Raw genomic sequence first — 71,622 nt, 5'->3', positions numbered from 1 at the left:
TTAGATTAATTTTGACAATTGATGCACGTAATTTATCAGATATTTTCTATTTCTTATATTTAGGTTAACGATTAAAAGAATTACCTTGTATAATAATCTTCTCCAAGTCAAAAGAATTATTTTCTCTCCGTGACACTTGGCAAGTCTTCGTTTATTTAACATCCAGTTTAGCCAATCATTTGGCTGATTCATATGCTCCACTAAATACATGCTGATTGCTCAGCATTCACCTGCCAACAACATTTAGACAAAAACTCCAAAATTTGTTCTATCGTTGTCACATACTCATAATACTAAGGAAAAGAGAGTGTCTAAGAATTTACTTATTGAGGATCTTCCAATCTTTCATAGCTTGAGAAGCCAACAAAGCCATACACCATCTTCATTCCACAATGGACACCGTCAACATTTATTTTCGCAAAGAGTGAAGATAATAAATTTATTTCAAAAATTACATGAGCTCACTAACTACCTATGTACAAGTACGAATTTTTTTACCGTGTATATGATAATGCGATTTTTAATGATTTCAAAGTTGTTTTAGTTTAAATAAGTAAAGACTAAATTTTCTCATCTACTTTGTAATATAGATAAATTAATTTTTATTTTCTTTTCTTTTAGCTGATAGATGTGATTTTTAAAATCATTGAATTGATTTTTTTAATATTTTTAAATATATTTAAATACAAATCGTGTACTATAGAATATTATTCATGTTTGTAGTCAACGATCTTTACAATTTTTCTTAAACTTGAATTGTAAACTCGTAAAAATTTACTTTATATAAAAATAAATTAAAAAATCTATAATAATAAAATATCTTCTAATAACAAAGCTAGAAAAGATAATTAAAAAGTTAAATCATATATAATAACAATACAATTTTGGTGTCATCCTGATTTTAGATGTGGCATTTCACAATTTATAAAGAGAAAAGAAAAATGATGTTCTAATTTCAAATGATCGTCATTTTTATAAAAAAAAATTATTATATTTATTTGTTTTGTTCAAGTTATAGAATTGAGTATAAACTTACGAGTTTATTTGAGTTTACCTAAATTTACATGCTACTTAACATAATTTTTTTTATCTAGTTTAGGGTTTAGTTGTTGAAGTTTCTTTACAAGTTACTCTTCTTTTCTTTGATTAAAAAACTATAACCTTTGTGCAATGAAAATAAAATTTGATCTAAGGCTTTGGATTTATAAAAAATTATGAGAGTAGAAACTTAAAATATATAAAAAATAGCTTAATTATATTTTTAGTTCTTATAAATATTAGACATTTTTTATAAGTTTTTATAAAAAATTTTGTTAAAATTTAATCATTGTCATCAATTTTTTTTATTAAGTATTGAGTTAATTATTATTTTTATTTAAAATTAATACTTACAAATAAGTTATTAAATACATTTTATATAATTGCAAATAAACTCCTTCTATAATAAACAAATGACCAAACAAACTTTAGGCAACCGACGGTGAATGGATCATACTGCAGAATCCTTGTTGATAGTTATATAAGAAGAAATTTTTCAACATCACCTCTGCTATATCCAAATGTAAACTGAGTAAGGTCACTGGTTCCGAATGTAAAAAGCTCTACTTCCTCTGCAATCTAGGCGAACAAAATATAAAATTAGAAAGTGTAAAAAGCCAAAAGAGGATCCTTTTAACTGTTGCTCTACAAATTTATAATTTATAATTGTTTTTCTTTATCACATTCTTCAATATTTCGTTAGAATTTTAGAGTGAATCTTCAAGATATCAGAGTAGAAATTTTACCTCATCTGCAACTAGAGCAGTCCTTGGAACTTCAATCATAGTTCCAATCTTATAGCTTAAAGAGGAACCTATCACAAAAAACACTTTTTCAACATTCCTTTATGCCTTAATTCTTGATAATAAAAAATTTCAGAGGCTTATTGTAAAATTATTTATAGTGCATCATATAACATGTAACATTTACGGTACATCATACGGATCTTAGAATTTATCATTCTCACAAATTCAATGACAAGAGAGATATACCTTTGTCCATTAAGTCCAATGAGAGTAAATATTTTGTTCCATGTACTCAATCTATTTCTTTGTCAATTTTAGTACTTTCTTTCTCACACGCTCGATGATTAATAATGAGAGACATTCTTGGCAGAACCCCTTTATATATTTTGTTTAACCTCCATCAAGTTGATAATCGTAAGTAACTTCCCATAATAACCAATAAGCCCTTTTATAAGTCCATAATGATATTTCATATGAGTCACATTATTTAATTAATTTATTATATCATGTAATAATTACATCCTAGGGGCAACATCTCAAAGTATAGCATGGTCTAAGATTTTTCTAAAAAATTTCATGCCTATATGATTAGATATATGTGAAGCATTTTGAAGGACAAACAAGAAAGGAAGAAATAAGTAAGGAAAAGGATCATGCCCCAAGTGTATCAATAAGTGGAACCATTATCTTTGGAAGAACTTTGATGTCGTGGTTACTCATTAAAACAACTGCCTGAAAGATTGCATGGGCTTGCATCTTAGTCAGTTATGGATATGATATTTTCAACCTGTTCACCGAATTTCATTATTATTAAATACAAAGAATTAATAATAAAACCTTAAATCAATCGTATATACACGATGACTTAAATTTTTATCAATCTTATTGACAATAATTTGTCACCCATAACACAAGCATCATAAGATGGTGCGGGGGAGAGGGAAGGGTAGCTAGTTTCAGTTTAGGAGAGGAGACAGGGATGGAAGTGTAGGGAGTGGGAGGGGTTGTGTTTAAGGGGAGTGGGTGGTAGGGATGATGTGTGGAGAAGGAGAAGGGATAGAGATGAGAATGGAGGTGTAGGGAGGGGTAATAGGGGAAGAGGAGGGGAAGGGTTTGGAGTATTGTAAAGGAAAATAAGAAGAAGATGAATTTATTTGTAATTATATAAAATATTCAAGAATTTATTTATAAATATTAATTTTAATTAATAAAAAAATTAAATAATAATGCATGTCACGTAATAGTGTTGAGAGTTGACTTTCTATCAATTATTTTAATACTTAACAAAAAGGACTCAACAACATTGATTAAATTTTAACTTCTTAATTTATTAAGGACTAAATTATAATAAAAATTTTATAAAAACTTATTACAAAATACTTAATATTTATAAGGACAAAAAATATAATTAAACTTATAAAAAATTATGGAAGATGATTATCAGAAACCTCTATTTCTTAACAATCTAATAAAATAATGCACACAATAGGTATTCTTTAGTGTTTCATCAACTATCTTTATCAAAATCATCACCCTCAAAACATTAAAAGTAATGTGAAATCTAATAAAATAATATATAAGGAATGAAAGGATTCAAACCATGCAAATGTTGAACTTAATACACAAACTTGAATTGCTAAGAAAATCAACAAGAACCTATGCAATAAATAAATCTAAAGTGCAAGACAAGGTTCTAAAACACATGTAAGACTACAAGTAAGAGACAAATCTAAAGATACAAAAATTACTACACCAATGCATACAAATCAATAACATAGTGCACACAATGATCTAAAAAACGAGAGATCAATATCTTAACCATACATTACAAAAGCAAGAAACTTAAAACTTTCAACAAAATAGGAGTGTTTCACTTTTTATAGAAGCCAACATCCTCACCTCAACATAATAGATAGTTTATTAGTAAAGGGATAAATGTTTGTTCCTTTTTCAAAATATTATGTAATAGTTAAATATAAGAATTTATCCCTCTCAATTCATTAAAAGATCACTTTTGTTTATAAGTATATAATAAATGTGTAATTTGGTTGCATCTAAATAAATGAACATAATATGTAGTTAGGATGTACAAGGGTTTATAAGTAATTTTGTAAGATTATTGACATTAAGTTTGTTGATTCTAGAATAGTAACATAAATAAAAATTCTTGTAACTTTGCATGAAAGATACAATGTATCTATAATTATTTTGGAGAGTGCAAAGGATTTTTACACAAAAGTGTTTAAAAAAATATTAAGAATTACATTAATCTCATGAAAGATATAACAACATAGGACCTAGAGGCAACGATAAACAATAAAGAAATAATGAGCTTTGATAATGTTAAGAATTACATTAATATTTTTGTCTTTGACTTTAAATATTTTTGAGCAATAAAGTTTCTTGTCATTTTTTGTTTGTTTTATTCCACAACATCTTTTTCCTTTTTTCAACCAAGTGTAAAAATGATAAAACCAACATTTGTAACATGTTTGAAGAAAAATGTGATAATCTTTCTTTTGTTAGTCTTGAAGAGACTCTAAACTTTAAAGAAATTGTTGTAAGAAAATATAAGAGTATTCATTGTCTTACATATGAGATCTCTTTCATTAAATCGATCACGATACAATTGATTGTCCACTTATAAAATTGAGACTTGGATCGAGTTATGCAATTAAAAAAACTTAAGACAAATGACTTTTACAACATAAATGTTATTACAGTAATGATTGGAGAAAAGAAGAAGATGTCATGGAAAAAAACAAAGCAAAAGACGAGAAAGAATTTTGTTGTCCAAAAATGTTAAATTTCAGGATGAAAATAAATTATTTTTTAAAAATTTTAAAACGACGTTATTTTGTATTGAGAATAAACTGTTATGTGTCATTAAATATTCATCACTTAATTACTTAATTTTAACATTTCTCAACAGTAAGAATTAATATAATTGACGATTGTTAATTTTAAAAATTAAAATTTTAAATTAAAAAATTAATATAAATAATACTATATATTTTAGAGATTAAAGTGAAAATTTATTCATTAATAATATATATATATATATATTAAAATTATTTTGAATTTTGTAATCATTGTTAATGGATCATTTTTGTTATGTTGAAATAAGTTTCCGGCTAAACAAAGTGGGTTGTCTGAAATGATGACTTGAACAAAAAATCTTGAATTTTTTTTTCTTATATATATATATATCTCAATTGCAAATTGAGACATTTTGGTGGGCTTGCATGGTGCATCCAGCCTAACGAGGGAATTGGTCATTTGTGGCCTATATCAAGATGTTTGTAGGCACCCTGTCCTCTCGTTCATAGTGTCAGCCTTCTTGTCCTTTGTACTAGGCTGAAAATAGATCTAATAGGCCTAAAGTTTACAATGGCTTGACAAGATCATAACATTCATATATAAGAAAGCACAGTATTTTTATTTTTTTTAACCATAGTTTTACTATACATTTTTTTTTTCAAATGCAGTGACAATATCATTTTCTAAGATGTAATTTACGTGAGTTTAGTAAACTTAACTTTACGAGCAAGATAAATACATATTTGGACGCTGTGAAATTTCACGGTACACCTTGAATGCTTATTTTAGTTATTTAAGTTTACCAAGCCATTATATCGTCTAATTTTGTGTATTATTAAAATATAAATACGCCAAATGGCTTGTGGGAGACTTGTAAGCTAATTTATATCAAATTTAGTTTGGTCAAAATTATTTATAACATGAATGAAAACTTTGAAAAGATATTTGAGTTAACTTGTCTAAATATTGAAAAAAAAGTTAAAAAAAAGACGAGAGGTTAAAATGTGAATAAGAATCGAGTTTGAATTAGGATTTTTGGAAACTTCGTATTAGAAAATGGAAAGTGAATTTAAAACACTCATTGAAACAAATTTATGAGTTCATATATACTAAGATTTAACCCGTTAATAGTGACAAATTAATGTGATGTCTTGATGAATCCAACTCACTTATTAAATAAGTGTGGATACTAATACTTTGGCTAGCATTGAGTCCACGAAGGAAAGAATTTGTGTTTAGAAACGTAGATGCTTGCTATTGCACACAAACTAATGGAACTTTTGAATAGTTAGAAGACATGCAACCAAAGAACACATTTTTCCCTTTAAAAAGTTGTTTCTTTTATGCTTTATTTTAAAAAAAAATCATGTTGATACTTTTTTTGATAAAGAAAAGGAAAAACTCTGTTTGTTTTGGATATAAAATAATATAAAAAACAATATAAAAAAGTAAAAGTGTTATTGTTGAATGTTTAGAGCTCTCTTTCTCTATGGTGGGTAATAGTTGGGCAAATCAACTTTATTATGGTCCCTCCTATTTATGCCCACATTTTGTCAATAACAGGAAGGTGGGGGGCACTGGCTCACGTGCATTGGGCGTGACATATTATAGACAAGACTTTGGTATAATTTTATTATTTACAATTAAAAATAAAAAATTAATTAAAAAAAGGGGTCTTCTAAGATAAATTTTAATTTAATTAAAAAAAAAAACTTCTAAGTTTTGTCCTGTCACTGCAGCCCGGGTTGCACACAAGATGCGACCTCTTAGCGATTGTGCTCGTGGTTGCTATTGCTTATCGTCACATCAAAAGTGGTGGTCCAATAGATTAGCATATCTCAATGTCTTAGAAGTCAAATTTTTGATTGAGCAATTTAACATCATGCACATCATAATTGCATTTATTCATTGTTTATTTCTCTATCGGCCCAACCCAAATTCTTCACACACACACACAATAAGTACATAATCTATGTTTAACTTTTAATATTGTTATATTAATGTTTAATGTTGGCTTTTATTATACAACATCATCAATGTTTATCATACTATATCTAAATTTTATACAAAATATTTATTATTATAAAAATCATGAAAAACATTTTTCAATATAATTGTAAAAAATTAAAACAAAAATTACTTTTAAATAATAAGTATTTAAAAGTAAGTAGAATACACCTAATTAAGTTTTGTCCTTAAATTAATTACCGCGTCTAACTGTTAAAAGTGACAGAAAAGAAAAGATACGAGGGAAAGAAAGAGACAACTGACACGGGGAGGAAATTCATGCGTTGTTACCGTTCCGGTGGGACTCATGTTTTACTTCATTTCTTTTTTAATTAAAAAAATTAAGTAACAAAGCACGCTCTTAGTCCTTCTTGAAAGAGTTCTTCTTTTTCTTTTTCAATTCTAATATATTTTTTAATAAAAATTTTATTATTTATTTAAAAGATCAAAATTATATACATCTCGATTTAATTTAATAATTATTATATTTGTATAAAATTTAATTATATTGAAAAAATGTTAAAAGATTGTGTTTTTAACATTTCAATTGGGACTGAGGACTGACCCTAACTTTATTCCCCGCGTAGCACGACACTGCAGCTATGAAATTGATATGCGTCAATTGACAATTATCCTCTAACCAAAGGCTCTGAAACGCCGTCAAACTTCGGTTCGTGTCGTTTTGGCAAGAGAAAAAAAAAAACCCTACTTAGAAATCCCCGACTCGCGCCGATGGCGGATCTTCCGCCGGAAGTAATCAGCGACATCCTGTCCCGGTTGCCGGTGCAATCCCTACTCCGATTCCGGGCAACGTCAAAGTCATGGCGGTGGCTAATCGACAGCCACCACTTCATGTCGCTCCACCTAAGAAGGTCCATCAACTCCACCACCAACACCACTCTCATCCTCCGCCTCGAATCGGACCTCTATGAAATCAATTTCCCAACCCTAGATTCTCCGGTGAACCACCTCAACCACCCTCTCATGTGCTACAGCAACAACATCAACCTCCTCGGTTCTTGCAACGGCCTTCTCTGCATCTGCAACGTCGCCGACGACATCGCCTTCTGGAACCCTTCCCTCCGCCAACACCGCATCCTCCCTTACATCCCCACCGCTCGCCGTCCCGACCCCGACACTGCCCTCTTCGCCGCCCGCGTCTACGGCTTCGGCTTCGATTCCCTCACGGCCGATTACAAACTCGTCCGCATCTCCTACTTCGTGGATTTGCACCACCGTACCTTCGATTCCCAGGTTACGCTCTACACGCTCAGATCCAACGCGTGGAAAACCCTCCCAAGCATGCCCTACGCGCTTTGCTGCGCACGCACCATGGGCGTGTTCGTGGGGCACGCGCTCCACTGGGTGGTCACGCGCAAACTCCAACCCGATCAACCCGATTTAATCGTGGCCTTCGATCTCTCCCTCGAGATCTTCCACGAGGTGCCGTTACCCGACACGGGCAACGAGGGAAGCTTCGAAATCGACGTGGCGCTATTGGGAAACTGCCTCTGCATGATCGTAAATTACCAAAACACTAAAATCGACGTTTGGGTTATGAAGGAATACGGAATAAGAGATAGCTGGTGCAAACTGTTCACGCTGGTGGAGTCGCGTGATATGAGATCTTTGAAATGCGTTAGGCCGTTAGGGTACTCGAGGGATGGGACTAAGGTTCTGTTGGAACATGATCGAAGGAAGTTGTGTTGGTTTAACCTGAAAAATAATCAAGTGAGTAATGTTAGAATTCCGGGAGTGCCCAATTTAAACGAAGGCATGATTTGCTTGGGAAGCCTTGTCCCACCATCTTTACCCCGTGAAAATTGTATGAAGCCGCGCACACTTGGATGCGAAAGTACAAGGAAGACAAGGTACTTATTGACGCCTATATCTTCATTTTACTGCATTTTTAGCTTATCATAAAAATATGTTTCTTTGATGGGCCCATCATATATGGTTCCGTGTTTAACTTTTTTTCTGTAATCAAAATATGTATATATCGGTGTAACAAAATTGTTTGTGTTCTGGTTACGGCCTTACGGGTTGACCTTGACTTGCTCAAGTCTTGACATAAAGATATTAACAAAATTCTAAGACATGATCATTTTTACAGCTACCTTTTTTCTTCCGCTTGAAAAGTTAAGAAACGTTTCAATAATATGCATCTCGCGTTTCTGATTTACACATCGTGAAGTTACTCTAAATTGATGTATAGTTTCTGTTCAAAAATTGTTGTGAACTTGTTCATCTTACTTCTATGGATGGGATTTACTTTTTTCCAGGGATGATTTTCTGTCCCAGGGATTCAAATTGACGTTATGAGAAAGCAAAATATGAAAGAACCAATGTACATGGTACGTGGGTGGGTGAAAGTCCCTTACTGGTTCCTTCCTAAGTTATGTTTGATGACGCAAATTGTGGGCTTGTTTCAGTGGGATAGTTAGATTAATCAGACACGGGAACGGAGCTGCTGTTTTCCTGTTAAGATCTACTATGCCTTTTTCCTTATAATTCCTTGATTTTGCACCTTCTGTTTTGTCAGCAAAGAAGGTGGAGAAAACGCCCATTGATGTGATAGAAAAGGCTTAATGAAGATGAAGAACAGATACGGAATGTACAAAACTTCTTTCCTTTCCTTTTATTTGCTGGGTCATAAGTAATACAATCTCCAGTTACCAGAATTCTGTTACACCTGCTAACAATAGAAAGAAAATGGCGTATGTGGTTTTGCTGTAATCAAGTGTGAAAGCTTTGGAATGCCTCAGTGCTTATGTATGTATGTGTGTGTTGATCTGGTTGTACTAGCGAATGTAATAACTAATAACTGTCATGGTACAAATTCAAGTTTATTGGTTGGTTGAATTTCCAGATTGAATGCTAAAAGGTTGACAGGGTTACATCAGCGAAGGATTTGGCACTGGGCTTTTTGTTCTTCTTTCGGAGGAAATTAAGTTGAAGAAGTGTTTTACAGTACTGGCTTTTATCCATCAGATACTAGTGCTTCTACGATGGTAATTGTATGTTAGCTTGAATAAATTTTGCTAACGCTTAAAGAAATTTTGTTACGAGAGGTTGTGAGCACTTCGGCGATCTCCTTCTGCTAAAAAAAGGTCTAGTTGTTGGATGGAGATATGCTTAGTGCAAACTATTTTGTATATATAATAAATCAACTTTTTGATGTCTAATGTCAATCATCACTTTCGAAGTTGAATGCACTAGTTAAGGCAGTTGTTATTGAAATTCTTCTGTATTTCTGAATCCTCCGGGACCAGGTCCCCTTTGATTCCCATGGATGTGTGAGGATGTTTCCGTGAGAGCCCTCAAAGCTAAATTAGTAACAGCTAATGATTATAATTTTCTTGCAGTAAAAAAGAAAAATTCTTCCGGAGTACTAAGAATTTTCCCTGTTTGAGTTTCGAATGTTTGACAAATTTTATCATTAATGAAATTCTCAGTGTTTTATTTCTAGTAAGTTTGATTATACTTCAACCATCAATTTTCATAAACTTGCTTACTTCTCACATTTCTACGGATTAATGATTATTGATTTCTCAGCAAGGTTATGACATGGTGTATCTATATATATATAACTTAAATGAAAGATAAACAAATAATAACCACTAGAAGCAAGCCCAGTGATTAACGTCTCTATCCTACGACCTAAGTGTGAAAGATCGAAATGAAGAGATTAGAATCTCACAATGTGTATAAACTGGGGAGCATCAATTGGCCATGTTGAACGAATGAACGCTGACTAATAACATACTTTTCAATCGATTCAACGGATTCCATGCCCACCGAATAGAACTTGCATCTAAAATGGTAGGTCAGAGATCACAATCACTAACGTTCTTATTCCTTATCTAAATCACTTTATTTTATTCTTAAAAATTAGGACAATTCACTAACATTTAAATTGATAATAAAACGGGTCCTCACTAGACACAAAGAATAGCCATCTTTATTTATTTCCTCTAGAATCTCATTTAGATTCCTCCGCATATTTGGGGTTAAGGGTTTATCACATAATCGTTCTGTTTGGATCGCGCGAGTCACCAATGATAAAATTCAAACAAATGATTTTGAGTTTTAAAAAATGTTCTTTTTACAATGCCCTTAAATTTTAGAGGGTACTAATGTCATTCTCCCGTATTCCACCTTATTTATAATATACGAGATATATCCATATCATTAATGAATTGACAAAAAAGTTGATAGTTTTTTATATTATTTTTAAAGGTAAATTTTATGATGCTAAAATATTTAATGTTCTCTTACATGTGCAACAATTACGATTGTTAATTTTATATTAATAAATAGTGAGATTAGTAATTTATTTTAAAAATATGTAAATAATTTTTAATTACTAAAATATTAAAAAAATCATAATTCTCTGTTTAAAAAAGGAGTACAATGTCTTTGAAAGTAATTTAACAAAGCACTATTTTTAAAATTACACATGCAAAATAGGGAAAGAAGTTGCAGTTAGGATTACTTAGAAGGAGAGAAATAGAGGCTAAGTGAGGTGCAGATGGCAACATACATAGTTATAAAGGATCATGATAACGCTAGAAGATAACTTTGCTTTAATATCAAGATGGTCACCGAACAAAAAATCTGCTTAACTGAGAACATCTACAAAGCCACAGCACAACAAAGTTAAGAGCATTAAATGAAAGTCATCACTGTTCAAATTGAAACCACTACAAATCTATTAAAACCATCGTACATTGCCAAGTCCTAACCCGCAAAACCTCTTCCAACCGCATGCATTTTCATGCCTTGCCACCCATGACATGTTCTTCACGGAGATTTGAGCCCCCTACTCAAGGCCTTCTCACTTTTCCCCTCTTTCTCGTTTGTAGCACATTTGTCGCTTATCAATTAAGCTTCTAGGTTTCTTTCGTTATTAAGTTGCATAATTCTTTATTTTGCTGATGTACCTAAATGGATTGTGCTTGTGCCTTTAATGTGGATCAGTTGCACTAATCAGTTTTGTCCATTCTCAAAGGAGAAAAAATGATGTTAAATGAGTTGCAGTAAAATTTTTAGAATAATCTTTTGAGGTTCTTTATAATAATTAAAATTTTTACTAAACTAAACTAAACTAAACTTAAATTTGATATAAATTAAGGTGTTTGTTATTATATCTATAAACATAAAAGAATATCTTATACTCTTCTTAAATTAGTAGTTATGATTATTTTAATATTATAAAAATTAAAAAATATTAATGTACTGATCAATAACTTCAACTATTTATTATACATATTTAATATGATATTAATGATTATATAATTTCACGAATAAAAAGGCATATAATACTTTCTTAATCTTTAAGACACTATAGATCACCATAAATTAATTACCTACACATGTCTTGGAAAAAGAAAGAAGGATATAAATATCCTCTCAAATTTGAAAGTGTCCAAAAATTTACCTTCAAATTTTCAGAGTAGGGATTAAAATTCTACTAGTGAGATTCATTATTTTTTATTTTCTATCTTTTAATGTTGTGATTATTGACTTAGGATAGAAGATAGAATATCCATTTTACCTATTCGTACTTCTCTCATTTCTTGTAAATAAATAAATGAACAACTGAAAAAATATTTTCATTTTTTTACCGAACTCAACCAAGAGAAATTTTATCTTTCTTTACTTCATTTTCCCATAATCCAAAGAAATTAGAAATTCTTTTTTTTTTTTTTCTTCTTCTTCTGCCCAATTATAGGGTAAATATAAAATCCTCTCTAGTAACAGGGAGGATCCAATAAAAAAGATAAAAGATACATTCTTTAAAAAAATATTAACTTTTTTGTTTAATTTTTTTATATATTTAAAAAATATATCTGATCTTGACTAATAAAAAATAAATTGAATAGCCAGGGAGTAAAACTCTTACGAAGTTTTTGTTTTATTTATAAAGTTTCAAATCAAAATCTCTTTTATAGATAAATCAAGTTATTTATCGCTTGAACGAAACAAATGTCAATGATGACATTAACTTTCTTATTGGGGTTATTTTTAAAAATAATAAATTATAAACTATATTTACTTCATTATATTCATCTTTGAAAAAAAACAAAATTGAGGAATATGAAATGAAAACTATTTTCATATTTTTGAATTGATTACAATATTTTCAAAATAATATAAAAATAAAGTTATTTTATTCTATTATAGTTTATCTTTATTTCATTTTATTTGACCTGTAATTAGAATATTAAAATATAACGTAAAAGTTTTATATTAACTAAATTCTCATATTATTCCTTTAAAAAATATATTTTAGTTATTAACTTAGTTTTGATGCCATAAATTACATATTAATTAAAATGACATATATATAAGGATATATGTGGAAGATCAAAGTTATCATTGGTTTTAAAAACTGAAACTAAAATAACATTTAATGTATTCAAAAACTTAATATTTTACAGTGATATAAGTCTAACCATTTAATATATATTATTTACTAAAAATTTATTTTTTTCACATGTTTTTTATCTATCAATTTTAGAAAATAACACACATATTAATAGATTAAACTAAATTCTATTTTATATTAAATTTAAGTTTAAATACCTTTTAACTACCTCTAAATAGGGCTAATTTTAAAAAATTACCTTACAATTTTTTATTTTATTTTAATGCTTAACTATTTTATTTTTTATTTTTTATACCTAACATTAACTTCCGTCAGTTAAATGGTGACGTAGCTAACAATTTGTCATATTACTGTTGATCTCTCTCATCCACCTCACTGTTAAACCACCACGTTAGAATTATACCTTATCATTAAAAATACACGCCTAATCTACACGACCATGTACTTTGACCGTGTACATCTTTAATTTTTAATATTCAATATTCACAACTTTTCTGAAAAGTATATGCCCATGTACATGATCATGTACTTTGATTGTGTACATATCTGATTTTGATAGTGTATTTCATCCCCACTCCCAACAGCACCATCACCACCTCTAACATCTGCATCCCCACCCCCAACATCAGCATCTCCACCTCCAACATCCATGAAGCACCAAATTTTTTAAAGAGGCTAATCCTCTATTATTTGATTATATGAATCAAGCCATTACTGTAGATTTGAATGAAAGGCTAACTCCACCATCTTTATCAACTCTACCAAGTCAACCAACCAGATCTGAATGAAGACTGTATTTTTTGGGAACCATTTTGGGAGAGGAAATAGTACTTTATGTTATATTCTATTGGAAGTAATATAACTTTATTTTAAACAATGTACGACAACTTATTTTAAGTTAGTATTCATGTGAATGAGAACCCTTTTATGAACCACTTTCTGTACCTTTTGATTATATTAAACAATGTGCAACATAAATCTTATGTCATTAAACCAAATTCAACAGGTTGAACAAAATAAAAAATACAGTGAACAGAACCATGAGTATAAATCTTATACCATTGAATTCATTCAATCATATTCAAAACAACTTTCACTCCATTAAATTACAATCTGTCAACATTTAATACTTTCATACCAACAACATTCATTGCTACTACAATGCTTATAATGGTAATGAAAATTAAAGCACAATCACTAAATATCCTAAAATCTTCACTCTATTCCTCTTAATAACAATCTTTTTCTTTTTGTGGGATATTTTAAGCTTCATTAATGTAAGTTATTGATGGAGATCATGACATTCTTGCTGAAGTCTCACCATCTCTTCTTTGATTTTTGCCATTTTCTTCTCAGTTGCTTTTTTAACCTCCATTAAATCACTGATCTTTGCCTTCAACTCTTAAATTGTATGGATTTCTTTCAACATAACATACTCATTGTCCTCATCTATAGGCTCTTTAACCCAACAAAAATAATTGCAAGAATTAAGTTCCTGCAAATCAAATACAAACAAATTTATAAACACAATCACAAATTCAGAACAAATACAACCAGTTAAACTTACATTCCAACCAGAGTATCTCCAAAACCTTCTACCAGGATTATCCTTACTATGTGAGGTCAAATTATAGCGAGTTTCTTACATTTGCAAGTTACAGCTCGTGTAGAAGATGAGCATGATGAACCATTCACACTACTCATTTCCTCAAGACAAAGAATCGAAACGAAACCCCAAATGGATAACGACAACACACAATAGAGAACCCTAACCTTCTTTTTCCTTTTCTGCTTCTTCTTTCTTTCAAGTTCGTCTTCAACATCTTTGTTCTGTGCTTATTCTTCAATTAGGGTTTTAGATTTGACCTACTTTCCCTTTTCAACGCTTTGTTTTGTGCTTCTTCAATTAGAGTTTTAGATTTGGCCCACTTTCCTTCTTCAGCGTCTTCATTCTATGCTTCTTCTTCAATTAAACTTTTAGATTTGGTCCTCTTTTTCTCGCATCACCTAAAACACAACTTTTAAGTTAAAATTAAAAAATGTTGATGTAGGATCCGAACGTGGTGGTTTAATGGTGAGGTAGATGAGAGAGATCCACAGTGACATGACAAACTGTTAACCACATTACCATTTAACTGACGAAAGTTAATGTCAGGTATAAAATAAAATAAAAATTAGTTAGATAATAAAATAGAAAAAAAAAAATTCTGAGATAATTTTTTGAAATTAGTCCTATTTGGAGATAGTTAAAAGGTATTTAAATGTTAAATTTATTTACAATTTTATTTTCAAGTTATGATAAATGTATAAAACATTTAAGACATAGTTTAAAAAAATAACAAAATCACTGTACCTCACTTAATTTAAAACTCTTATTATTCTTTTCATTTTTGAAATTATAATTTAAAAATAGTTTCCATTTAATAGTAATAAGGTCATGAAAATTGTTAAAATGAATGCATAAAATAAAAATAAAAATAAAGAACTAAAGTATAAAAATAATAAAAATAAAAATAAGATTGCATTGATTTCCTTCACAAACAAACTATATTATTTTTAATATTATGTATAACTAAAGTATAAAAATAATAAAGCATAAAATAAAAATAAAAATATTTTATAATATACATTTTAAAACAAATAATATCAATATAAATATGATATCATTATATATAAAAAAGAACTCTACAAAATTTTCAAAGTTTTATTATTCATATATAATTAGTTAAAAAAAATAGCATATAAAATATAAAAATACAATAAATGAGATTGAAAGAATTCAAACTCGTACTGAAAATATATCGAATATAATTTTAAAAATTATAGGTTTTGTAAAAAAAACAGACAAGCCTTATATACCCCTACTAACAACAAACTTTTTTTTAATATATTTTCCAACACACATTTTATAATTAGTTATTTTTAAACAATTTAAAGTAATTATTTATTACAATTTCAAAGTAATTTTTATTTTACCAATTTTTTTATAAGAGTTGATTAATTTTTAAAACAAATATTTTATTTTTTTTAAAAATAAATTATAAAAATGAATTAAAAAATGTGTTGAAAGAATAATTCCTCAGCATTTCTCAAATGTTAATCGTCTTTTAATTCTTATCTTTTCAGGTCTCGCTGGGCTGTTAAATTCTTCCCGCACGCAGTGGTTCTTCCTTCCACATTACAGCGTTCAGCATTAGGATTTCTGGGTGCCTTTTGCATGTTTCGAGCAACCAGATTTTGATAGGTAGGGTTCAAAAGTTGTCTCTTTTTTTTTTTTTTAAAGTTAGATTGATCATATTTAAATGTTATTTTTTTAAGTCAGTGTCAACTAAATTAATATGATAAAGATTAGGTTGGATTATCTAGGTAAAGTAAAAAATATTTTTAAATTTTTTATTGTCATAAATTAATTTATTTACATGAAATTTTTAATCTTAATTTTTATAAATTAAAAGAATCACCATACTTTCAACAAATTTACACTAGTTAAAAACCATTTTCTTTAATTTAATTGATCAATAAAAAGTGATAATAGATTGACCCTAACTAAATAATATCTATATATTGACAGTTAAATTAATGACAGGAGAGATGGGTTTGACAGAATTAATAGACAAATTATATAAAATTTAATTGAAAAAAAAGGCTGAAAAGTGTATTAAATTGAAAGTAATGGGATAAAATTAGCTATTAGCCTAATTGACAAATGTAAAATGATAAATAAGAGCATTATAATTAAATGTATATATTTTAAAAAAAATACTAAGTATATATTTTAAAAATATATTATTTTAACTTTAATTTATTAAAAAATATTTATCATCTTTAAATTAGGATAATAATTTTTAATTTCACATCATTTATAAAAATTTTATTATAAATAAATAGGATTTAGTGACTTTCTTAAATCATTTTCAAGACATTAACAGTTTATTGTTTTCTAAAATAATGAATATCGTGATATCTGTTTATTTTTATTATTTGTAACATATTTTCTTCCTTTTCAGTGTAAAAAAAAAAGAAGTAAGGTTTAAGAAATAAAATGAGTAAAGAAGGAATTACTTAAAACTAATGAAAAAAATAACAAAATCGCTTTTAGCAAGTCACCAAAATTAAAAAATGCTAGCATGAGTGGGTTCTGTGAAGTGAAGTGAAGGGCACAGTGGTAAGGATTGATGGAGAAGTTAAGGGTGTAGCTTTTTAAATATCCATGAATTGTTAAATGTATGGGCAAGTTCTTTTTAGAAACTATTCTGTTGACACTTTCAATTCATCAACGCTTAACATGTCCAATCATTAGCATTTTGTCACTAACTCTTTCACATTTGTTAATATTAGGGCCTATGGTTGCTTAATCAGTTTTTAGAATTGATGTGGTTTTCTGTATATTTTGTATCTATAGATTTTATTAGAGCTCTTTTGCACAATCAAATTTAGTTTATTCTTTGTCTACTTGTCTGCAGCATCTAAGGTTCATCCTCTGCACCTTGAGTACTACAGTTTCTCTGGTCGTTTTATTGCCTGCAAGTGCTATTGTTTTTTATCGTGTGTTTTTCATGCAATTGGCTGGAAACTAAATTAAATTAGAAGATAAATCGGATGCTAATCCTTTCTTGTATAGAAGCTGCAAGCAAATATCGGAGATGGATGATGATGCATTAGGTCTGACATTTGTTAGACAGGTAGAGGAATTAGGATCCAGGAAAGTGGTTGAGCTTTGTCCAAGTGGGAAAAACCTTGTAGTGAATAGTAAGAACAGGGAGAAGTTTGTTGATCTTCTTATACAGAAACGTTTTGTAACATCCATATCTGAGCAGATATCACATTTTGCCAATGCTTTGCTGATAATCTTTCCAACACAAAGCTCCAACAGTTCTTTAAAAGTTTAGAGCTTGAAGATCTTGATTCAATGCTCCATGGGAGTGAAATACCATTTCCATTTTATCCAGTGTAGCAAAAAGGGTTTTAATGCCTTATTGCTTCTTGGAAAGCATCATTGTTTTGGATACTTATAAACTTTCTCACTTTCCTTAAAGGAATTGTTTGCTTTGTTAAAACTTAGAATCGTTATTGAAATCTACTACTTTCCTAACTGGTCATCAATCATGCTAGAGATCTTATCTGTGTTTAAATTATTCCTTTCACCTAGCCCAATAGGTTCAACCTTGATGTGACTACATTTTGTACAAATGTCTCCCTTAGGTTCATAGTGATTTGTTTTTGTTATGCAGCATGGAATCACAATTTTGGTACTTTTTTTACAAAAAGAAAATACCATAATGCAGCTATATTTTTACCTTTACTGAAACCGTCTAATAAAATTGTGTTAATGGTAATTGTCCGTTTGAGGACTTATTCAGAGATAGCATGTTAAGAAAATATGAATTCACTGTTTTCTTGCTGAATTGCATAATCATTTTAAAATCTATTATCGTAGTAGTTTCACCTTTTGTGGATATGCAATAAATTCTCTTCATAAGTCATTATGGTGTTTAATGAAGTCTTTGAAATAATTTTTTTTTGAAGGCTTTCCATAACTCATTGCTTAAACATCTGATAGGAGAAGCTACTCAATTGTTAATTTTTAATATTATATTTTATGAAAAAAAAAAAAAGAAAACTTAGGAAGGTGTTGGGAGAATGTCTGCAGAACAGAGGAAGGTTCTTCTTTTCTTTTGGACATCTGTGAAATACATACCAGTTGGTTTCAGTGGTTTGGCTTTCCAACTATGCATTTGCAGCTCTATGAAACGTAATGATCACCTGCAATTCGGGTAGGAGAGAATTTGATTGCACATTGTAATATCGACACTCAACTTTGTACAAATTACAAGGTAGGATAGGATTACATCTGATCACAAAATGATAATGTGAAAAGGCTCTGGTTCTGTTTCTCAAATTATTTGTTGGTAGCATTGTCAATTTGTCACTTGATCTTCTGTCAAATGAATTAATATATGGGGTCAAGTATCAGTCAAGGAAGGAAAAATTGATGATTCTTTGATGTGATCATTTTACTAAATAGCTATTGGTCATGTTCAAAGTGCTACTATTCCTCATAATCTATTTAGAATTAGCATTTTCAAAATTCAAACAATTTATCAATTGTGATGCGTTTACTACGTCACTGTTCACCCCGAAGAAAAAAGCTACTACTATCTGCCCTCTGAATTTTTTGTTTAGGAGGCAGAAACCTTTGTCTGCAACTTCTTGAAGATCATTAAGAATATTAAGGGCGTAAATGTTTTTTCTAATACATGCGATTTTTTAACAATAAAATTTTGGTTAATGTGGTTTTTTTTATTGGTATCAATACTTTTACGAGAAACTCTTAACAGATTGATGCAAGAATGATTTTGAGAACTTTTTATTGTTTTTTCCCTTCACTGGAGTAGGAAATTCTGTTGCAACGTGCAGTAGTCCTTAATCATGAACTTTCATTTAATACAGTGTCTTCCTCCAGGAATTGTTTTCTGGTTACGACGCTAATTCAGGATACAAATGCTACACTTTTTCCCCCGAAAAATAATGGAATGGCTGTGAACTATACTGGCTTCAGTCTTCGAAATTGGAATTTGCGTTGTTAGTTATTCACGTGTGGTTTCGCATTTGTGAAGAGTCAAATTTAAGGAGAGGAAAAATACTCATCTTTTATAACTTGTTCTAATATATAATTTAGACGTTCTAATGACAAAACAACATATCACACATAGTTTGAATCCAAAACTTTATTTAAGAAAAATTATAGGCATGCATCGTGTGAACCACCTCCATTGGCTTACATACCTTTTGAACTTACTATATAATAATGTTTGATAGACATTTTAAGAGGGGTGTAAACCTAGTGACAAAGAGGAATAGAAAAGCGAGAATCATAAATATAATTAGTGATGTAATTTAATAGAAAGAGATAGAAGCAAATTTAAAAACGAAATATTCTTTGATAAAAGTAACAGTATAAAAGTAAATATCATTTATTCAAACCTAGAGAAACACAATAACACACCATCACAAACTCATGTAACCCACCCATAACCATCATCCACAAACTCAAGCGCCAGCAGCTTAGTTCACTTCAATACACAACTCCTAGTATCTCTCATGTCCAGCTCTTGGCATGTATGCTGACGTGGAGCCAAGGGCCATGCTTACATGTAGGTATACCCACCATACAACCATAAGACTTACCATCATATAATAATATTAATAATAAAGACTAATGAAATAAAAATAGAAAAGCTTTTCAACCATGACATGCAAAATGGTAGACCTGATCCCAACAACAAGAAGGACGATTTAAACATTTTTTTTTACTCACTCTATCCGTAGTTCTAAGCTTCAGCCTTCTCAACAGTAACCTCTTCTGTGGCTTCCGCTGCTGACTCAGCTGGTTTGTTCTCTTCCTGTGCTGTTGCTGTTGGTGCTGATTCTGTTTTGGTAGCTTCTTTAGGCTCCTCTGCTGTTGCTTCTTCTTTCACTTCTTCAGTTTTTTCCTCTGATTTCTCTGTTGCTGGCTTCTCTTCCTCTGGCTTTGCTTCCTCTTTGTCCTTTGTTACCTCCTCCACAGTCTCACCTTCAACTAGAACTTGGGTTTCTGTAGCAGCTGGAGCTTCTGTTGTTGCTTCTGTTTCTTTTGGTTCTTCGGTGGTTTCTTCCTTTGGTTGTTGGGTGGTCGATTCTGGAGCAGGAACCTCAGCTACTGATTGTTCTTGGGCAGGAACCTCAGTGGCTGGTTGTTCTGTGGTTGTTTCCTGGGTCTTGGTTACCTCGGTTGTTTCATTCTCTTGCACTGGTGGTGGAGCTTGTTGTACAACCTGTTAGATAAGATCTATTTTTACTTAACAAAGTCTTATAGAGCCAAACTTTACAAAGGTAATAGATTTTATAAAAATGAGAAACCAAATACTTGAAGGGAGGGACACTTGAATGAAACATCACATAATCAAAACTATCATAATGTGTTACAAGACATATGTAAATCGTCTAAATTATCGTGAAATTAATAGAACTTATGAAGTAAAGTTCTAGCCAAATATAGTGATAGAATCATTGTTTTCCTTTTCTTTTAAGCTTGGAGAAGTTCAACGCGGTTATTGGGGGGGGGGGGGGGGGTGGCGCGTTAATTAGCTTCAACAACTAGTTGGGGTATCGTTGGTTTTAGTTTTAAGAAATTATTGAGTCTGCTTAGCGGAAAAGATAAAAAGAACTTACGCCATAAATTGATCAATGATCTTCGCTTCTTATGCAACTGTGATTTTATTAACCAGATCAACAAGAAAAAAGTAAGAAAAGAAAAGAAACGTGGTTCACATAGAACTGTTGATCGCAACCCAATTCAACATACCAATAAATATTTTAAAGATATTGATCCACCGAAAAAATGGTTCGTGTTTCATAGTCAATCATTGATCAAGAAGGCTATGAAACACGTTGATACTCTCAAATCTCGTGCAGATTAAGCAGCAATTTCTGGTTTGTATATATTGATGGTTACCAAATATGCGGCGATTATATTATTGCAAGAGACTTTTACCATCGCAAATGCAATATTTAAATTTGTATATCGCACACGTTCTCAAGACAGAAAAAAAATCAAACTGATTCGTTGATCGGCAATGAATCACAACAAACAAAACAAGAAAGTGAAAATAAAAAATAGCTATATTCCGTAATTAAAGTTATGATTTTCATCGTTTGCATGTAGGAACTAAACTACACACGTGGACTAATGAAGGGAAGTACAAAACCAGAGGCAATAACAAAGAAACTAATCTTTGAATTACCTCAACACTGGCCATTTGGAAAGGAGAGAGGGATTCAAATAAAACTTGAGAAAAGGTTGGAGAAGTGTTTGAATGAGAAAGAAAGAGTGTGTTTTGTGAGTGAGGTGAAGGAGTTGATCAAGCGTGAGAGGTTTATATAGAGGCGTAGAGTATTGAATAGTAGAAGTAAGAGAGAAGAGTGTGTGAGGTGTGATCACTTGGAAGAATCTTTTTCAAATTGATGACGCATGTCACTGACACTAATTAAAAGACATCGCTGTGCCTAGTTGTCAAAGTTTTTCCTTTTGTTTATTTATCCCTGATGCAAAATAAAACAAAAAAATAAGTACATATAGATGAGATCTTACTAATACAATTATTTTGGTACGTGTATATACAGTGTAGAAATTAAGTGAAACCACTCATTTTTAGTTTTCATTAATTCTTTATCGTAAATATGGTAAAATATCCTTTATTATTTTCTTTAAACCAAATTATGATCTCGAATTATTCTAATATAGAAATATATTAAAAGGAGTGAATAGTTTTTTGTTAAAGAATTCACAAAATGAAAAGATTACTATATCTTTTAATTATTACACACGACAATATTCGTGTTAAAAATTCTATATCAAATAGTATTTCCGTTAAATAGTTATTAATAAAGAATCAGGATGATATCATTTGTATCTTTTAAATAATCAAGATCTATATTTACTCAAATTACATAAAGTTTACACGGTGACAACTAATGGGGGAATCCCCATTTTGTACGAGCAGCAAGTCTTTCCTCTTTGGTGTGGAGTGGAAGGGTCTTTCTTTTGAGCAATAATATTTGTGCAATTTTTTATTTAATTTTCTATGAAATAAAAAAATGATATTTGATATAATAAAAAATAAAAGTAATATGATAAAAATATTATATAAATAATATAATTCTTTCCCCCCTCGTATTATTAACACCTTAAAAAATGTGCTCTACCACTCTAGAGTGGACCCATCCTTTTCCCCAGATCGAAAAGTTAGCCAGCTAGGCATCCAAAATGGAGCAATCATAAATAATGGAAAACAAATAAACATAAAACTTAATAATTTCCACAGACAAGAACAACACTGAGGAGTCTGATCTCTCTCATGAAAAGCCCTCACCTCACAAAGACTTTAATTGAAACCGTACCCAATTACTTCACTTGTGCAGATAATTAGCATTGTTATACAGCTACAAAATCTGTCCTTGGTTAATGGGTGTGGTACCCATGGAAGAAATATGTTGCTAATGTAGCACTAATTAAATGTAATTAAATTAGTGGGCACATAGGAACTCTAGCTGGCATGTATAATTATAATGTGATATGTGAAGGAAGCTTGGTGTCCGTAACATGTTAAAGAAAAAGGTATGTTTTTGCCTGTTATGGTCAAGTTAAGCTGTGCACCAAAAATTAAGGATGGGGAGATTAGCTTTTGCAAAGCATGAAGCAAAATGAGAAACGGACGTTTGGGAGTTTGGAGAAATAGCCAATTGAAAGGCAACAAAGGAAATAGGGCGGTGCCTGATGTGGGGCCCGTCATGAATGGGCATCATTACCCTCCAAAATCCCAAATGAATTGTGGGACCCATATGAGAAAAAATAGGAAAGAAAAAACAACACAAGAAAAAAAGAGGTTAATTGCGTGGACAACTTTTCGTTCCCTGAATCGGCCCATTTGCATTGCTCACAGCGTTGGGAACCCCCCTTTTCCAAAAGACCAAAACTTCACATGGCCCCACATGCCTATGCTTTCCACGTCCTACACTCGTGACACACCCCCCCTTTTACCCGTTTCATGTGCCACGTCACTCTATCTATCTTACAAAATTCCTACAATTGTTTTTTTAAACATATTTTAAATTCTCTCTCAATTATTCTTCTATTAAGAATTATTTAAAATAAATTAATTTTACGAGACATAAATTTATAATACAATTAATTACTATTCGACCATGTAATTTTATTTTGTATTTTTACCAGGGATGCATTGCGTGAGGTGATTTGGTCATTTCACGATACTAAATTAGCTTTTGTCCTTTATTTATACTTGTTTCTATCCCTTACACGTCTTGTTGCTCCTTTGGGCTAAGACACTATCATGCTGGCCATGAAATTTAAAAAACATTATCGGGGATCTTCATAATAATGCTCATCTATAGTGTCGAGATAATGTTAATTCCCATTCTGAACGTAAGCTGGATTGTTTCCTTCTCCAATTGCGTGTCACAAATTTATGTATTCTTTAGCCTTCCGTTTTCATTATGCCTTGTTATTTAATTACTAAATTTTATCCATGTAATCTATAGAATTTTATTTAGTAAATTGGTACCTTACTATCCGAAAGCAATAAAATCACGTTGTTATGGAAGAAGATGTTAGAATTACATCTGCATGGTTAAAAATAAAAACCATTTCCAGAAATAATGTCTGTTGGATAATGCAATCAGTCCATTTGGTCGAGAGTAGGCAAGATTTCTTCCTTCGTTTTAAATGACTCAAACATTAATCATCATTCCGACATGTTACTGCTGTTTATATTAGATTCTATTAGAAAGACACTAATTTGAAATCAACTAAATATAAAATTGATATAAGTTGAAGCACTCAGAGATATTTACCACCACAAAGCTATAAGAAGCGTTGTCTGTAAAGCGACAAAGTTTAGGTAAAAAGTTGAAGGGCGGTGGAGAGTCCCCACTCTCAATGGACCGCACATCCTCAGCAAAAAAAAAGACTGCTGAAAATGATCTGTGACCATTAACCTTAACACTCAACCAATGTGGAGAAGGCACGTGGATGCTAAACTAGGACAACACCTTTGAATGGCTTCATGCTGGGTTGGCTTAGCCATTATGGGCGTGATTCCCTCAGATAACATGCAATGGTTGGTTTCTAACAAGGGGACTGAATTATTCCCCCCTCGATGATGTGTACCAATTATCGCCCACCCCATGTGGGACCTTCACACTCATGATCTAGTCTCCAACAGATTCCTTAGGTGCATCATGCTCGTATATTCTATGCTTTTCCTTTCCATTTAGGCCTCACCATCTATCACCTTGCAGTTTGTTTATTTTTATTATTTTGTACTAATGCATAATCATTAATTGACGACTACTTACTTTAATCTTTTGCATTCTCTGTGTTCATCATATTAACATATTTTATAAAGTCTGGACAAATTTACTCTTTAAAGTTACTCACAAAAATGTCTAATTTTTTAAATATTCTATATTAACTAAAAATAAAAATAAAATAATGATGCTTCCAGCGGGTACACACGTAATATTAGAATGGGAATTGCCAAGTCACATCTCCATCGTGGCATTGGCACATCACTTTGCCACTGCAACCAGAAATTGCTGCTGCTGCGGTCAATCGAAATTTGGTTTGAGACAGCGACTTGCCAATTTCCCATTTGAAATGCCTTGCCCCTTTGTAACCACGGAACAAGAAAGTTGTCCAAATACACGTTCATAGAGCATCATTTCATTTTATTTTATTTTTATAGTTATTAGAATCTATAACAATTAATAGATTTATTATTTAATAAAGAGTCACTTTGAATCAAATACCAATATCACCAAGCCTATATATAGCATCATAGGCAAAAAAGGTTCAAGCAATAAAGTATTAAGAAAAATATATGTATATTGCTGAGTATAGTGTTATTGAATGCTAGATCACATTCGATCCACTAATTACATTTAGTATCATTTCTAATTAATTGTTCCTAAATTTAGCTTGTTCCTAATACCAAATTTTCAACAAAAAAAACTCGTCAACTATGAACACAGTATAGAAAGCATCTATATTATCTGCGTATATAATTTAAAGTTTTTGCGGCCATAAAACTCTGTTTGAATTCTAGATATAGACTATAGAGCTTGTTTTGTTTTATGTGTTGCAATTTTCGTTTCTAAAATTTGAAAATTTTCTCCTTCGTGAAATCTTCATTCTTTTATTTTGTAATTCGAAAATAACACTTATGTGTAACTCCGTTTCCAGGAGTAATCAACCTGGCTTATAACAATCCTAATACCATATCTAATGTTTTGCCTAAAAATAGTCACTTCTACATTTTATTGTTCACGTTCATAACAAGCTTGATATATGGGTTCCTAAAAAAACTTATTATATGGGATAATATCCAAAGGATCTCAAAGTTATCAAAAGAAATTCTCAAATCAATACGATGTAGATTTATGAATAAAGAATATGAAATTTTTGTTTGAGAGTTAGTTTTTGAAAAAAAGAAAATGAGAAGACTTATATAAAATGTTTGAGAGTTTTTAAATAAAAAAAAAAGTTTATAAAAACTCCAAAACTCTCCTAATCTAATATTGTTAAGTTTATTTAATTTATAAAATTTTGTATTAATTAATCTTTCCTTCTCTTCTCTTTCTTTACTTTTCAAATTTTTTCTTTCTTTCTTTGACTAAATTCCTAAATAAAACCTAGAAGCATAACATTATTGGATTAAGTTAAGATTAAAAGGAAAAGTTCAAAACATGATAATTGTATTGATCCTAAAATTTGAGAGAAATATAAACTAGCCAGTGAAAAGATCGAGAAGGATGTGAGCAAAACAAAAATTAAAGCCTTTTGACATGTTGTATCAATCCTAAACACACTAATAGGCTCGTTAAAGGTACTAAAGGATGGATAATAGACTTGGAACAAGTGATATGGAATCAAGATAAAAAAAAAAAGGAAAGTCTTCTTTATGGAATAATATATTAAGGGAAAGTGAAATAATTATCATCACAAGCTATTTAATTAACGAAGGATGTGAATTTTTTTATTTTTTTTTTGCATTCCTAATCTAACTAAGGCTAAAATTTTATAACTAAACATTCATTTAAGTCTTTGTGATAGTAAGCATTGGATATTTTCGTTCTTAAAATTTTAAAAATGTCACATTAATTTCTAACTTTTATTTTTATTGTGCATTTTAAGCCTTATACCTAAATACTGTTAATACATAATATGTCACGTTAAGTGATATGTATAATTAATTACATATAAAAGATGACATCTTATACAATTTTAATTCATGTTTTTAAGTCTTATTTTTTAACATTTTATTTCAGAAAATTGTCACTTGTTAGACATTTTAATTCATGCTTTTTAAGATAGTTCATCTATTAATTATTATTCTTCTTGATCATTTTATCATTATCATTGCCAAAAATCACTCTTGTCAGACACTATGTATGTTCTATAATATTGATAATAGTGATTTCAAGGTTCTCTACTTTATAATTTCATGATTATGATGTTTATCTACTTGTTCTTTACTACCTTTGAAATTGAATGCTCTTAGAACAACATTTGTGTTAGTATCTTCATTGCTATTGCTAGTGAGTGAATTCTAGCACACCATCATATTTTGTGATGTTTTAAGGTTCGATGCATAGAAAAATTATACAAAAGTTGCAAAAAGTTTCCACCTTGAGTTTTAGTGAAGCTTTTAATGCCTCCATTATGAGGAAAAACAAGTTTTTTGAACTTCACAAGGAGGATATACATTATTGGATTGAAGGGATGAAGTTGTTAGAAGAAGTTAAGAATGTGAAACTAAAAATATAGCTACGTTGAAGGTTAAGAGCCTTTATGATTTATGTCAACATTAAATGTTGTTATCTAGGTCTGAATTAAAGGTGCAAAAAAGTGATATATGTAATGAAAAACAAGATGGAAAAGATTATGGTGTCACAATTCATTGTAGAGCTTTAGAAGTTGAAGATTGTGGATAAGGAAGAGCCTCAGACGATGACCAACAATGATAATTTATGACAGACGATGACCAATAATGATAGTTTATGACAATGATGGTGTAGAATAATGAAGAAGAAAAATGGTAGGTAGATGACATGTTTTTAAAAAAAACAGATTAAAATGTTTAACAAATGACTATTTTAGAAACTAAAATACCCCAAAATATATCACATCTTATAGAACATCATTTTTATCATATAATAAATCATACATATCACTTAATACAACATGTCAATATTTTATTATTATGTGTGGCTTGATAGGCTAAAATGATTGAAAAAAACAAAAGTTAGAAACTAACTTAACATTTTTTAAATTTAGGAATTAAAATGCACAATGCTTACTATTTTAGAAATTAAAATGAGAGTTTACTTAAAATTTTATCTTTTAGCATATAATTTATGATCTTGAAGTAAAAATCAAATACTAAAACAAATAAATAAATAAAAGTAATTGAACTAATTATATACTTATTAAAGTATAAAAGATGAAACATTACTTATCAGGATCTATATTTTCTTTAGTTTGTATGAGAATTGAACATCTAGTTCTTTTTTTGCTTAAACCTAGCAAGTTTGCTTAAACGAGTGCCTTTTCACTTTTTGTGTCTCCACGGAGGATCTAAACACAACAAAACTAAGGAAGAAGAGGAATCTCCCAATCTCATGATTTCTCAAGTTGTTTCAACACATGTGGTAGAGAAATTGGCTAAGAAGAAGTCTTAAATGTTCACTTACCTTGTTGTTGTGATGTCTAGTTTTGTCGTCACTTCAATGACCGTTTACTTTGTTTATTATAGATTTGCATGGAAAATGAAAGTAGTTGTGTCGCAAGTTAATCCTTTAATTATATGTATCTTGACACTGGTTTATGTGCATCTTTTGCACGTGAATATTAGGTTGTGTTGATTTAGGGTGAAGAATTTCCTTGGTTTGAAATGTTGGGCACATTTTTTCTCTTCGTGGGTGCTGCTATAATGAAACGCAAATTGTTGCAGTCTTGCCATTGACTAAGGGAAGGATTGTTCAAGCTTAATGAATTTTTTGCAATAATTAAATACAGACCCTGCGTTTAGATCTTCCGTGTAATAGAAAAGATGAAAAGGCACTCGTTTAAGCGAATTTGCTAAACTTAAATGAATATTGTTTTTTTGCTTAAGAGAAGATTTGCTTAAGAAAAAAAAACTAGATATTCAATTCCCATACAAACGAAAGAAAATCTAGATCTCGATTGAATATGTGAATCAAAAGAAAGAAAATAATCTATTGTCTTTAAGTTTAATAAATACAGCTGTAAGTAGCATAATTTGAGTATTTTAAATCTATCATATAAAATGATAAAAAAAATAAAGAAATATATAAATCATAAGATTCAAATGGGACAAACATGAACGAAGGATTGTCTTGAATGTTACCTTGAGACCAAAGGTATATCACATAAGCTTGAATAAAAATTTTATTGTCGAAATTAAGTGTTAGGCAATAAAAAATCAAGAGTAAACTCCAAGTAGCAAAGGTAATTGAGAACGCTGCATTGGATGTGTGCACATACTAAGCTATATAAGATTAAAAAAATGGATGTATTAGAATAAATAAATAAATTGGAGTAGTTAGTTAACGCCTATTAAGGTCCATTTTCATTCTTTATAATTTATTAGTAATTGATAGGACTATTTTTATTTTCTAAAATTAATTTTCTAGTAAATTAAATTGAATGAATATATTTTTCCTTCACTCTAATTTCACATTATCTAGGTAATTATTATTTATATTTAATTTTTATATGTTGTAAAATTTATATTATGAACTCATGATTATTATTTTATTTTTTAAATAATTTTTAAAACATCTAAATTATAAACATACATATTAAATAATGTAACAACATATTATTACATGACATTTTAATTTTTATACTAATACATAAAAACTAACAAAATAAACTAGCTATATTTCTTTTTTATTTGCATAGTTGATTGGTTAAAATTACACATTTAATTATGAAAATAATATATACACACACTATTAAATAAAATATTGTTATAAAGAGATTAAGGGAACGTGGAAAAAAATTATCATCGTTATTGTTGATAAAATAAAAGTCAACATACAAGTCAACTTTTAAGAATAACAATGCCATAAGTCTCATAATTATTATAAAAATATGCTCAATGTATTTCTTAACTTATTGAATTCTTGTCTTAATGAACTACTGTTTTAGCTTGAAATCTTTTCATGTTTTAAGTCCAAATAAAAAAAATATATAAAATATTAAAACTTTTTAAAATAAAATTAATTTATTAAATAATATACTTGTGTATATAAAATAAAAAAATTTATTTATCTAAATATTTTTTTATGTGTTACTAACATCACTATTTTAAAGTCTAGCCTTACTCATGTTAGCAAATATATCTTTCTTCTGTTTTGAAAAAAAAAATCTTCTCTTAGTAAGTATACTCTAATTGATTTTTAAAATTTAGAAGAAATTATTAATTTTATATCATAGATTCGTGCATATTTATAAAATATTTATTTTTTATATTTTAAAATTTTAAAATTACAGTTTAATTGTGATACATTATCCGTATAAAATTTTTTATATTATTAACCTATTAAAATGCACAATAAGTATGACTTTAAATTAAATATTGTAAAATTAAATATTGTTTTTCTAATATTACATTTTATGGTTAAAAATTAATGTAAAAATATTCATACTATTTGTTTATTCTAATTAAATTATTAAAAAAATATAATTTATTTATTTGATCACTTGAATTGAATCAACCTTTTCTTCAAAAAGTTGATTTAGTCAAGTTTGTTGAAATTGTTTTCTAAACCCAAATCAAATAAATCCAATTACTTTTGATTGTTTTGAATTTTTTTGCCACTACAGAAGAAGGTATAATGTGCTTTTATCGTATTGGTATGTAACTATGTAAGTATGTTTTAAACCCTTTGCATCCCAATGACTCCTTTTTAAAATCAACTTTATGTTTCTGTTATTAAAGAACAAAGAACGTTTTTACTTGTTGATCATATGTTGCTTTTGTTTAAGTGGATTGCATTACCTCCATAACTTTTAAAGAAAAATTAAAAGTGCAAAACATAAAAGAACGATTCTGTTTGAATGGCCCTATCTTCCCTTGAAATAGATTAAAGGTTAGTCTTGAATCAAAAAACATTATAAGATTGATAATTGCATGAAAACAGAACAGTGTGTTGGTGGTCTTATAGATATTGATTCAACAAAAAATTCTCAGTTGAATACTACAACAGTTCAGTTTGAAAGTCAAGACCGGGACTAATTGTCGAAGTTGCTTTTGGGAGACATGATTTATTTTGAAAAACGACAACTTGCAAACATCGTTTTCACTCTGATCTTTCTTTTTGGAACTTTCTTTTATTATTTTTCGATAATGCATTTGCTTCTTCGTTCTGTGTCCCAAATTAGCAACAAACTAGGTCCCTTTGTGAAAATTGGGACAGGGGTAGTGTGATGTTCTCAAAGCTTTAGCTGTCAAGTGAATCCGTAATGAATTTTATATCTAAATTTCTAATAGATTGGACTTATTGTATCATTCTATGGCTCTAAACACCACAGGCTTCAACTAATTGGTTCTTTAACAATCTAGATAACAGATTCCTACCCAACCACGTACAATTATGTTCATTTCCATTTAGCATCATTATATTGCCAGCTACCACCCCATATTATTGGAATGTTTACAAACAAGAAATAAGGGACAAAAAAGTGGGTAAATATAGTAGTTAGGAGAGGAAGAGAAAAACGTCTGTGGAACAAAGAAAGATGCACCACAATCTAATCTTTAAGCAAATAATTGTCTGTCTGTTCCAGAAACTACTAACTCAAGCTTTGGCGCTAACAAAAAGAATATACCATGAATCTTCTGACAAAAATTTTGAAGAATCCAATAGAAACGGATGGGATAGTTTGAATAGAGTACAGGGTCCATAATTCCAGGGGAAATCATATACTTCTTTTGGACAACATCAACATAATCTGTAATAATAATGTTAATAATGTTTTCTTTTGCCTTATATATGGAACCACGATTAAGCTTCAAAACTAAGTTGATGGTCACTTGTCCCTCAATATGATGAGCAACAGTTTGCATGCATAATAATGTATATCTTGTCATGCAGCATACTGTGCACAATTAAATTGCCCACTCCATGAATTGCTCAACAGACAACTTCCCCCAATCCTGCTTCGATATGCTGCCCAGGATTTGGTAACACTCAAGCTCGCTCAATAATTAATGATAACTTAGAAGGAAGATTTATCGGTGAGATATTCATACTTTTTGTAATATTTTGCTAATCATTGCCCTAACGGCATAGTTTAAGAAAATGAAGGTAGAAAAATTTTATCAGAAATAATGTTAGACTATGATATAAAGAAATGTGCATTAACAATATTTTAACATAAAAAACTTTTTGTTTTTAAGTTCTTAACCAATATCCTTGTTACACTAGTTAGCTTTTGTCTTTCTTGAAAACCCGCAAACTTGGCCTAATTGCGATTTTGGAGTGTAATTTTTTAAAATCCTCAACATAGATAAGGAGAAGCATTAGCTAATAACTATACATACGTGCAAAAAATAAGTACACCCCACCGCTACCTGAAAAACATTACCCTGAAAAATTAGGGAAGGACAAAATCTTAACCAGTGCCATTTTAACGTCTAATAGCAAATTCCTATGGATATGTGATCTTTTTGTTTTTTTTTTGGTATCATGTTGAGTTTTCTTAAAAGCACGTCAACATGGGTTAATCGCATTTTGGAGAGTGCATTTCTTTAAAATCCCAGAGCTCTCAACTCGGTAGTAGATGAAGAGATTGTCTTCACAATTATAAAAATAAATATAAAACCTTCACACAAGCTGCATGGAATTAAGTATTAAGGAAGGAGGGTAAACAAAATTCCTTATGTGAGCCTTTTGCATTTATTTCATTTGTATATCTAACATTTCGGCAACGAGACCTGTTTTTCTTTCATTTTCCATTCAATGCATGGATATGCGTCTTAATGGGAACCAATTTTCCGTTCCAGCTTTGTGCTATGTTAATGGTTGTTACATTTTCTCTACAACTTTGTGCTATTTTAAGAAGTCCGTTTATTTGTGTTATTTTTAATAATTTACTTAAAAGGTATACTTGTACAAAATTTATTGAAGATTTTGAAAAGAAAAAAAAAACTGTTTTAGTTCTTTTCTCAAAATTCTTTAGAAAAAAACTATGTTATGTAACCACTAAAAAAATCAATTTAATTTTGGAAAAGTATCATAATTTATGATTAATCTATAAATTTTGAAGATCACACGTCATATTTTTTTGAAATACTCCTTTGATCACACAAGAGAAGAATATATAATAACTTTTTTTAGCAATCATGTAACTAACCAGAAGCCTAATGACACTGACAAGATGACTAAATTATAATAAGATAAGTATGAATATAATTGTAAATAGATGTGCTATTATTTTTGTGAGAACTCTTGACTGGTTGAAATATAACTTTCAAATTAAGATTTAAATTATTGGATGCTACCGAAGCAAATAGAGTGGCAATGGCATATGAAAAAGGAAAAGACTCATGAAATAGCATATGCAAATAGAACTTTTGCATATTTTCATTAATTCATTAACAAGATCGATATAGACACGTAAGTTTATGAATCCATACATCTCAATTAAAAAAATAATTAGAATTAATCAATATATCTCTCAAAATAAAAAAAATAAAAGATGAAATATAAATCATGAAAGTCCTATTGGAAACTTACTTAAGAATAAAATAAATAAATCTTATGTAAATACTTAGAATAAAGTTTGGTCTTATTTATAGAAATTTATGTTTACTCACTTTAAATTGAGTATCTATTTTCTCTCATTTTCTTCCTATGTTTGAAAATCTTGTATTTTATATATTCATAAGATTGAATTTTTGAGTTTTTTAAATTGTGTAAAGTACTTTGAATCATTGCTATTTAATGTGGAACTATTCTTAAAAATGTTGAAGCATTTTGAATGGTTTGTTGACATAAATAAAGTTAAGAAAAACCTTTAAAATTATTCGATCTTAAACCTATCATTGTTTCAAATCAATTAAAAGTAATTAAATCATACTAAAACGATACTGCAATACTACACAATAAAATATTGCAAATCAAAATATACTTATCAAAAGTTGAACAAGTTACCAAACTAAACATTAAAAACACAAGGAAAAAAATCACAACTCTGAACCATACTAAATCACAACTCTAAAGCACTTTGAATCATACTAAACCCTAATCGAGCTAATCTTCTTCGAATCCCTCCAGAAATTGATTATTTTTTTCTTCCAAGGTTCAACAAAAGAAAGACCCACAAAAAAAATGAATAATTGACACACGATCCAGAAAATTAATTGGATTAGTGTCTTCGAACTCGTTGGGGTTTTGATAATTAAAAAAAAAATTGAAATGGGCTTTAACTCCCTCCGAAGAAGCTAAGGAGAGACATAGAATCTTTGAGTTGCAAAAAATAAAAATAAAAATTACAAAGAACCTCGGCATTACGGGGAAACTAATGCTTAATTATCAAAACTGTCCTAAGTTAATCTCTCTTTTCTTTCCCTCTTTAGCCCAAAAAGAAAAAGAGACTGTCCTAAGTTCGATGTAAACCATGCCATCTTTCCGCCTACCTTAAAAAATTATTCAAACACCATAAAGAACTCAAGTTGATGTCTCAAGGTGGGCAAGTGCATCCCTATACATCGAAAGTATCACAAAATCATTAGAAAAAACCAATGGTATCCTAGTATAAAGGATATTGTAAAATCTGTGTACATTAATTTAGAATGACAAAAACAAATAACTAAGAGGACTTACGGGTTAAATATGTCCCACAATATCAATCATTCTCTTTGGGACCTCTAAATTACTTTAACCAGTTGGGTATCCTTCCCAAAATAGAACTTGGAACCTCTAATTACTTTGGAACTCTTTGGCCCAAAACCAGTTTCACCAAATGCAAGAACTAATAAACTTGCAGTAGCTCAAGTGTTAAGAGCTAGCAGGTTATATGCAACATGATTAGGGTCAAAATCTTGAATTTTGAAAATTTTCACGTCCCATTCCCCCTCCTCCAATAATCAAAAAAAGAAAGAAAGAAAAAGCCTGCATCATCAGAGAGGGTGTTCCCTCCTAGGGTGGTTCTTAATTCCTAGGATATGAAGATTATTAACTTTCTTTTAGATAGCTACTTGGAACAAACTCCTCAAACCACGTACCTTAACCTAAAAAACACAGCACGTCTTGCAATTATCCTGACGTGCTTATATAAGAAATTATTAATCCATTTTTCCTTTGTTACTTCCGAACTAGCAAAGTCACCAACTCCCCTAATATTCCAATTCTTAGCATTCTATGCTTCCCAATGTCAACTAGTAGAATACTAAAACAATAGTTAGAAATCTAACTATATTAATAAGATGACAAATATTAAAAAAAGAATGCATATCAAATAAATGGTTAAAATCATGGATCACGGCACAGGACTTTGGGAGGAGATACCTAGCTTTGAGGTTGAATCATGGATCAATTACTTTAACCCTTTTTCATATCATTAAATGTTCTTAAACCTTGCCTTTGGTTTAAAGCATGTTTCTCCATCTTCTGCATACATACTATATTTTTTATCTATCTCTTTTGGTTAGAAGATGCTGAATTAAACTGCTTTTTTCTTTCATACTGAAATTGCTCCCGTCGTTGATGGCATCCTTTTATATCCCTGGTCCCATTACATGCAATACAATTACCTCGTTGTCCCCTCTGTCCTTTTCTGTTGCCTACAATTCTTGTACTCTTTTCCTTCCTAGAAAGCAAATTAGAAAACTTCATGCACATGGTAATTCTCTTTTTCCATATTCATACAGATCCTCGTTTCATAGAAACATGTATTCTAAGACGCAGAGAGGCCTATCTCTGATCGCCTTTGATGCTAAGAACTCAGAATCAGATGGGGAAGATAATCAGAACAAAAACGCACACGAATTATCTGGAGATGAATCCCCAAATATGCGCAATTTCCCCTCATTCTTCCAAGGAAAAACGGTATATTTTCCTACCTCTTTAGGTGGGCTTAATTTTCATTCTAGAGTTAAAATTATTGAGGGAATATATTCATTGTGTTTGGATAAGCGTATTCAAACAATTTATGGAAATTAAATAAGTTGTCTTTTACTGATTTTCATGTTTTAGATCACACTAATCAAAATAAAGCATAATCAGTACATTAGAAACATGTTTAAAAGAGTTTATCAACAACTTACAAAAATAACTTATAACTATATTTTTTCAAATTATATCAAATAATTTTTTGATATAGTTTATTAATATAAACTACTTTCAACTTATCTTAATAAATTTATTATTAAATTTATTACATAACTATATTTTCTTGTGGTGCATTCCTTTTGCACTGCAGGAAATGTTGGAATTGTTCTCTAATCTGATGAGCATGTTTGGAAACAACATTCAATTTGTGGTGAAACCGACTCTGCATGACGGCATGAATGTTGGTATTCAATGGAAATTCGGTAACATTCATGATCTCTGCTCTCATAATCAGAACAACGGAAACATAGGTTTTCATATATGAATTACTGGTGCAAGATGCAGAATGGAATAAGACATGTATTCCCCTGGGGAAGGGTTCCAGTTTACACATACACCATACTTATTACGGAAAGGCGTTAATAAGGTTCGTTTAATTGTGGATTTTGAGGGAAAATAATAATATTAAGATTTTTCATAGCTCATAACATCATCTTTTATGTCTAATTCAGGAATATTGAGATGTTTATGGAACCACTGCTCCAATTGCAACCCTTCAGACTGGTAAGCAAAATCAGGAATATAAAAATAAGATAAATAAAATTCTTTTCATAAATTAAAAATTAATTTGTTAAAATATTTCAATTAATTTCTCTAAAATATGAAAATGTATAAGTTGATTTTAACTTATAAAACATAAGCTAATTTCTCTACAAATACTTGTTCAGAAGACACAAATTGGGTCCATATGCGTACGTCTCAATTTCATATTTTTTTTTTCCCTCTCTTTTTTGTGTCTTCTTTTGCAGAAAATGAAGGTAAGCCTGAGTGAGTTAATGCAGAAGATAGGTTCATTTACAGTGTCGGAATCTGGGAATAAGGCAAAAAGAGTTTTATACGTTGTGCTTGCTGTGTTATCCTTAGCTTCCTTCTTATTCTTCATCAAACTTGTTTCGTAGAAAACCGAGTCATAAATCATGCCATTGTCAATTTCTTATTTTTAGTGATAAAGTAACAAAATGGCTTTAACAAGGTAACCTTCCAGACAAGATTTGGATATCTTGTATTCCTTCTTTTATGTTATGGGAATAAAAAGATACAAACAAATTATTTTCCTAAGTTTCATTAAACTTGCTTTGGTGTCTTTTTATTTCGTAAAAAAATAAAATGAAAGAACTCAAATCCTTCTAGACTTTCAGTCTATAGCGGCAATGTTCATGTACTTCTTGACGTTGGTCCAATTGGATAATCTCCATGACCATGAGAATTTTCCAAATCTGGCTAGCTAAACAGCAAGGTGCATTCCAATGTATTTGGCATTCAAACTCTAAGAGTTGTTTAGTCTCAGATTTTTTTTAATTACGAAATATTACCTTTTTTTATTATTTTTACTACATATTGTATAAATGTTTTATAGCGGAAAATAGAAAAAAGGCGATAATTTTATTAACTAAAAATATTAATATATTTTTTGAAATCAAATAAATTGCAAACGTAACGAGGGAAACATCATAAATGAGATAGAAGGAAAGACGTCACAGCAAGAAGTAAAATGATTTTTTACATAATTTAAAAATATATAACAAAAGTTTCTATATAATAAATTATTACTAAAAATTAGAAGGTTTAATATATTGACAGTATTAAATATTATAAAATTTTAATAAAAAATATAGACCTTAAATGCATTTTAAAAAAATCTAGTAACAGGCATAACTGGACAATTAATTCTATGTTTGGTTTCTAGGATTTCTATTTAGAAAATTAACACTCACACTTAATAATAACAAATACACAATTTAATAAAGATTATAATTAAGATTATTTTAACATATATTCCATTAATATTTAATTATTTCAATTAATTCTATTTAATTTTGAAGCAAGTGAATCCCAAGCTGAATGCCCTGCATAAGAGGAAAAGAAAGCAATTATTGGTAGAATTCCATGTATAGGGCCATAAAAGAATTGTTGACATACATGAACATTCACAATGAATGAAAACAAAAAAAATACGTTATATTGTTGTTAAAGCAAGTTTAACGTAGCTAACAAGTTTTCAATGTGTTTCGTTGTATGATATTTTGGTCTTCATTCATAAAATTTATTGTCGTGTTATTCGTTATATAAAAAATATTTTAAATTGATACCTTTTCATACCAAAACATAATATAACAAAAAAATTATATATATATATATATATATATTTATTTATTTATTTATTTATTTATCATAAACTTCAATTTATCAAATGAAGAAACAGAATTAAAGATAAAATTTTCACGACTCTCTTAAATAAATCAATAAAAGAATAATTAGTTACTCTTTAAAAACTCTCTTAAAAAGTTTAAAAAATGATTTTTTTTTCTCAAAATACACTTAGCCAAAATTATTATATGTGCATCTAGTTAATGTTAAGGACATTTCAATTGTATCTAAAAATGTGTACACTTTTTAAAAATTATATATATATATATGCCCCCTAGTTTCGACATAAAAATAAAACATTTTTTATACAATTTTTCCTTTTTTTTATTTATGCTTTACCTAAAGCCTTGGTAAATTAGACAATGTTAACCGTTTGTGTAAAACATCACTATTAAATATATTTCACTAATAATACATTAGAATTAATTAATATTTTTAAAATTTTGACATCACAGCCATAAAATAGTTGTATTATATATCATATAAAATTTTAAAATTTATTATCGTACGTAATATTATTATTATTATTATTATTTCTTTATATGTATATATAATTTAAATATTAAAAATGAATTTTATTATTTTTTATAAACTTGTTAATAATTTTATTATTTGATGATGTATGTATTAAATTATATATATATATATATATATATATTAAAATAAAAAGTATTTAATGTTTATTTCATTTAATAATAAAAATATTTCAAATATAAGATATAAAAAATTTAAAAAAGAAAAGCATCTTAATGATAGTTAATGAATTTTCCAAACATTTATTACCCGATACTATCTCCAAATTATCTATTACTAAAATTATGTACACATTAAGAACGAAAGAGGTTTCCTGGTTCCTGGATGCAAGAGAGTGACATTCATCATCATTCTCTCACTCTCACCACATTTCTCGTTGAAATTTTCTCTCTTTCGGATCACCACATGACCCTTTCCTTCTTTGCTTTTTTCCCATAAAAATAAAACAAAAACAAAAAACACCCTCTCTCTTTCCTTTGCTTTCTTTGTGTCTTTTCTTGCTGCGAGAGTTATCTCTCAATTTTCTATTCTATGCAGTTTTTACCTTTGTGGGATTCTTTGACCCACTTCTTTCTTTCTTCCAAGACTTTTTTTTTCTGAACCCAAGGTACCCTTTTTCTTTTCCCATTCTCGTTCTGTGGAAGATTCTACCAAGTGGGTTTTTACCTTCCCTTCTATTCTCTTTCTGCGTGTCACGGTCTTTGTCTTTTTATCTGTATTGATGGGTTGTTGATGTCTCTTGCCATTGGAGTGGTTTTGAATTCTGAAGCATGGGTTTGGATGACAAAGTCAAAGACAATGAGAGTGCAGAGGATGATACCTCAAGCGTGCACGTGGGAAAAACTGCCACTGATGAAGAAAGTGGTGATGAAGGGAGAGGGAACCTTAGCAGACACAGGAGTGAGAGTTCCATGGCTGCCACCGAAGATGAAGATGATGAGGAGGAGAGGAAGATTGAATTGGGTCCTCAGTGCACGTTAAAGGAGCAACTCGAGAAGGATAAGGTCCCTTGCTTTTGGTTTCTCTCCTTTCCTTTGCTGTTCGAAAAAATTTATGTTTTTTCAACCACTCTCTCACTCATGTTTGTGTGTGGGTTTCTGTTTGAGAGGTTAGGATGATGAGAGCTTGAGGAGGTGGAAGGAGCAACTTCTTGGAAGTGTTGACATAAATTCTGTTGGAGGTAAGTGGATTGTTTCCATTTATTCAATTTCTGTTTGTTCATGTTATCCTTTTTTTTTCCCTTCAATTTTGTACAATTAATGTGAGTTTATGCATAAGGGGCTCCAAACTCTGCTCAAATTCAATTTTTACAGTGAATGACTCAATTCACAGTCATAAAATAGTGTCCAAAACAGAAGAAATATCATTTTGCCTAAATTGAATTAACTGTATCGGTCATGAATTTGATTAAAGAAAAGAAATCAAAGAATCTTCATCATTTTTTGGAGACTTGAATATCTCATTTCATTTCAATTATTAACATTAACACTGTTACTATTTTAACACATGTTCATTATATAATTATTTTGCAAATGCATTAATACCATAATTTGCTGTTTTTTGTATGGTTTAAACTGATAAGTGATAAAATTTGAACCAAGAATATCCTCAACATTATTTCATTTTGTGAAATCCAACTAACGAATTTAATCAGTAAATGGTTCCATCTTTCCCTGTCTTGTAACTTGCCCTTATGAAAATCCTTTAACTTTTTGTACTTTTCATGAGTTTTGTCCTAACTTCTCATTTGTATTCTGAATAATCTAGAAACTCTGGAGCCAGATGTGAAGATCCTTAGCCTTGCAATAAAGGCTGCTGATAGACCTGACATTGTCCTTCCAATACCAGAGGGAGGAAATCCCAAGGGTTTGTGGTTTACCTTGAAAGAAGGTAGCCGTTACAGGCTGATGTTCGCTTTCCAAGTGGAAAATAACATCGTTTCAGGTCTCAAATACTCCAACACTGTGTGGAAAACTGGTATCAAAGGTAAGTTCATTATTCTCTCTCAATCACATAATGTGAAATAGATAATTTGTCCATAAACATGTCTCATTGAACCTTATTACAGTTGATAGCACTAAAGAAATGATTGGAACCTTCAGCCCCCAAGCAGAGCCTTACACACATGAGATGCCTGAAGAGACAACACCATCTGGGATGTTTGCTAGAGGGACATATTCCGCAAAAAGTAAGGTAATATTAACATATTATTATGTGCTTCCTTTAACACTGGAGATTGTTTCTTGCTGCATACCGTTTTACAATGAGCTAAGACAAAGGTATAAAATTGTTAGCTTTGGTGCATTTTACTATCACCATGCTTCCATATTCAAAGCTAGACTTATCTGCTTCCATATTAATATTTTGGCATTGCTTTGGAAATCAAGTGAAGTTTAATTAATGTCTATTTTGTTTGCATCTATCAACCTACCAATAAATGTTCTAATAAATTTGGCACCAGACTGCATGACCTTCATTTACTCATTTAAAATTCAAATTTGAATCACTTTTTTTCTCACTAGCTAGTCATGAATTCTTGTAGAAACTTATCTTGTAATGAAGTCCTTGCATATGGATTAATGTAAATTGATTGAATTTGTATTTTGTTTGTCTTTATTCAGTTTGTTGATGATGACAACAAGTGCTACTTAGAGATCAACTACACTTTTGATATCCGAAAGGACTGGCAGTAGGAGTCAACAAATTTCTCCTTCAGTGATATGTTCAATCCCAAATCGTTGTTATTTGTGCTGAAATCTCTTTCAGTGTTTACTTGCTTCTTTTTTATTGTTTATTTATTTCTAATCCTGTCTGAGACTGGTAATTTTAACAATGATGAGAGGATTTAGAGGATGAAATTGGTATTCATTTGATAGATAGTTTTGTCAATAAAATTGAGTTTTGCCTGTTTGGGTGCACATTTATGTTTCTTGTTTCTTCTCCGGATAGCAATGTAGGTAAACATGGTATTGAATTCTAATTTGACATCAATTCTGTGAACTTGTGTGGAATTTGATAATTTTGGGTGAACATAGATAAGTGTTTAGAAGATAAAGTGACGATGTAGTCTTAACTAATTACTCTTTCGATCTTATGAGAGAATACTGTGAACTTTTTTTTTCTTTAATATTTAGACATTTTTAATTAAAAAATATTTTTTTTTCCTTTTTTAGAAAAGAAAATTTTCTAGATTCTATTTGAAAAAAGAAAAGCCCAAGGCAACCAATGTTTTTGCTCCTTTTTTGTAGTCCAAAAGCTTTTGTCCCTTGCCTCCAATAGCGCTAACCTGTTTCCCTTCTTTTGGGCTCATTGTCTTGACGGTTCAAGATTTTAACATTCAATCCCAAGGGCCTAGAATGTAAAGATGAAGGCTGAAAGTTTGTTATGTGCAAAAATTACATCTTTAAATTTATCATTAGAAAAAAAAATTAATAAATAATACAAATAAATTTAGCATAAAAAAGTGACAATTTTACTTGTTTAAAATTTATTATTTAATTAATAAATTAAAAATAATATAAAAAGAGAGTGTTTGACAAAAATTATGAAATATAGTTGTACAGTTTTTGCTAAATATTTTGCATTTCTCAAAAAGAAATCTAAAGACTTGAATGAAAAGGAGAAAAGGTCAAAAAATCTAGAAATGAATCATCTCATGTCCCATGATCACTGCACCAAATTTTAGCCAGACAAATAAATATTATCATAATATTAAATGATATATTTTAATAAAAGTTAAGATTAAACAATGCATTGCTCTTGTATGAAACTTCACGTGAGAGAATTTTGTTCTTAAAAAATTTGCACTATTTCGCCCACTAACTGCACTTTATTTTTTATGGTCAAACATATTAATACGTTGAACATCCAAATGTGTTATGATTCAAGTATGGTAAATGATAAATTTATGATACTGATGGTAAAGTTTATTAAAAGAAATATATTTATTATATTTTTATGAATTGAATACAATAAAATTATTATTATTTAATAACAAATTATTGCTTTTAGATATTTAAAATCAGTTATAAAAATTAAGATTAGAAAAATTATAATTTTATATAAATTTTGTTGCATCCAAACTTTAAAGCTGAAATTAAACATTTAAAATTAAAAAAGGTTTTATTAAGAAAGTTTCAATTTATTATATGAATTTATAAAAATATAATAAATATTTTTTTAATTAAAATTCATTATTATTAATTGTTGAAGCTAAACTTTAAAAATTAAAGTTAATATTTTCTTTTTATATACAGTCTTGTAATCTTGAGTGTAAAATAATAAACATTACAAGAAAATACTATTTTTATTTTAAAAATATAATGTTAATCATGATACTAATGCTAACGTTTTAAAAGCATCAGTTTCATACACTTAAAACTAAAAATAATAATAAAATTATGGTGGCCAAATCAAAGCAAAACCGACCAAGCTTAACAATGGTTAGTGTCAGTTAGATTAACAGTAAGTTGGTGTTTCTTTTTTAACTTATAATAAAGTTTCAGTTTAAATATTTTTTTTAAAAGTTCTTGAAAAAAATATAAAAATAAATAAAATTTATGTTAAAAATAATTTATTATTTAAAATTCTAAAAAATTAAATAATAAAATTTTCTAAAACAAAAAATATAAGTTATTTTTTATGATAAAAATTTTATTTTTATAAAAATTCAAAAAATTTACCCAAATAAACTTAATTGATTAGTTTGAATAACACTTAGCGTTACTAAGACTTGAACACGAGACGGCTTATTAAAACTAAACAACACTTATTAATTCATCCACTTTAAATTTTTAATATGTAATATCAAACACACAATAAATAAAATGCCGTTTCTTATTTTACTTCAGAACATAGGAAATAACGATGGATACCTAATCACGTAAAGCTCGTTTTACCTTTACAACAAACTTACCATTGGGAAATTACCACTCTGACCTTCCTCACTTCACATTGTTCATCACTTCACTCGTCACCTCAAGTTATTCATCGAATCATTCAAAGGAACAGGTTATTCTTCTAATTTTTTATTGGAAATTAATAAGAAAGCTCTAACATGAGTGGGGCCAATCCCTGAAAAAATATATATGCTTGGACAATGCACTAGTGTTACCACTCACCACTCCAGCCACAAACAGTAGGATTGCTTTGGAGAGAAACAAAAATGGAGGGAGAAATCAACAATTTCATAATGGTATGGAGCATTGCTGTAGCAATAATGTGCTATTGCCATGCAATTGGGAAATCAATCTCCCAAGGTGCCTACAGACTCATAGCCCTCTTACCAGCCATAGTGCTACTCCTTCTCCTCCCCCTGAGGCTCCTCTCCATTCACCTTGGAGGGCCTTCTAGTTTCTTCTTAGGTTGGCTTGCCACCTTCAAACTTTTACTGTTTGCCTTTGGCAAAGGTCCTCTTTCTTCAGACAACAACAATGCCCCTCTCTCTTTACCTCATTTTGTTTCCCTTGCATGTCTACCCATCAAATTCCAACACCAACCCACTAACACTAACCCTCCAAAATCACAACTTTCCAAATTTACCCACAAATCCCTCCTCAATTTTGCTTTTGCCTCCGTGGCTATCATACTTGCCACCCTGATTCCTCTTTATGGAAAGCAAGAATATCTTCATCCAAAATTCGTACTTTTCTTGTACAGCATCCACATGTATATTGGACTGGAGTTTTGTTTTGGGTTAACCTCCCTATTCACTCGAAAGCTTCTTGGAGTTCAGCTAGACCCACAGTTCAACAAGCCTTACCTGGCTTCCTCTCTACAAGACTTCTGGGGTAGAAGATGGAACATGATGGTAAACCGTATCTTGCACCCTACCGTATACGATCCGACGGTGGATTTTGCACAACGCTTCATTGGAAGAAAGTGGGCCCCACTACCTGCTGTTCTCTCTACTTTCGCCGTATCGGGGTTGATGCATGAGGTGGTTTTTTATTACTTAAAGAGGGAGAAACGCACGTGGGAAGCATGGGAACCCTCGTGGGATGCCACCTGCTTCTTCCTCATTCATGGAGTGTGTGTGGCCATTGAGATTGCCCTGAAGAAGGCACTTAAGGGGAAACAGCAGTTGCCGAAAGCACTTTCAAGGCCACTCACTGTGACTTTTATATTTTACACCGGGTTGTGGTTGTTTTTACCAGCTTTGGTTCGATGTCGTGTTTATGATAAGGCAGTTAGGGAATTGAGGGCTTTTACTGAGTTTGTTCAAGGATATCTGCCATGGATATTCTAATGTCACTGGCACATGAATATTGCTTTTCAGAAAAGCCCCAATAAGATTGTTGATTTATTGGTCAACTCTTGAGTTATGGAAATCTTAAAAATATCAATATTAATTTAATCTTCTTTCTTTCGATGCTGCTTCTCCTCTTCCTTCTGTAGTTTTCGGGTGCTTCATTGACAAGATTTAACATTCACATCGTCATTCTATTAAGTATTGTGGTAACTGATAAAAGGATAATTCAATACCTTCACGTTACTAACACAACATTTAATTTATTAAATATTGTAGGTTTAATTATATTTTTGTTTTTTCTAAATATAACATGTTTTGTGAATAGTTTTTATAAAAAAAAATTATTTTTTTAAAATATTAAAAAGATAATTTAGTCTATATTAAAAATTCCTCTTTTAGTAAATACTAACCTAATTCTTTATGAACCAGCTCATTAATATTGTTATGTATTGCTGTGTCATTTATTATTTTATTATTTAAAATTAATATTTATAAATAAATTTATCAATATATTTTAAATATTTATAAAAAAATTTAAAATTTTAATTTCTTTCATTTCAACCTTTTTTTTTCTTTTCTCTTTATTCTTGTTAGTTTCAGGTGTTTAATCGATAAAATTTATACATTTATATTATAATTTTTAATAAGATTTAAGTCCTTTAAACTGGTATTAAAATAGTTGATAAACTTTCTAAATAATAGAAGAAGAATAAGACAAAAAAAAATATGTGAACTTTTTATAAATATTTAAAATATATTTAGAATTTGTTTATAAATATTAATTTTAAATAATAAAATGTTAAAAAATTAAATAACATAATAATACGTAAGAATAAGATAATTGACAATATTATTTAATTTTAATCCTAACTTCTTAATATTAAAAGGACTAAATCTTAATAAAAAATTTGATAAAAATTTATCATAAAATATAATATATTTATAAAAACGAAAAAAAAATTAAGCCTAAATTGTTTTAAAAAATTAAATAGCAGTAAGATAAAAGTGCTAAGCTATCGCTTTCTAAGACTAAGTTATTAGAACAAAAGTGGACGGGATAAACTAAATTTTAACATTTAATGTTTTATGATTAGATATTAAAAAAATTATCAAAAAATATATTAAAATTGTATTTAAACTTAAAAATTCTTCAAAATAATTTTCCCTTATCAATTTGAAGATTGGAATATTCTTGCTCTCACTGTTTCGTTTCCCATCCCAGATTGACAGTATAAAATGACAAAAGATCTGTCTGGGCTGTTCTAGATTCACGCATGGTTAAGTGGGCCAGCGTGCATCTCTGCAATGGAGAATAAATGGAATTACCTTTTTATTTTTCAAATTTTTATGTAATTACATGATCAAACTCAAGTTTAAAATTATTATTATTATTATATTAAAAGTTAATCTATTAGTTAAATAAAATCATTGATATTTAATTAGAAATATTTTAATTTGACAATTACAGTAAATTAGTCTAAAAACTATTTGTTAAAATAATATTATCTAAAAAAGGTTATTAAAATAGATGAATATGACATTATTTAAAAAATATGAAATAAACAGACGTAATCTATCAAAATGTAACGTAAGTCATGATATTTTATACAAGAGTAAGGTTAAAATATATTTTTATACATTTTTAATATATATTTTTATTATTTATTAAAATTTATTAAAAATATAAAATATAAGAGATAAATATTAAATTAAAAATAAAAAAATAGTGTAATTCATACATTTTTAATAATTTGTAATTAATAATTAAAAATTAACTAAAAATGTATTAAAAATATATGTATTTATCTTTTAAATACTTTCAAAAACGTAATATACTTGCGTCGGACACATGTTATAATTTAACATTTGTCTTTTTTTTCTCGCCATATTAATTTTTTAATTATTTTCACGTCTAGTGAATCATAATATTAATGTTTGAATTTAAAATTATTTTTTTATTTTTCTCTTGAGGTTTCTAAAATTAATAATTTTGAGTTCAAGCTTAATTCTCGGTGGAATAAAAATTTAAATTTTGATTTTGAATTTTTATTAAAATAGAAGAAAATTTAATATTCAATTAAAGAAGGAGACAAATTAAAAATTCAGTTTCAAATTGAGAGAAAAATTATATTTAAAAAAAAAAAAGCAACGTATCAAAAGCTAACCCGCATTACACTCAAATGTGTAGTGCCTACTTTTTGGCTCAATACTATTTTAATATGGTTAAATTTACTGATTTTAATAGTTTTTTTAAAACAATAATATTCAGATATATAATTTTAAAATTACGTCACTGTAATAAAAAAAATCATATGAACCCTCTCTCCCACCCAATTCAATGTTTTGCAATTCAATACTTGTTTAGATTAGTTTTGTAAGAAATCATTTTTTAAAATTTTTTCACAAATTTGTTTAAATAAAAAACTTAATTAAGCATCCATTACTAATTTGATACATTGAATTTTTTTAAATAATTGCAAAACACACATACGAGAGTAAGATTGTTACTTCAGGTGTTAAATTTTGAATAATCACATATTTAATATGTTTCTAAAAAATATTAATATAATTATTGAGTTATATAATACTATATTAGTAATAACCTATATTAAGTTTTATAATATTAATATGTCAAAAACTAATAGATATTTTTTATATTTTAAATAATATATTATAAATAAAAATTAAAACACATAATAAATATTAAATTGTTTATTCTTTAGGAGTGAAAAGTTAAAAAATATATATAATAAATTGTTTGTCAAGTCACTAAAAAAAATTAATACTTTTATTTATAAATATATTTAAAAAACTTTATCAGAGATTGAAACGTGGCTTTTTTATATATTTTTTAAATAATGTACACTGAAATATTGTCTGAAACTAGCAAGCACTTAGGAGAAAAATTAAAAAAAAAAATTCAAAATCGCTAATGTTATTTTTGAAAAAATAGTCATCAATTTTTAAATAAAATTAATTAATTAATCAAAAATTTAAAATTCCTAATAGTAATTTTTAAAATTGACTTATTTTCTAAAAATTGTTGACGATCAATTTTTAGTCTCATATTTTTGCAATTTCTGTTCAAAATCTCATATTTCTGGATAAAATATCGTCAAATCCCATATATAAATTATTATTTTTTAATTACTGCCATTTTTTTTAATAAAACATTTTTTAAAAAGGTTCCAACAGGCATTAGGTAAAGTATTTAATAAGTATTTATAAAATTTACTCGCAACAAATGAGTAAGGTATTTATTTAGGGTTTAGGGTTTATTTACTAAATAAGTACAAAAATGTGTATGAAAAAATATTGGTAAATCTTAATAAGGATGAGTGCGGATATAAGTATAAAGTACTCACCTCCACTCACTCAGGGATGACAATGAATATCGTTGAGTATTTGAGCTTATCTACTCTAACCTTACTCTCATTCTTATCATCTTTAACACTCAAATCTATTGCAACAATAATAAATTATTAGAGCTAGTTGTTAGAACTGTTAAAGATATCACCCATTATGCAAATCTATGGAAAAAGTGAAAAGTTTAGTTGAAAAGTCCAATGAGATAGAAATGGATTTGAATATGTTTAATGTTAACAATTTTCTAAGTGATTATAATTTATCAACAAATGATATGCAATTAAAGTCTGAGTTGAATCTCTACTGGAAAGACAAGATCTTGCCTAGAGATGTTATTTTTTATATCCTTATGTGATGGAAATCAAATGGAATCAAATATCCATTATTGCTAAAATTTACCAAAGATATTTTGTCCATCTCAATTTCAACAATTTCTTCAAAATTTACTTTTAGCACTAAAGATAAATTGTTAAGTACTTATCATTCTCAATTTCAATAGAATATACGTGTACAAAGTTTGTTGAAACATGAAAAGAAAGTATTGAATATATTAATATATTTATTCAATTAAATGTGTTTGATAGTTTTAAATAGATAGCTTAATTATTGATTTTCTTGTTATGTACTTGTGCGTTATAGTTTCTATTAGTAGATCAAACCAATATATAAACTTAAAAGATAAGTGCTTAAAATAATTTGAAGACTCTAATTCTAATAAAAAGATAAAATAATTTAACTATTTCTATTATTTTGATTTTATAATAAATAATTAACTAACATTTTTTTTACATGTATTAAAGAGTACTAGTACAAAACTCTCAAGTTTATAAGTTTGTTGTTTTAGAAGATATTAAAGATTATGTGTGTTTGATTTTACTTATAATTTTTAAGTACTTTAGTTTAGAAAGTTAATGTATTTAGATACATTTATTTTCTTAGACAAACACAAGTAATTGATGCAAGTATAACTATGCAAATACTTAGCAAGTACATATATAAAATTTAAAGTAACATAATACTTTACCTATTATCATTCTTATTGGTGTGACTCAATCTTTGCTTTAAATTTACGTTGGAAAGTCACCATGTTTGCATATTTATTTATACATCACCATTAAATCAATTTTCTTTTAAAAATTTCATTTATGGTTTCAAACTGTCAAAAGAGAAGTGTGTAACCCATACTGTTATATTTCTCTACACGTGTATAGTTAAATATCTTTTTCAATTCAATGATCAGATTATTTTTTAAAATAATATTAACAAATAAATCGTCAACAACAGTGTGTTTATCAAAAAATAAAACAAAATAACCATCAATAATGCAAAATTTATGTGTAATTTATTTGACAATTAAGGATACAAAATTCAATTTAGAGATTCATATGCACTTTTTTTTATAAAAAATTCAGTTATTCAGGATGTTTCCGGGAGAAACATTTTCCTACTTTTATAGTTTATAGTTAGTGACACAAATAAGATATTGATTATTTTAGTTTGAATTTTTCATCATCCGAAAAATCCATTCAAGTCGACTTATTTTGAGTCAAGCTACCTCATGAAAAAAATTTACTTTCTAAGGTAAAAAACAGTAGGTATTAGAATAATTTCTGATTATATAAATTATATTTAATAGAAATAATAGAAATAAATAATATATATATATATATATATATATTCATACTAAGTGTCAAAATTGAATATTTATACATATTAATAATTTCTTATATTTTATATTATTTTTATAATTATATATAACACATTTTACATAATTTAAATATTTATAAGTATATTATTTAAATTTTAATATTTACCTATATTTTAAAAACATAATATTCATTAAAATAAAGTAATGTAGTAAAATACTAATCAATTTTATTTTTGTATAAAATAAAATTGATATATTTAATAAAAATCTTCAAGTTAACAGTTGTATTAGTAAATCTTGCATTTTATAAAGATTTATTAGTAATATAAATATTCAAATTTAACATTCAGCATAGATCCTAAATGTGTACACTTAAATGAATATGCAAAATTATAAAATATATGGCTTAATGAATTTTATTTACTGTAAGTAAAAAACTATTACTTTTATTATTTGTTAAGTTTAAAAATAATAAAATTTTTAAATAAAATAAAAACAAAAAAAATTGAATTTAGTTTTAAAATGAAATTTTCACATTTTTTTTAATCAAACAAACATTCTTATTCATATTTTTGTTTCTCTTCATTTTTCTATTTCCAACTTTTATATTTCCCTAATGCTTTGCGCTGAACCAATATAAAAGTGTTTTTATCAATTAATCTTTTAAAAGATAATGAACCCACTTGCATAATTTTCATATTAATAAATAACATAAGAATATTCAAATTTGAAAATAACAGGTATCTAATAGGAATTATATTCTAGAAATTTTATATATTATTTGTATTTACTCATCTATTTATAAATATATGCAAATATTGTTAAATTCACAAATTAAATACTTTCCAAAAAAAATAGATTATGAAAGTTCTGTATAATAAAATTAGATAAATACGAATCAATATTCTCATTTAACAAAAAAATAATAAGATTTTGTTAGTCTCAATCCTAAGATAAACAGATAATAATAATAAAATATTACTATAAAAAATTATTTATTGTATTTTTAAAATTTTGATATAATAATTATATATTTTATTCATAAATATTTTTTTATTTTTAGATACTTAACTTCAAACATAAAAGTTAAAGTTAACAAAATCTAAAATAATAATACCTTTAAAGCACTAACTAAATAATAAAAAATAATAAAATTATATTAAAACAGATTATTAATACACTTACTTCCTGCATAATTTTAATATCAAAATCTTGATTAATATCCTTCGCTTATAAATTTATCATAAGAATAAGGATTTTATAAAACTAAGACAGGATATTCAGCTAACAATTATAAAATTTTATTAAAAAAAATATTTATTATATTTTTATAACTTCAATACAATAAATATGTATTTTTTTTTTATTTGCATATGCTTAAATTGGATCGAAGGATTGAGGTTACCAAAAACCTGAGAATAATTCTTTGTTGATTGACCTTGTTTGCTTAAAGGATAGCGATGGCATATTGTGCAAACCAAGAAAGCCAGTAAATGTGGTGTTTAATTGCAAGGTCAACCAAGAAATTAAATGCTTCCTCACTATCGATGCCTAGTGTGAATCTGAGTTCTTTCATTCCCACCAACGTTTGCCAAATTTTATTATATGTGGAAGTGAAGAACACCGCAGAAACATTCTAGTTCCAATGGAGAGGAAGAAGCACATAGCAATAGTCCAAGCACAAGCTATTTTGCTGATTATGTTGATGGTGGCTTCACCTATCATGAGTAGTTGTCCACCCACAGATGGACGTGGCTGCAAAGACTGCATCATAAACCAGATGAAAAAGGCTTGTCCATCATGCACGCCAATCCTCCACTGCATGGCTCGGTGCTTGTGGGATGGTAACTCAAGGTCCCATTGCAGCAAGAAATGTGACAGCAACAATGGCTACCCAACTCTCTCTGACTGCAAGAAATGCATGTCCAAGTGCAAGTGCAGCTGCGTCAACCAGCACCTATCTCCTCCACCAAATTAGTACTTTAACTTATATATAAGCAAATCCAGTAGTTGATGTATCTTATAATCTTGCTCTTGTTCTGCATTTTTCTTCTTCATGTCGTAGTAATAATTTGAAATGCAACTGCTTTAAATATCTTTGTTAAGAAGTATTGAATCGGTTTAGAACAGAGAGAGAATACTCCTTATAATAATAATAATCTAAATTCCTTACACAATATTCATTTCAATGCCTTGTATTTACTATAGCTACCTAAACTGATGCACAAAGATTTTAAGGTAGGTAACTTAAGATATCCTATTATACAACAGGTTACAGTAGTGTACATGTATATGTAAAAGGGGTGAATTAGGGTTCACGAAGAAACCTTTGAAGGCAGCGAAAGCCGAGATTTTGAGCACAAAATTTTTCCATTTCATCGCCACCTCTTTCTCTACAGACACTTTCTTCCATGTCTGCTATGAATTCGTCCCAATTCTTGATGGAGCACCAATTGCATTCATCCACCTTGGATTCCGAAACAGAGTCAAGTATCTCCTGCAGGCCAACGATCCGACGGGTCACCTTCCTCCGAGCCTCCCTCACCGTTGGATCGATTCCAGGGACGGAATCGAGCTTGAGCAAGAGAGCCATGAGGGCTTCGTTCATTCGAAGTTTCTCGAGGTGGTTGGTGCGGACGGCATCGACGGTGTCCTGGCGCTGGATGAGGCGCTGTAGCTGGTCGGCTTCGGAATCGACGGCGGAGATTTTGCGGTAGAGGGTGCGGATCCGGTGGGCCCGGTAAGCGGATTGGATGGTGAGAGCAGCGTGGGATTGGGATTGGGGAGGGAGCTGAGTGGAATTGGTGGATGGAGGAGGGGTAGTTTGGTCATTGTGGTAGGTGTAGGTGACGGTTGAATATGAGGAGAAGAAGCCTAATTTGGAAGAGGGTTTCATGGGAAAAGAGGATTTGAGAGTCAGCGATTGCAGACAGTGAGTGAAGTGAGGGAGATGGGAAATAGGTAATGAGAAATTGAGAATGGGCTTTGTTTCTTAGTTAATGTTGAATGATGTTGGCGCGTAACATGGTTTTAGGTGTTGTTTTATGATGAGGGACCCCATGCTCGTTTTAAGACAAAAGGACTTGCCTTTCTACCTCTTTATTCATATTCAGGTTTAAATTCAAATACTGTGTTGGGCGCTTTGTTTGACTTTAAGTAGGATGATTTTGTACAATGCAATCATCTTATTTCCGGTATATGTCATCTTCTATAAATTATTTTTAAAAAAATAATATTTCAATGCAATCTTTCCTTATTTTTTATTTTAAAAAATTAAATACTAACAACAAAGTCTTTTTTTACCCTTGATGAAATCGGTTAGATACTCCATAAAATATTATTAAACTTAATTAAAAATTCAGTTTTTAAATATATTATTTATCATAAAACCACTTTTAATAATCTTTTAAAATTCTTTTCAGTCTTCCTCTATATTTTTTTACAGAACTAAAAATTATATAATACTCTTCCTTAGCATCTCTAATATAGTCTAAATTGCAAATATCCACACTACTTTAATTGCTAAAATTATTATCTCTTTAAAATATATATTTTCAAACTTTAATAAAAATACCATCAGAGGTTACCATTCTAACTCGAATTTTGCAATAGCATTTTGATATTTTACTTGAATTTTTAAACCGTTTATATTACCAAATCCTTGTCCATAGTTGAAAAATACATTTATAAGAAAACATCATCGTAGCGGTGACGCCTAACTAGTCAATCTGTTTTGTTGTCGTTGAACCAGGTCACCAGGGAAAAGGAATCCTATAAAATGTACTACTATGACCTAAGTGAACGTCATAGTCAAATAGTATATTTCAATGTTTGATGATCCACACTCTAGCCCTGAAAAGAAAATTATGGCCCTCATAAAAGCCAATTTTATTAAATCCACCGCTGGGTTTACACACACACACACACAAAAGAAAACACTTATTAATCCATATGCGGAAATGAGCCCAGCTCAGGTTTCCGATTGTACAACTTCAACATCTCTCCCATCCCACCACAACTAAGAGCATGGAATAATGCTGCTGTCCTCAGGGAGCTGCGGGAACAATCTTGCCCGAGCAATTACCGAACCCAACAGTGTAACCATTTCCCTGCAAAGCAAGAATTTTACATCTTATTAAAATTCTATAAGTTCTACAACTAATAAATGTCCCATCGTACTATAAATTTGTAGTGTGCAGAACTTTCAATGTGATCATCAAGAAAAGTGACAAACATGCCTCAGCTATAAACAAAATATGTACGGCACATCATTTTAAAACAGTTTCAGCATTCCAATTTACGGGGGTGCTGGGGTCAGAAGACTCAACCACAATCCAAGTATCTTATGATGTGGATCTATATTTGTGATTTGTGACCCTATTTGAGGCTGCGTTTGCAGCACCAATCCACCTGTTTGGAAGGCACAGACAGGATTTGAAGCAGTTTTCAACTTGTTTGGAAATGTTTGGTGAATGTTTCAAATGGAAAAATGTGGCCAAACTTGATTATAGCACAAGCAACTATTATGAAACTTTTGTGTTGGGTTGAAAATTTTCTACTGTTTCACTGCCAAATTGCTAAGACAGTATTTTCAGAACATAAATGATTTCATTCCAAATTCAATCTAAGCTAAAATCAAAATCAATTTTGATGACACTCACAAACACACTGACTCTTCAGTTATAAAAATGTTAGAAAGTACAGCTGTTCATGAAGTTCGTGTCAAAATAACATTCTTAAAGACTAAACTAATTAATAATGGAGTAATGAATTGCTTAAAATTGGCAGAAGTGAAAACAATAGATAACAGTATTGCAAATTGAGAAATTGTTGACAATGATATTCTTTAGGAAATTTGTCAACAAGTAACTAAATTCACAGAACTGTTGCAGCATTTCAGATCTGGCGGCACAAGTAATTAGGTGATTAGAGAAACTAAATTAGCAGTGATTTTTTGTGTGTGTGTTCCTTTCTAGTTTCTATCGGTCCCATATGCCAGTCAAGGGTTTGAAATTCGTTTAATTTGAACAAGTTAAAAACTTGAAGGGGGGGAGGGGGGATTGAAAACAGAGAAATTTCTAATGAATAATTGAAAAGACAACAGCAATTTTGAAAAACAGAGGCATTGAATATCTTAATTGATTGTAACCTTGCTACATCCAGTTAAGATGACTTCATCTCCATCTTCAAGAAATTTCCGATTTAATCCATTCAAGGACAGTGTGTTTTGTCCATTCCACGTTAACTCTAGCAAGCATCCACGGGACTCTTGCTCCTGCAGTGAAAGGCACACATTTTAACTGAAGCTAGTTGAACAGTTGATAGGAAACAATTCCTTGAGAGTGAAACAAAAAACAGGGATCAAAAAGTTAGAAAGCATAAAGTATTAAATCTTACAGGACCACTAATTGTTCCAGTTCCAAGGAGATCGCCTGGCCTCAGGTTGCAACCATTGATCGTATGGTGAGCAAGTTGTTGGGTCAATGTCCAATATCTACAAAGTAAGAGAACTAGAATAAGTGCATCTTTATGCATAAAAGTTTCCAAGTATAAACTTTCTATTAGGGAGGGACAGGCAATTATCAAATGGAACCGAAAGATTAAGAAAACCTACTTGTGTTTAGTGTACCAAGGAGAATATAGCACCAAACACAAATAAAACTATACACAAAATAATACATACAAGTTGCAGGACAGTCACTTTTTTAAATCAACAATGTCATCACAATTGCTTTCAAGGTACATGACTGATTTTATATATGTAGCAAGGAAATAATAAATAAACAGAATTATTAATATTAGTTGAAGAGAAATTCCTTACAAGTGCTTTAGATTACTCCGTGTCACTACACTCGAAACTTCATGCCCAGCAGGTTTAAGATAAACCTAGCAGCAAAAACCACTATTTGATTAACTTGATAGTTCAAAAAAATAATTGTATATCATCTACGAAAAAGGAGCATTAAGATAAAAAGAGCCTATTTCAAATACAGTATATAAGGACCATGAAGAAATAGCATAAATCTGAGATACAACTTACAAGAGGAAGAAATATTTTGTAAGAAATACTAAGTACACATGCATATAAAGGTGGCCTGAAATACCTCTAGGGAAATATCATAGTTTTTGGATACTTTTTCAGTCAAGTATGGAAGTGGAGGAGGATCCTGCATTTTATAGATAGATTAAATAGCATGCTATGGTTATTATGAACTTCAGACATGAACAACCAAATTATAAAGTTCCTACAAGGTCAATCTCCAAAGAAAGAAACCAGTTACCTGTTTTGGGGCTTCACAAGCAAAAGGTTCTAATGCTTCCAAGGTCACAATCCAAGGTGATATTGTTGTGCCTATATAATTTTAGTTACACACCATGAAGGAAGGTTAACTCCAAAATAGAAGTATAAGATGATAGTTTCTATCTCGAAAAAAATGGTACATGTAATTATCCACGTCAGATACTGCACAAGCCCAAATGCTCAGCTTTTCTCAATAGAGCTTTAAAAATATGAAGCAATTAATTGAAACATCTTACCAAAATTCTTTCCAAGAAAAGGGCCGAGAGGAATATATTCCCATGCCTGAATATCTCGAGCTGCCAAAGACAATTCAGCAAAGCATCAGTTATTGGGCAGAATAGCATAAAAGAAAGATAATTGAATTGGAAAAATACCACTCCAATCATTCATAAGAACAAGTCCAAAGATATGATCTTCAGCATTGTTAATATCCACAGGTTTTCCCAATTCATTTCCAGGTCCAACAATAGTTGCCTGCAAGTAAGATATCTAACCTTGAGACTTCTATTTCAAAAATAAAACTTTACATATGGATTTTAGCGAGTAAAATGGCCAAAGAAGATCTATGTAAACAGAAAGCTAACCATTTCCAACTCAAAGTCAAGCTTTAATGAAGGGCCAAAGTAGGGTGTTGAGCCACCAGTTGGCTGAGCTTGACCTCTGAATAAGCACATAGTATAACATTGTGAGATAGAATGCCGAGGCAGCAGAGCAATTAAATACATACTGTCTACAAAAAGGAACTAGCGGCTGTGCTCCTTGAGTGCTTCTATTTTAATGGGTATATGACACTGGAAGATTGACATGCAGAGCCATATCGTTCCCATAGTTCACTACGAGGGTATCAAGAAGAGCTTGTTTGAACTTATGAAAGTGACTTGACTTTCTTATAAACTCATGTTAGCTTATTGCAGTCAGCTTTTCTGCCAAGCTGAAAAATAAGCTTTAATTTTGTAAGGGTTTGTTAAATGAGTGCATAATTAAGAAGTTAACGTAAATGTGCCCTATATATGCTAGAGCTATAGACATTCAATACAGAGCTTTCCTTGTTAATAAAAAAATTATTGATGGGAAATATCTTTATAAGTTCATAAACATAAGACCTACACAGAAGCTGCATAAGCACATGAAATCAGGGCTACATAGCAGTACAATTAGGTCTCCAACCTTGGTCGAACAATATCAGTTCCAGAAATAACAACAGAAGATGCTCTTCCATGGTAGGCAACAGGCAGGCGATACCTTCGAAACAAGTTTAACATTTTTTAGTACTAGAACAAATTACTATTTACACTCAGTTGATTTGTAAAGCATTTTAAATCAACGCACCAGTTATCTAGAACAGGAGTCTGCGGTCCACGAAATATGACCCCGCAATTTTTGGTGTGATGCAGAGAGCAAAAGAAGTCAGTGTAGTCCCCAACAACAACAGGGAGAAGCAATTCCACACTACTCTGAAAATGCAAAGACCAAAATCATTAAAGAAGTGACAAACACGACACAAGCACTTTAAAAAAACAAATCAGGAATACCAATGTGCACTACCAAAGGCACAAGGGACTTCTCCCTCAAAGTCGCATTGTCCCTCAAGGTTGGCTCAGTTGCTGCATTAAAAAACAACCCAATTGACATAAGAACCAAGCATTGCAGCTCATACAAACTTTAACATGCATGTACATCCTAATAAGTAGTACAGCGTAAAAACATAAAAAGAAGAAAAAGGTAAACAATTAAACAGAAACAACGCAATGTTGTATTGTATCTACCTGATAACAGCTTTTGAAGAGTGGCACGAGCTTCCTTCCACGCTGGCCTTCCAAGGGATACAAACTTATTTAGATTGGGCTGTCACAGAGATATATTATAGGAAGCAGTTAGAGCAGAGGTTTCCATTTCCTAAACCCACGAGGTAACAACGTAAGACCTTGTCTTAAAAAAATGATAATTTTTTTTAGAGAACCACACTCTTTTCAACACCCACTCAATTATTGGTAAAAGTTTTTAAAAATTATAAAAGTACAAGAAAGAAAACTTAAACTATGACCGATAATTTAATTAAGTGTGATTTTAAATAAATTTTAGTTAATAATTAAGAATGGCCAGATATGAGAGTGTGATTATTGCATTTCTCAAAAATAAATACAATGTTGCATGATGCAAAAGGAGGGGAGTAAAAATGTTCATCCTAATATTAAGGTACCTTCTTCCCTTTCCTCCGGTTACTCAGGGACATGCAAAGACTGTGATAAGTCCAGAAATTACAAAATCTTAGGCCAACCAAAAAAAGGTGAAATCCTTTTTTTTGAAAAAAAAAAACTTTGAAGTAACCCAATTGATTACTTGGTTGAATTAGTGAAACTCAGTTTGAAGCTGAGATTTTGGAGTAGAAAAAAATGCAGAGAGGAACGTGGGGGAGTAAGGAAGTTACCTGGTTGAAGCAATCGGAGTTGTTGAGGAGAGGGCCATCGAAAAGACCAGCAGAAGCGATCTCGGAAAGGTCGAGGACGTAGTCGCCGATGGCGACGCCGGGACGAGGAGATGAAGTGGGTTGGGGCTTGAAGACTCCATAGGGGAGGTTCTGTATAGGGAAGTGAGAATCTGGGTGAACCTCAATGAAAGACTTTAGCAGAGCCATGTACGATGATTTTGCTGAAGCTGATGTCAACGATAGAGAGACACTCAGAATGAGAGTGAACCAGGACGTTGAGTGTCTTATTTTATAGATAGGTAAGAAATAACAAAATATTCAACACTTTTGGCTTTTTCGCTTAGGATTTGTTTCGTTTTTTTTTTTTTTTCATTTTTTGGTATTGAGTTTAAATATAATAACTTTTTACTATAATGTTTTTTAATATATAATTTTTAAAAAATAATTTTTTATTATTGTATACTTAAATTTAATTTGAAATGTTGAAATTAATATTTTTTTTATGTGTTTCTTTGATCATAGTTGAGTTGCCGTGCGGTTGTTGAGAATGGGATCAGGGGGTAGCTACCCAATAGCTCCAACTACCACCCGTGACTCAAAACATCCGCCCCTTGAATTATACTATTATAGTTATAGTTATTTGTTTTGCATAATTATTAAAGTGTATTTTAGTATTTAAAATATTTAAAATATTACTTTAATTTCTGGCTTGTATATTTATTAAATATTTTAGTCCCTGAATTAAAACATTATTAACATCAATAATAGAGTGATTCATGGGAAAAGAATGAGTTATCATTTTATATATTTATTTATTTTCTTTTACGGGTAGTCTTAATTTCTCTCGTGAAAAGGCACTCAACTCTAAAGAATCTCGTTGATTTTATTCCTTCAAATATGACGATATTGGATAATTAGAAAATACTTTATTCAAACACTAAAACTAACTTCAGACATGTTGCAATCAGAAGTATTGTTATTATGACCCCTTGGAACATGTATGATCACGATTGATACTATTTTTTTGTTCTATGATTATAAATGCAATGATGAGAACACTATTTTCTTTGTGACATTAAACAAGGTTATTAGATTTCTTCATCGGATAGATTTGGCATGCAAGCATTTGGAAAAATGCTTGTAATTGGAGTAAAATCAACATGTAAAGTGAATGGGTTGTGACCTATTTGTGGGTATAAAATTCCAAAACTTGTGATCCACGAATGTTATGACATGAAACTGAATGGACCAAAGTTGATATTTTGGACTAAGCTCAAAAGGAGTGTGTCAATCAAATGATTAAAGATTGTGAACCCTTTGAAGGTAAGGCCCTTAGATGCTTCATGCTTACTTGGGATTTAGAAAAGAAGTAGGGTTATTTGAGAAATAAAAGAAAAACTATGCAAAACGATGTTGTATATGCAAATTTAGCATTCACACATATCACTTGATATAATATATCAGTATTTTGTGACCCTTTTAATACTATAAGGGATAAAATGTCCAAAATAGATGAATTTATCTTATTTTGTTAAAAATTTACTATAAACTATTAAAAATCTATTATAAAATAGGTCAGTTTGTTTCATGTTTTTTAGAAAAAAAAAATACTACTGCACTTATAAATTTGAAAGAACATTATATTTCTTATTTTAATTAATAATTGTAATTCATCTAATATTTTAGAAATTAAATAATATTTATATATATTTTAAAAAAAATTACTAACTCAACTATTTATTACTATAAAATTAATAGTGTTAATTGTTCCACATATAAAATGATATAAAATATTTTCTTAATTTACAAGGCAAAGTAGAAATTACTTTCAAAAAATGAATTTAATTTGTTAGCCTTACTAGTTTAATGATGGATTGACGAGCAATATATAATCCACAAAAAACTAAAAATAAAAAATTAGTGGGCTAATAAATTAATAGACTAACCAATCTAAAATTAACATAAAATAAAAAATACAAAAATGAATAAAAAACATTTTTATATTAATAAAATTAATAAATTATTTAAAAATTAAAAAAATGGACTTGACAAGCTAACTTGCCCCAATCCGCTTTTAATTTGCATTTTGACAAATTAAAATGAGACAAACAGGCAAACTAACAAATACAAAATATTTGTTTGACCCTTTATTTATAACGAGTTAGACTAGTCAAACTTGTCACAAATGACTTACTTTGACATTTTTTATTAACGAAAATAAAAATAAAAACATTGTGATAGGTAGGTATCTAAGCAAGAAAATTTTTGTGACAAAGTACAATAAAATAATTATTTAATTTTATTAGATTTTATATTTTTGTACATATTATTTATAATTATAAGATTAAGTTAAAATATTTTTTAAAAATTATCATTTGAAATATTTTTATTATATAAATCATTTTTAAAATATTTATTTTAATTATTAGATTATATAAATATTTATTCTAAAATAAAATATAAGTACGTAGAACTAAACTAATAATAATAGAAAAAAAAACGCTAACACATCTAAAACAATTTGACCTTAACTTATTTTAAAATTTAAACATAATTGAACTAGACAAGCTGAAAAGGAAAAATGTATATTTTTTTAAAATCATGCTGTAAAAAAAAAAGAAAAGAAAAAAGAGTGTGATATACTTCTTAAAACTTTTCTCTGTATTGTTATTAGTCAGGAGAATTTACCAGTATTAATATACAGAAAGTTTTTATTAAAAAATAAATCGAATAAGTAACTTAAATCAGTAAATATTTGTATCGTGTTATTTTGATAAATCTATTTGATAAAAAAAGCAAACATTGGTTTCATGGCTGCTTCGTAATTCTGCCAGCAGAAGCTAATAAAAAATTCTGAACTGAACTCTGAAACGGGAACCCTAGAACTTGTGTTTTTGTCGGAATCGGTAAACATTGTCTCTGGTTTTTGGTTTTGAGACGCCGAGGAATGTCGACGGACCTGCAATTGAAGTCGAGTTGTAGCGGATGCGGATCAACCACCGACCTCTATGGAAGCAATTGCAAGCACATGACTCTGTGCCTGAGCTGCGGCAAAACTATGGCAGAGAACCGCGCCAAATGCTTCGATTGTGGCGCCGTCCTCACTCGATTGATTCGAGTTCGATTTTTAATCCCTCACTTTTGCCCTTGTTGAATTTCGCATATTCCAATTTCGTTCTATTTGGCCTTAGCAAGCTAATTGATCACGATGTATTCGGTGTTTGGTGTGGCTGTTCATGACAGGAGTATAACGTTCGTGCAAGTTCTGCCAATGACAAAAACTACTTTATTGGAAGATTCGTGTCTGGTTTGCCTGATTTTTCGAAGAAGAAAAGTGCTGAGAATAAGTGGTGTCTGCAGAAGGATGGACTTCACGGACGCCAAATTACTGATGCTTTGCGGGTATTGAAATCTATCATTGCATCGTATTTAGCTAGAAGGGGTTTGCTTTAGAACAACATATTTATCTAAAGAAATGCTTACTGGAAAATTGGAAACTTGTAATACCTGACATATTGTTTTATCATGCTAATTCTATTTAGTATGTCATGGTAATGTCAAGTAGATGATTGTTGGGGATGTGAAAAGATGGTTTTGCATTAGCCATTACGGAAGTGAACAATTGCCAGTGAATTGTAATATGCGCGCGCGCACACACACACACACACTCTTATGCTCAAGCATAATTTCTTTTCATATTGCATAGGAGAAATACAAGAACAAGCCTTGGCTCTTGGAGGACGAAACAGGTCAGTCCCAGTTCCAGGGTCATCTAGAAGGTTCACAATCGGCTACATATTACCTGCTGATGAAGGAAAAGAAGGAGTTTGTTGCCATTCCTTCTGGTTCTTGGTATGCTTGTTATGCTAAGGACTGTGTTTGAGTGCAAGCAAATGCTCCTATGAAATTTGCTTGTTTTTCTTTTCCTTGGTTAATTTCCTATGTTTATTGTTGGTCAAAAGACAGCAGGCAAATGCATAGTATGATATGTTTATCTTTTTAGGTATAACTTTAACAAGGTAGCCCAATATAAGCAATTGACTTTGGAGGAAGCAGAAGAGAAGATGAGGAATAGAAAGAAAACTGCAGATGGATATCAAAGATGGATGATGAAAGCAGCAAATAATGGGCCTGCTGCATTTGGTGAACATGGGAAGCTTGATGAGAAGGAAAGCAACCCAGGTGGTGGGAGAAGCAGCCGAAAAAAAACTGGTGAGGATGAAGAAGGTCATGTATCTGATAAAGGAGAGGAGGATGAAGAGGAGGAAGCAGACAGGAAGAATAGACTTGGACTAAATAAAAGAAGTGGTGATGATGATGAAGAAGGGCCAAGGGGAGGGGACCATGATTTAGATGATGATGATGTTGAGAAGGGTGAGTATCTTGCCTTCTTGTTCATTATGTTTTTCAATAAAAAGGGTGGCAAAAGTTATCATTTTATTTCTGATTAGTTCTGTGCAGTGATGACCCATCTGCTATGCTACTGCATGCCATAGTTAATAAGAATAGACATATGGAACTGCTTAGGTGGGATATGTGAGGAAATAATTATTTCACTGTATAAATTATGTCTGTTAAATCTGATCCAATTCTAATGGAGTTTTTACTATGTCAATCTTTTCCAGTATCTAACTTGATTTCTTCATTGTTGTGACTTTTGTATCTGTTTACCCACTGGAGGATATTGCTTGGGAAGTAAAAAAAAAACAAAATGCTTCCACAAATCAAATGTAGGCTGCATATAGTTCAGGTTTTTAAGTGTTTGTTTTGGCTTTGGATAGAGCTAGCATTATAGAACTCGTATAGCTTGTCAATACTAGTGCCCACAAGTTTGCTGGGTGTGTGATTTATTGAGAGTTTTGAATTGTAAAAAATAATATAGTGCAGAAAAAATCTAATGAAAAACGTTTACAGATTACAAAAACTAACTCATGAGAGCAGCTTGTTGATAATTGACTGATTTAACAGTCTGTTAACCAGCAAGTAATGAAGTGATAGACACATGAGACTTGACTGTCTTCTGTCAAGAAAGCTTCAGTATCTCATTTGCAGCAGCTGTTGGTCTTATCCCATGTATATCATGTAATCGTAACACAGATTGGAAGATCCAACCTAAAATAGAAAATCATATTTAAATACATATATATGCATAAAAATAAGAGAAATAAGTCAAAATAACCTTAAATTACTAAGAGCCAAAACTTTAGGTCATAATTCCAAATTCAAAACCTCCCATCAGCAGCAGCATCACAGGTACTTCCAACTCTAGCAGCACCTGAACACCCATTGCCTTGACCTCCCTAGCAGCTCCTGTGCCACTTAGAGCATAATAAACAGCAGAACAGATTATAGAAGGAGTGGAAGACTGCAGAGAGCAGAAATTTGAATTCACGGTCCCAATGTAGAAACCAAACCAAAACAAGGAGGGGTTGAATCCACAAGAAAACAAATCAAGTTTTGGTCCCAAAAACAGAAGAACACCAAGCTGAAGTGCAGAGTGCCAAACCCAGAAGCAGAAGACTAAGGAGGGGTTTGTAACTTCTGTGTGCACAGGAGAAGGAAAAAAGATGAATAAGAGTGCCAAAATGAATGGGTTTTTGGCTTTAAACTAACATGTTGACTGAAAATGGGTTGTGTTGGATTTTTATTAAAAGAAATGGTTTTGAGTAGGATTAGAAAAATCGTTCGATCTTTCGAGTAAGATATTATGATCCTAGTGATCACAGCAAAACAAGTCAGAGAGTGTGATCGGGATTGCTAAGGCATGGCAAAATTATAAAATGGTACAATCTTTATGAGTAAAATCGTGATTTTAATTACCATGCTTTGAACGTCAGTCAATCGTGCACTGGACATGAAGCCCTGGATTATATAATGTCAGTGTATGAATTATTCCCAAATTTGAACTTAACATATTCTTGAACTAATGGGCAGAACTTCTGGGGGTAACTGATGAATTATGTTATCTAGGGTCTACGTAACAGTGTGTTGATTTCATAACATGATTAATTAGTTTGACTACATATTTATATAGTTGCAATGTGTTCCAATATTTAATCTTAAATTTGCCTGAATTAAGACTTGAAAGCATTAGCAGATGGTTTTTTTAAAGCATGCAAGCACAAGTTAAACCAATTTGTCTTATGAAAAACTTACAGGGATACTTAAACTAGTTTATGGTTATTCTTCTTCTGACTCAGTCATACATCTGTTACAGGTGATGATTGGGAGCATGAAGAGATTTTCACCGATGATGATGAAGCTGTTGGCAATGATCCTGAGGAAAGGGAGGATTTGGCTCCTGAAGTTCCTGCTCCTCCTGAAATCAAGCAGGTTAGTTTGCATTCCACAGATATTTGCGAATTGTGACCTAGAAGTTGGGTGTTTAATGGTGTTGTGTTTATTCATTATATTGCCATTTCTGTGTCTTAGCTCTTGCAATTGATGTTATATATTTGGTATGTATTCATTTATGGATGTCAAAATAATTGTGATACAATAGCTACAGCATTTTGTGCTTCCCTTTTATCTTGTCATTCTCAATGTTTAACTCATCTTTTGTTATGAGAAGAAAATTAGCACATAATCAGGAAGTGATTTTCTTGGCTGGTTTAATGATCCTGTATTAGAACTTCATTACTTGACTAGGCTTCATTTATTTAAGGGATTTACTTTGCTCATTGCTTATATGCATGAATGCCTTGTTTTCCCTTTTACATGGAAGTATACCTCTTTCCTTTCAGCCATTTTCTGATGTTTTCATTTTGGTTACTGACATCCTTGATGTATTATTTTATGTTAATCATATGATATAAGTTGGAATCATAAGGACATTTTCATATTTGGTTTCTATGTTATTGTGGATTTTGGCATTCCTTTGTGACATATTCCTTGATTTGCATTTGCAGGATGAGGAGGAGGAGGAGGATGAAGATAATGAAGAGGGGGGAGGTCTGAGTAAATCTGGGAAAGAGCTGAAGAAGCTGCTTGGGAGAGCTAGTGGTATGAATGAATCTGAAGTAGAGGACGATGATGACGATGATGATGAAGTATGGGTTTTGTTCTTATTTTTTCTTTATAATTCACCATTTTCTTTTATTTTTATATAGATGTACTATAATTGTTAATTGTTCTTTGTGCCACTGATAAAATGAAAGATAAGCATAGCTTGGTGCGAACTGCGATCCCCTTGTTGTGAGCTACAGATAACTTTTGCATTTTGTGACTTCTCTAAAAGGGAAGTGGTTGACTAGTTTTGATCTCCTAGGAATTCTGCAAAACCTTGCATATGGTTTGAACAAAACTTGAGCATTTTTCATCAATTAGTATGTCATTTTTGTTTTCCTAGATGGATGATGAGGCTGGTGTTCCTCCTGTGAATGCTACGAAGCAGAAGGATGCCCCTAAGGAAGAACCTGTTGACAACAGCCCATCAAAACCAACAACAGGACCTGCTCGTGGAACACCTTCTTCTTCAAAGACTTCAAAGGGGAAGAGAAAATTAAATGAAGAAGCAAAACAATCTAATGGTGCACCACCAAAGAAGGTGAAGGCAGAAAATGCAAGTCACTTCCTTCCATTATTACAATTATTGCTTTACTTTACCTTCCGAGAATGTTAGCTGTTTGGATAACTTTGATAATTTATCGCTAAACAATTATGTTGGTTTTTAGCTTATTTTACAAAGTTATTTTTTATTTTGAAAACCTATATTGCTTAATTGGCAAACCTTTTTTGAGAAGATTTGAACAAAATGCTCTTAATTTAACTTGGGATTGCTTTCCATTTTATGCATCCAAAGAAACTTAAAAAAAGAAGAAGAAGAAGCAATACTGCTTAATTTGAATATTTTTTTGGTGAAGATTTGGATGAAAATGATTCTAATTTAACCTGGAAGCACTTTCCAACTGATGCATCTGAACACTATATGGCTTTTGCTTATATAGTATGAGAGGTTTTCAAAAGGCGCTCTCATCAATAACTTTTTCTATTACAAAAAAATTTTAGAAGCTAAACCAACAGGTTTTCCTGTAACTCTGAAAATTTTCGTTCTCTTATTAAATCAGGAACCAAAATTGGCTGCCAAAGATGTAAATGGTTCTGCATCTAAAAGTAGTGCACCTCCAAAAGGTACACCTCCATCATCATCTAAGGCTGGGTCTTCCACCACAGCTTCTGGACCTGTGAGTGAGGATGAAATTAGGGCTGTTTTAATTCAGAAGACTCCTGTAACCACACAGGATCTTGTTGCTAAATTTAAGGCAAGACTACGATCTTCAGAGGTATGCTCTACTTTTGCTTTATCCTCAATTGAATTTGACATGTTTTGCTTAATAATTCTTGAAACCAATTTGTGTCTCCCACTATCCCAATATGTTCCAATATTTTATAATCCAACCCTGCCTTTTGCTGCTCCCTAATCCCCCACGCTCGGGTTGATTCTTAATCAACATTTGGTCTACTAGAATTGCTGAAGAGCATGAATTGTCTCATGTTTTTGGAAATTATGTGATACATCTAATTTGTATGGAGCTATACTCTTCAGAATGAATTTGAACTGATATATATCAATGTCAGATTAAAATGATGTGATCCAACTAATAATCTTATGGTGAATTATTGCCTTGTTCTTTTGGAAGGACGATTGGATGCATGAACTATGTATGATTTAAGGATAAAATGCTTATCTGATGCCTTTTACCTAGAGGCAGATAAGTATACAGATAAACAGCATTTGAAGGTAATTTAATGCCATGCTCTACCAAGGTTGAAACCAGTTTTAGCTACCAGACACGTTGAATTTTCAGTCCAGATTGTAAAATAACCATGTTGAACCAGAATGAATCAGTCAAAACCAATGAACTGGTCTGATTTTGAAAAACAGGACCATTCTAAAGTTTAAAATATTCGGCCAAAATTTCAGGCTGAGAACCTTAAAATTGAATCGGTGAATTTACAATTTTATGGAACTAGCTGTTAGCTCCTGTACAAAGTAAAAACGGCAGCCTTAATTTACTCTAAAGCAAAAACGAAAAGTGGCAGCATTAAGATAAAGGAGGAAAAAGCACCTCCTCTCTCTCGTGCCAGCGTGGCACTTGTACCGGAAAATTTTAGGGTTGCCCTGGTGAAGGTGTTTTTCTCTAATTGGTACATTTTTGTATATTCTATTTATTTACAATTTTCCTGTGATTTGCTTGGATAATTGGATTGATGGCAAAAATGTTCATCCGTAACCTGATAAGCATCATCAGTTCAATTTTTAAAACTTTGCTCAAAACTGCTTTTTTGATTCTTTGCTGTATGCAGGATAAGCAAGCATTTGCTGAGATTCTTAAGAGAATATCTAAGATACAGAAGACTACAAATGGATCCAGTTATGTTATCCTGCGAGATAAGTGACAATGTATGCCGCTATGATTGGTTCTGACGGAGGATGCCAGCATTAAATTTAAATGAAGTTAATATATAAATATATATTTTCACATTTTGGGTACCATCTTCGAGATGCTACGACTATTGATTTAGTAAGCTAGTGTCCTTTATGACTTGTATAACAAATCTTAATCATGGTCACAAGAGTGAAATGAAAATTATAAAGGTTTTATCAAGTAGAAATACACATTTTGTTCTTATAATAAATACTTATTACGAATTATTTTTTGTATAAAAAATTATTTTTTACTTTTATAAGTATGTCATTATGATTTGGTTTCTATCATTTTATACTATTAGAAAAAATTATTGTTTATTGGAAAAATTTGTTCATTAAGTTAATGTTACTAAGTCACGTCAATATATATATTATAGTGTTAAAACAACATAGGTCATAATGAATATCAATTATATGGACAATAAAAAGTGTGATTAGTGCATTCTTATTATGATCTTTCTTGCACCTAGGATTTTTTTATAAATATTGAATCTTAATCAGGATCTTAAGGATCACTTTTGTTTTCAAAACTTGTTAAAAATCATATTTCATCAGGTAACAAATGAAAGTGGATAGGTTGTTTGGAGAGATGATGTATTACACCAGTTTATGGAATAAACAGCATATGCTAGTTAAAGACATGGTAGATGCAAATTATGAGATCAATTGTGCTTATCCAAACTTAGTTTTTGTTTTATGTGCAAAGTATTAACACTTGCTTGACCAATAATTTCATGACATTTCAGAATGCTGTGCTGTGGGAAATAAACCGGCCACTGACAGCGCAAATGTACTGGCTGTAATTTCAGAAATTAAATCTTACACTTAGAAACAGTTGTAAGCTAGGCAATTTCGAAATTGTCCTAGATTCTACATAAATTCATAGAACAGTATTAAAAACAACCAATATCTTTCTCAAACTAGACATACGTCTCACATTTAAAAAATAAATTGTGACATAACAATTTCCCAAATCCCAAAATATTGTCTAAATACACGTAGAGAATCAATTATTCTCCTCAGTCCTCAGAAATAGGCTTGTGTAAGACGTCAATAAGCAAGGCCTATAATGACGCAAAATATTACCGTGAGCATTAACATGGTGTTGCGTCCATAACGGGCCGAACCAGAAGGAGCAGCTGGCCCAGCAGCCTCATCTGTTAGGGTAGAAGAATTTATGATTCGTGTGGCCTTGGGCTGAACCTCAACGGGTAGCTTGAGTCCATTTTTACAGTTCTCGGGTTCACTGCTCACAAAGTACCTGATTCCTACCCTTTCAAGTGGAATAGTATGCAAACCCTCTGTGTACATCTTGATGGGGTTGCTCACATCACACGCCTCATATTCCTCTCTGCTCTTCAGCTCTGCCACTAATCCCTGGGCCACAGAGTAGGTGAGCCCTGCCCATTTTGGCACGTGCCACAGGCCCACAAAGTACTCGGGTTATTATTTTTGTGATTCAAATAGAGAGAAACATATCGACCGAAACAGAAAATAGGGAGAAACAAGATGACAAAAAGAAAGAGAGACATGTGAAAAGACAGGAATTAAAAAGTCCCGTAGTACCTAAAAAACATTTTTATAATACATTATTATCTATGAAGTCGCAGTTTGATCATAATTTCATCTTCGCATGTTATAACACAAAAATAAATTTACAAAGCAAGTATTTTGTCAAATTAAAATATATGTTACCTACTAATAATATTCTATCTTTTTTATCTCTATGTATAAAAATTGTTTTATTTTATTTTTTTGTTGGGAAAATTATTTTAATTTGACTTTTATATTTCACATTAATTTCATACTAATCCCACAATATTATAACACAACAATATAATGCAAAAAACTATGATATCAATTATTTGTTTAACAACTAAATTAAAATTTTTGCACATACAAGTATTAAAAAAAAATGTTGCATTTAAAAATTAAAAATATAATTAGCAAAAAAAAATTTAGAAATACATTCAAGTTTTTTTAGAAATATTCTAAATACAGAATAAACTAATGTCAATGTTCTAAATTTTTTTCTTTTGTTTTTCTACCCTAACAAAAATTCTTATCTAATGCTAATAAAAAGAGGTAGAAATAGATTTATTATTAATATTTTTTTATTTATTTAAAATAAAATAAAGCTTAATAAAAGATATTTCTCTAAAAAAACTTTTTACTTTTGTTTTTTCAAGTTTGAGATATACTCCATTAAATCATGTTATTTTTCTAATTTGCTATCATTTTGTTATGGAATATTTAAATAATATCATACCCTTTGAACTCATTTTATTTAGTTAAGGGAATCAATTTATCTAAAAAAATGGTTTTATTTGTTGACAACAACAAAAATTTCGAAAAAAATGGTCCCCCAAAAACAAAACAAAACAAAACGATACCAACAAGGAACCAAGTCCATGGCTTTTGGGATTCACAAATTAATGAGGATACATATTAAAACAAATCTTTTAAGATAAGTAAATTAACAATCTCAATCTCTTTGTACCAAAAAACAATAGAACAAACTCAGCCTGTGGGCTGCGCTGATGAAATGGAACCATAGAGCACACAGGGACAAACAATCAATGAAAGCTAACGTAAATATTTTATACTCTTTTTTCATTCATTATTTTTCAAAAGAAGTAAACATAGAGAACAAACTCAACGCCATGTCCCCAAATCAATATCAATAATAATAATAATAATAATAACAAAATATATTTGCTTATTCTTATTTTCCATGACAATCAAGAAAGGACTGAAACTGAACCACAAAAGAGTGGTTCATAAAACAACACACCGGACATTTGGTAAAATGTATGTTTGAAAAACTAATAAAATTATGTTAAACCACGTCAAGCTATAATTTTAGCAATGAAATTCCGTTTGAGTGGATTTGAAGCAAAACCACACTAAAAATAAAGAGAGGAAGAAATGCTTACAAATTTGGTCTCCGACCCTGAACACCCTGCCCGAAGACCAAGAAACGAGGTCTGAGGTTGGATCCCACCCACGGTCGCCACCCACCACATGATGCATCTCTGCTTCCACCCATTTTCCACATAGGCACATGACCACCACCACAACACCAAAAATCACACCTTTACCCATTTTCATCTTTCTATATTCCTCAAACTCAAACAAAAGGTTTCTGGGTGTCTGTTATGTTATGTATGGACTGGATTGGTGATGAAGAAAACCGAAAGCGCTTTTTGGTTATAAATATCTTTTGCTGCGGAAGGAATCACTTTCCGGGTAGCTTCCTACCTCTCACAAACTCACACGAAGCAAAACAAGGACTGGTAGTTGTGCCTCTGCTCCCACACTCACTACAACCAATTGTCAATAGCTTCTTCTGTAAATTGATGCCACCAACCTATTTTCTATTTCCTTCCATTTCTATGCCTTTCTTTTTATCCCTTAACAACAATAAAGTGAATCCCTTCCATGATTTTCACTTTTGTTTTATCATTTTACCCCCCTTAAAGCTGTCACATTCCTTCCCCTTTTTCCCTCATTCACTGTGTATTCAAATTTCATC

The 71,622-nt window shown here is 30.3% G+C and overlaps 8 protein-coding genes and 1 pseudogene across 15 annotated transcripts; 5 read left to right on the top strand and 4 right to left on the bottom strand.

The window, feature by feature from the left end:
- Window positions 1-7,109: 7,109 nt before the first annotated feature.
- On the top strand, window positions 7,110-10,077 carry LOC113869487 (F-box protein CPR1). 5 transcript variants are annotated; one of them, XR_003505481.1, is made up of 3 exons: window positions 7,110-8,482; window positions 8,894-9,383; window positions 9,481-9,564. XR_003505481.1 is itself a non-coding variant. In XM_027505842.1 (3 exons), exons 1-2 carry the CDS (start codon window positions 7,344-7,346, stop codon window positions 8,931-8,933), a joined length of 1,179 nt encoding a protein of 392 aa, XP_027361643.1. In that variant the 5' UTR covers window positions 7,110-7,343; the 3' UTR covers window positions 8,934-8,965; window positions 9,159-9,823. The 5 variants fall into 5 exon arrangements, 4 of the variants coding, with proteins under 4 accessions (XP_027361643.1, XP_027361634.1, XP_027361622.1 ...); XM_027505842.1 differs by having other exon boundaries at window positions 8,894-8,965; window positions 9,159-9,823; XM_027505833.1 differs by lacking the exon at window positions 9,481-9,564 and having other exon boundaries at window positions 8,894-8,965; window positions 9,154-9,454.
- Window positions 10,078-19,928: 9,851 nt separating this feature from the next.
- Window positions 19,929-21,892, bottom strand: LOC113852748 (serine-aspartate repeat-containing protein I-like). The gene is made up of 2 exons (XM_027483109.1): window positions 21,786-21,892; window positions 19,929-20,816 (listed from the first exon to the last, which is right to left on the bottom strand). Exons 1-2 carry the CDS (start codon window positions 21,798-21,800, stop codon window positions 20,334-20,336), a joined length of 498 nt encoding a protein of 165 aa, XP_027338910.1. The 5' UTR covers window positions 21,801-21,892; the 3' UTR covers window positions 19,929-20,333.
- Window positions 21,893-39,142: 17,250 nt separating this feature from the next.
- On the top strand, window positions 39,143-41,567 carry LOC113852702 (rho GDP-dissociation inhibitor 1-like). Of its 3 annotated transcripts, XM_027483047.1 has the most exons (6): window positions 39,195-39,432; window positions 39,468-39,668; window positions 39,778-39,844; window positions 40,432-40,650; window positions 40,733-40,857; window positions 41,286-41,395. In XM_027483047.1, exons 1-6 carry the CDS (start codon window positions 39,397-39,399, stop codon window positions 41,355-41,357), a joined length of 720 nt encoding a protein of 239 aa, XP_027338848.1. In that variant the 5' UTR covers window positions 39,195-39,396; the 3' UTR covers window positions 41,358-41,395. The 3 variants fall into 3 exon arrangements, with proteins under 3 accessions (XP_027338847.1, XP_027338848.1, XP_027338849.1); XM_027483046.1 differs by having other exon boundaries at window positions 39,143-39,668; window positions 41,286-41,567; XM_027483048.1 differs by having other exon boundaries at window positions 39,195-39,668; window positions 40,733-40,852; window positions 41,286-41,320.
- A 2,261-nt stretch (window positions 41,568-43,828) lies between these two features.
- LOC113852186 (acyl-CoA--sterol O-acyltransferase 1-like) lies at window positions 43,829-44,911 on the top strand. Its single transcript, XM_027482426.1, has one exon. It carries the CDS (start codon window positions 43,829-43,831, stop codon window positions 44,909-44,911), a length of 1,083 nt encoding a protein of 360 aa, XP_027338227.1.
- Window positions 44,912-51,277: 6,366 nt separating this feature from the next.
- On the bottom strand, window positions 51,278-52,855 carry LOC113852862 (BAG family molecular chaperone regulator 5, mitochondrial). The gene has a single exon (XM_027483249.1). The coding sequence runs from the start codon at window positions 52,822-52,824 to the stop codon at window positions 52,237-52,239; it is 588 nt and encodes a 195-aa protein (XP_027339050.1). The 5' UTR covers window positions 52,825-52,855; the 3' UTR covers window positions 51,278-52,236.
- A 929-nt stretch (window positions 52,856-53,784) lies between these two features.
- On the bottom strand, window positions 53,785-58,942 carry LOC113847998 (fumarylacetoacetase). The gene is made up of 14 exons (XM_027477347.1): window positions 58,658-58,942; window positions 57,996-58,074; window positions 57,775-57,833; window positions 57,559-57,683; window positions 57,397-57,471; window positions 56,814-56,889; window positions 56,604-56,703; window positions 56,466-56,525; window positions 56,210-56,280; window positions 56,033-56,095; window positions 55,750-55,814; window positions 55,326-55,422; window positions 55,078-55,203; window positions 53,785-54,037 (listed from the first exon to the last, which is right to left on the bottom strand). The coding sequence occupies exons 1-14, from the start codon at window positions 58,862-58,864 to the stop codon at window positions 53,975-53,977; spliced, it is 1,266 nt and encodes a 421-aa protein (XP_027333148.1). The 5' UTR covers window positions 58,865-58,942; the 3' UTR covers window positions 53,785-53,974.
- Window positions 58,863-60,030, top strand: LOC113852185 (annotated as a pseudogene).
- Window positions 60,031-61,467: 1,437 nt separating this feature from the next.
- LOC113872965 (transcription initiation factor IIF subunit alpha) lies at window positions 61,468-68,266 on the top strand. 2 transcript variants are annotated; one of them, XM_027510880.1, is made up of 9 exons: window positions 61,468-61,775; window positions 61,901-62,059; window positions 62,364-62,509; window positions 62,661-63,031; window positions 64,875-64,990; window positions 65,566-65,706; window positions 66,006-66,218; window positions 66,724-66,939; window positions 67,964-68,262. In XM_027510880.1, the coding sequence occupies exons 1-9, from the start codon at window positions 61,605-61,607 to the stop codon at window positions 68,054-68,056; spliced, it is 1,626 nt and encodes a 541-aa protein (XP_027366681.1). In that variant the 5' UTR covers window positions 61,468-61,604; the 3' UTR covers window positions 68,057-68,262. The 2 variants fall into 2 exon arrangements, with proteins under 2 accessions (XP_027366681.1, XP_027366690.1); XM_027510889.1 differs by having other exon boundaries at window positions 61,485-61,775; window positions 66,006-66,203; window positions 67,964-68,266.
- A 687-nt stretch (window positions 68,267-68,953) lies between these two features.
- Window positions 68,954-71,410, bottom strand: LOC113852732 (mavicyanin-like). The gene is made up of 2 exons (XM_027483089.1): window positions 71,024-71,410; window positions 68,954-69,487 (listed from the first exon to the last, which is right to left on the bottom strand). The coding sequence occupies exons 1-2, from the start codon at window positions 71,196-71,198 to the stop codon at window positions 69,138-69,140; spliced, it is 525 nt and encodes a 174-aa protein (XP_027338890.1). The 5' UTR covers window positions 71,199-71,410; the 3' UTR covers window positions 68,954-69,137.
- Window positions 71,411-71,622: the final 212 nt, after the last annotated feature.

This window comes from Abrus precatorius, unplaced genomic scaffold, assembly GCF_003935025.1.
Source record: "Abrus precatorius isolate BTA unplaced genomic scaffold, Abrus_2018 Scaffold10, whole genome shotgun sequence".
NCBI classification, from domain to species: Eukaryota; Viridiplantae; Streptophyta; class Magnoliopsida; order Fabales; family Fabaceae; genus Abrus; species Abrus precatorius.
This window is presented reverse-complemented; position numbering and strand designations above follow the sequence as displayed.

Excerpts from the sequence above, each read along its gene's own strand:
- LOC113872965 (XM_027510880.1), top strand. The coding sequence starts at position 61,605 with ATGTCGACGGACCTGCAATTGAAGTCGAGTTGTAGCGGATGCGGATCA. Across the intron at positions 63,032-64,874 it reads TGATGATGATGTTGAGAAGG|GTGATGATTGGGAGCATGAA; the intron begins GTGAGTATCTTG and ends CATCTGTTACAG. Across the intron at positions 66,940-67,963 it reads CAAGACTACGATCTTCAGAG|GATAAGCAAGCATTTGCTGA; the intron begins GTATGCTCTACT and ends TGCTGTATGCAG.
- LOC113852186 (XM_027482426.1), top strand. The coding sequence starts at position 43,829 with ATGGAGGGAGAAATCAACAATTTCATAATGGTATGGAGCATTGCTGTA.
- LOC113847998 (XM_027477347.1), bottom strand. The coding sequence starts at position 58,864 with ATGGCTCTGCTAAAGTCTTTCATTGAGGTTCACCCAGATTCTCACTTC. Across the intron at positions 57,684-57,774 it reads AGAAGTCCCTTGTGCCTTTG|AGTAGTGTGGAATTGCTTCT; the intron begins GTAGTGCACATT and ends TTGCATTTTCAG. Across the intron at positions 54,038-55,077 it reads TCTTAACTGGATGTAGCAAG|GGAAATGGTTACACTGTTGG; the intron begins GTTACAATCAAT and ends CTTGCTTTGCAG.
- LOC113852732 (XM_027483089.1), bottom strand. The coding sequence starts at position 71,198 with ATGAAAATGGGTAAAGGTGTGATTTTTGGTGTTGTGGTGGTGGTCATG. Across the intron at positions 69,488-71,023 it reads CAGGGTCGGAGACCAAATTT|GGCTCACCTACTCTGTGGCC; the intron begins GTAAGCATTTCT and ends CAAAATGGGCAG.
- LOC113852862 (XM_027483249.1), bottom strand. The coding sequence starts at position 52,824 with ATGAAACCCTCTTCCAAATTAGGCTTCTTCTCCTCATATTCAACCGTC.
- LOC113852702 (XM_027483047.1), top strand. The coding sequence starts at position 39,397 with ATGTCTCTTGCCATTGGAGTGGTTTTGAATTCTGAA. Across the intron at positions 39,433-39,467 it reads GAGTGGTTTTGAATTCTGAA|AGTGCAGAGGATGATACCTC; the intron begins GCATGGGTTTGG and ends AAAGACAATGAG. Across the intron at positions 40,858-41,285 it reads CATATTCCGCAAAAAGTAAG|TTTGTTGATGATGACAACAA; the intron begins GTAATATTAACA and ends GTCTTTATTCAG.
- LOC113869487 (XM_027505821.1), top strand. The coding sequence starts at position 7,344 with ATGGCGGATCTTCCGCCGGAAGTAATCAGCGACATCCTGTCCCGGTTG. Across the intron at positions 8,483-8,893 it reads GAAAGTACAAGGAAGACAAG|GGATGATTTTCTGTCCCAGG; the intron begins GTACTTATTGAC and ends ACTTTTTTCCAG.